Below are 60948 nucleotides of genomic sequence, written 5' to 3' on the forward strand. Positions count from 1 at the left end.
TAGCACTATATCACTGTCACCTGTTGTTCATCAGTTTGCTCAAGCAGGCCCAGTAACGTCTCCATTGTGAGACTTTGTTGTTACTGTGCTTGGCATATCGAATACGTCACGGGGAGCTTGCCAGGCTTTGCTGTGCGGGCAAGATACTCTCGGTAGCTTGCTGGGCTCTCCGAGAGCGGGGAGAAATCCAACTTGGGTTGGCTGCATGCAAGGCAAGCGCCCTACCTGCTGTACTATTGCTTCAGCCCCTCCTGCTAAAATCTCCATGGACAGTGATTTTTAGTACCCTTCCAGAGCCCAGAAAATTGTACAGGGTCGCCAATGTTCTTGCTGATCCACCCAGCCTCATGGGCTCATGGAGGTTTAGACTAGGAGAAATGACAGTCCTCAGATTCAGCTGCTTCATTTCACACACACACACACACACACACACACACCCTCCCCCTCCCCCTTCCTCTCCCTGTCCCTCTCCCAAGTTTAAGAAATATCCCAAGGTTGCAGACCTAAGACAGGAACTCAGGCCTCCCCATTTATGATTCCTTTGCTATTGACTCCTTATAATTTTAATTTCAGACCATACTGACTTGATAGAACCTGAACGTTTGGTGGTGGGGGGAGGGGAGGGGACTATGCACTGATAATTTCAGCAATCTGCAAAACTTGGAGGTCTCCCAGGAAACACAGAATAAAACGTTTCAATATGGTGTCCTAGGGAAAGAAGGCTTTTGCCTCCACCTCATAATTAAATCTGAAAGAGTCCTACAGCGAACTAAGAGGTTTCTAATGAAGTACTAAGCTGCATTTAGAGTTTGAGCTATGAAAGGCTCTTTGTTCTCATTTCAAAAGGTTCCAGGGCTGAACAATTTGGCTCCCCAGCCAGGCCTGTGCTCCTGGACCACCTGCGGACTCTAATCTACGCAAATTTATTTGGTACAAACTTGCTTCTACGTCACTGTCACCATATTCCATTTAATTCCAGAGAGGGTTACTGCAAATGCTCCCCAGCATTAAAAGGAGAGCAGTGAAACTCTCACGGGGCCCGCTCAGACAGGAATAGGAAGGAAAATCGAGCTTTCGTAAGGTTCTCCCTGTAGGATGCTGCCTTGCCGCTGAGTGGCTCTGAGGAAAATCTCACCTGACATAGACCAGGGACTCTTGTATATACCTTTGTTTTTCTTTTTGGGTCATACCCAATGATGCTCAGGGGTCGCTCCTGGCCCTACACTCCAGAATGACTCCTGGCACTGCTGGGGGACCATATGGGATGCTGGGGATCGAACCCGGGTCAGCCGCATGCAAGGCAAATGTCCTACCTACTGTACTATTCTGTACCCAAGAAGCTCTCTGGGTTCAGAGAATTAGGTTAAAAATATATTAATGTTTAAAACATTCTCCAACGCTGACCTGAACCTTGCTGACAATGAGATATATTAGAAATAGACAAGTAGGAATCAAAGAAAGAGCTTAATTGTCATGAGTGTTGCTTTCTTCGTCTGACTTCTGTACTCTCGAGAACAATGGTACTGTGTGTGTGTGTGTGTATATATAATATATATATGTATATATCATCTGGTACTCACCTTCTATTCGTACTGTTAAAATAAATAACACATTGGCGTTTTATAACATACACCTAAGTCCATTTTGATGTCCTTTCAGAAAAGAAAACTTTCAAGAGGAGGAAAATCTACTGCCAGATAACCCAGCACCTCCTACAGAACCACAAGATGTGGAAGAAAATCATGGAAGAGGAGCAGCGGATGGCGAACCCCGAGAATCAGGCGCTGGACCAATCCCCTCAGCAGCACGCCTCGGAGCAGATCCAGGCCATCAGGGAGGAGGAGGAGGAAAAAGGGAAGCCTCGAGGGGAGGAGAGCCCGAGCCCAGAGCCGCAGCCCTGAGGGCGGACAGGACGAGCTGTGTGAGGGGGGGTGCTCCCACCCACTCTTTCGAAGCCAGCACATGCTTAGACACGACACTGTAGAAACATGGGAAGACGGACACGTGGCGAGCGCAGCAGGTGTTCTTGGGGCTCCTTGTGCTGCTTCGCAGTGAGGTACACGGTGAAAGACCCTGTCAGAGAAGCTTCACAGCGCAACACCAGCTTCTACGGATTTCTTTGTTTAAAGGAAGAACTAGATTATGTGTGTGTGTGTGTGTGTGTGTGTGTGCATAAGCGCTCACGTAGATAACTTGCAAAACCTATTTACACACAGACACACACAAACCCCCACCCCCTCCCAACACACACACAAACACACTAAAAACCAGGACACTGGCTCCACGATTTAGGAACATTCATATATTATTGGTCACTGTGATATAATAAGTCATAAAGGAAGAGAACTCGCGAAGGAAATGGTGTGGCTTAGCAGGAAAAAGAGGGCAGTGCACGTCGGTTGCAACTCAACTCGGGAGGTGTGGTTCTTAGCAGCGAGAGATGACGGTTCCAGAGCATTATTTAAATTCTCAGATAACCTGCCAACATCTGTGTGTGTGAGGGTGTGTGAGTGTGTGTGTGTGTGTGTGCGAGTGTGTGTGTGTGTGTGTGCGAGTGTGTGTGTGTGTGTGTGTGTGAGAGAGAGAGAGAGAGAGAAACAGAGGGAGAGAGACTGAGGGTGTGCCTCATGCAACTGTATGTTTGCATGGTGTAGAGAGGATTTTTTGATTTTAGCCATCCCTAGAGTCACTGCAGCAGATGATGGCATGTGCGCCAACAGAAGGAAACCCACTTGGGGGTGCCTTGCGAGGCAGCCATCGCAAACACTGTGCTCCTTTTGGCTTCCACGAGGCTCCCTCTGAGACCAGGATGCCCTCCTGTGCTGGGTGATAGGCCTGGGGACTGGCACCGGCCATCCCACCACTTGGAGGCGCTCTGTCACCAGCTTCCAACCGGGAAGACTGAGGCGATTTCCTGTCTTCTTGCCTACACAATGCCCTGGAACTGTTCGGGAATTCAGTGGGGGCTGTGTCTCCCCTAAGATTAAATCACTCTTGAAGGAAGTGAGCATTCTTCAGCCTAAACAGCCCGGGTGGACCTGGAGTCAGATCTTCTACTTAGCGCAGATTGGAAAAGGTTGCCAGAGAAGGCCTGGAAAATTGCTCGCAGTGATGACCTTCCATGTCTTCTTAACTGGCTGCAAAATAAGCGGTAGACAATTGAGAAAGAAAAGAAAACAAAAAAACAGCATGTGATGTCTTGCTTGGGGAGCGAAGGGGCTGGTGTCTGGGGATGGCTTTGGGTGGAGAAATCCCTGAGAGAGAGGCCTGCTCTGGAGTCCCACCCGCTGAATGGGGCCTTACCCCCCTCTCTCAGGCCAGTTGGGGCTGAGGGGATTATATGGGGGTTAGGGGACTGGGCCTCCAGTTCCTGAGAATCTTTTTGGTTTTCTTCTGTTGTTTTTGTTTTGTTTTGATTTTCAGTTTGTTAATCTACACTTGTTTATGCTGTGAGCCAAACCTCTATTTAAAAAGTTGATACTCACTTTCAATATTTTATTTCATATTATTATATTTGTCATGAATAGTTACCTTGATGTAAATATAAAATTTTTTTTCTGTAGATAGTAAATTTTTTTTTTAGAAAAAAAAGGGAAAAGGAAAACATTTTTATAAAGTTCTCTTTTAATCACCATTTTTATACGTGGTTGCAGTGAGTCTCCAAGCCCTTGGAGAGGGGTCATTCCCAGGATGCCAAGGTAGTTGCAGCCTCTCACCTCACCAAGTAGAACCGACCACCTGACAGTTACTCTCTGCCAAGTCAGTGAAGATACTGCAAAGAATTTTTTTCTTCACTAGTTACTTTTGCACACTTTGCAATAGCTTCTGACTCCCAAGTTTCGCAAGTGAACGTACTTTCTTAACCAAGACTAAAGCTTTCTAATTTGTTTCCATTTTTCCCCAACACCTTCAAGTTATAACTCTTCCTATGGGACTCCAAACCTTATCATCTAAACACTACCTTTGAAGGAAACATTAAGTATGATTCCAACTCTTCATTTCCTCTGAAGTCATAGGGAAAAAAGAAGGTGTTTACATTAAAAATAAATCTTTCTCCCAAATAGATATAATATCCCTTCCCAAGTTAAGCTTTTACAATCATGGCTTTTTTGTTGTATTTAAATAAGACAAAAACAAGATAAAATAAGCATGGCTGCAAGGCAAAATTCCCAATAAGTAAAATATATTTCTTTCTATATAAGTTCCCAATAATTAATTTTAAGTGTGTGCATATATAATATATATGTAGACACGCACAGACACACACACACATATTAAAAGGACCAAATAGACACTCCACCTAAATAAGAAGAAAATTTTGATATTTTTCTGATTTAACCCCAGATACTAGGATTTGTTGTTTTCTGTTTTCTCAGTATTGCCATGTCTGCTTGCAAAAATGACTGCAAGTCAATTCCATTTCCCGGGCGAGCTGTCCTTCTACCCTACAGATATGAGAAGACATAAAGCATTTCTATTCACATACCTCTTGGATCGAATTACCTACCAGATTTTCCCCATTCCCCCAATGCCATACCTCTCTAAAAGTAATTTAAGGTAAAAATGGAGGCCAGCTTGAGACACCTGGTTTAGAATCACACATCAGCAGCTTCTGTGAGGCTCTCGGCCTCAACAGAAATGGTAGCTGGTTTGAGTTTGATGGAAGGTGCAGGGAGTAATAGACGGGACCATGGCTGAAGCTAGTGGGACCTCTTCATTTCATATGTTCAACAGTCCGGGTAGAGAAGTTTCTCTCCAAAGACACGTGAGCAGTCTATAAAAGATAAAAGTCAGCAGGAGCAGTAGGTCAGAGGCTGGCCAGTTTTTGTAACATGCTTATGCGCCTGGTATGTCTGAAAGAGAGCCTGGGCCATTCAAAGAGATCTTTTCCTGTGGTCCTTGCCTCCTTTGGCAACGGTGTGAGGCTGTGCTGACCTCCAGCTCTGGAACCTACTTCCTGTGGTGCCAGTGGATTTGTTGCCAATTCCCATTTTTATACGAGCCTCTTCATAGGTGCCATGAGACAAACTCAGGTCTTTCCATGAAGGTGTTTCTAGTCCATTTGGGGATAACTATTGTTGATCATATATACAACCATAAAACCCATGGCAGAAGTGGGGACTGATCACCTTGAAGGTCGTGTCGGATCAATGTTGAGGAAATGACTGGGTATAACACCAGGACAAGTATCTGTGTCATGTCCAATCTGTTACTAGAAAAGTGTTCCAGTTACCTAAGCCAATCTTGAAAAGACTGTCTTCTTGGTGACAGTACCACTTTAGTTCTTTTCTTGTTCATTAGTTCTTTTTTTTTTTTTTTTAGCCTTTTGGTCCTTGAACTGGCTTTGCTCTCACTAGATGAAGACAATAGCTGTGTCCAAAACTGTATCTAGGTAGATCTTCACCTAAAAAGTAAAGGACTTTCCTCCTCTTCTGTTTAAGAAAGGATCCATTCTCTTGAAAACAAAAAAAAAAAACAACCACCCAGTTATGAGCCCAGTCCAGTGTTCCATTTTGATGGCATTCCGGAACAAATCCTAACCGCAGCCACTGCAATAATATGAAAGGGGATTAGAATCCGAGCCGACCAATCGAGTGGATGAATCTGTTATGATGGGTTTTCTCACCCCTGCCTCTCTCCATTTGTGACCCGCTGCTTTCCTGTCACTTTCCCAGAGGACTTTCTTTGATGGCAAAAGCTGTGCCAAAAGCAAGAGACTCAGGCCTATTCTTTGTTTAAATAATGGAAAAATATAAATTATTTTCTAAATAATAAAGATATGAATATTATCATTGTAAATAAAGTCTAAAGTTTGAAATGACTGCTTTACAAAAGTTCACTATTTGTCTGATTAAAAGGAACTGAATAACCCAAAAGCATTGCTATTTTGAGAGGGTTTTTGGTGCTTTCACAGAATACTGACCTCCACTGTCCTTATCACCCACAATATTTCTAAAATAGTAATAAAAATCACAATACAGATTGTTTTGTTCTCTCTGTCCTACCCCTGACTACTTTGTCTTTACCTTCATTTTATGCCTTTTTTTTCTTTTTTTGCTTTTGCTTTTTGGGTCACACTCAGCGATGCATAGGGGTTATTCCTGGCTCTGCACTCAGGAATTACTCCTGGCGGTGCTTGGGGGACCATATAGGATGCTGGGAATCGAACCCAGGTTGGCCACTTGCAAGGCAAACACCCTATCCGCTGTGCTATCACTCCAGCCCCCTTTTTATGCATTTTCTGGTTAACATGGCTTTTGGAAATAAATTGTCTTTTTAAATTGGCAGAAGACTCCAATAAAAGGCTTCTAGAAATGTTATCTAGAATAAATAAAAAATTCTTTTTATTCTAGAGATTTCTTACAGTTGTTTGTGGAAGAAAGAAGTCCATAAAATTTCAAATGCTAGTGGTTCATCTGTTAATAATTGAGAACTAAAATAACTACATTCTTTGAAACCAAACTAAATTTGTTCCATTAACCTTTTCTCCTAGTAAGCAAACATCCCGTTGTTCTAGTTCATTTATTTCTTTGATTTCTCCACAAAGTAAAACTACAAATTTCCTAATGTTGTCTGTTCATTTTTCTAATATTCTTAGAAAAATTAGGAGGCCAAATTAGAAGATTACGAAGCCAACTCTCTATTTCAGTTGAAAAGTGTTCCAAAGCTATTCTTAGAATTTTAAAGTCTCTATACTTATGTCAGTTTGTTCCTCTAGAAGGTGTTCAAACTCTTCATGAAAATTCATTTGGAGATGAATTCATGAAGTTATAAACATTTAACTTATTAAACTATAAAATTCATTAAATAAATATTAAGTTGATGTTTGCATAAATATTGTCTATTTTACACGTTTGAGCCATTTTAAAAGGAGAAACAAGCCTATTTCTTAGTTTCTGTCATGTACTATGTACTGGACAATTTGTGTGGTCACCTAACATTTCATTTGTTAAAATGATATTACTTATACCTACCTTATCTGAACTGCAATTCCTTAATCATTCATGTAAGTCAGTTAAAAATGCTTTATGTGTAAGTACTATCGAGAATATTAAAATGTTATTTAGTTTGTAGACCAACATGTCATTCCGTAGTAGAGATGTACTTAATATTTTTATGAAATCCAAACAGTTACTACATAATTATTTACATAATTATTACGTTGTTATTTACAGAAAACTGGTAAGAATGTTTTATTCTTTCTCCAGTATCCCCATGTCCTAAGAAGAAATATCTTATCAAAAGACCCATGAATACCTAGATAAAATAAATCTAGTCCCAATAATTAGATTATGTATGTAAATTATAGTCTGAGTATTTCTGTCCCCCTTTCCCAAAAAGGAAACTGAATTATTCACCAATTTTTTATGGTGTTGCTTGTTTTACTTTTATTATGTTTTGCTTCAGAGATGTACCCAGTAGAGCTGGTGCTACTTCAGCCTAAGCTGGTGGGATGGCTGTGGAGGGGAGGGTCACTTCACACCCAGCAGAAATGGGGGGCCATGTGGTACCCTTTGAAATTCCTTTATTCAGCCCTTTGATAGTATCTCCCGTCTCCTAGGTTGTTTTAAAACTGACTGATTCTGTTTTACTAAATTTTAAGATAGCCAAAGACCCAAATACTTAATGACTTAGAAAATGAAATCTTAATTATTTTGACCTTTGCAGGTCAGGGAACCACATGACTGTGGTGACACATTCATCTGCTAAACATGTCGACATTTATAAAGAAGCCAAATAAAAACAATAAAAAATACTCCATGCTTTAAATTTTCTGTGTCAGTAGAAATACCAACTTTAAAAGAGAAATTGCAGTAGAAAATTCTTCTTTTCCTCTTGAAAACAACAAACACATAGGGGAAAATAATGGCTTCCCTTCCATTTGACTGCCTTTAACAAATCAGTCAAAGAAAAATAGAGGCCCAAGAGATAATAGAGCAGTAAGGCACTTGCCTTGCATGCAACTGACCTGGATTCAGTCCCTGGCACTACATATGGTCCCCCATGTCCCACCTGCAGTGATCTTTGAACTCTGTTAGGTGTAACCCAACATCCAGGAAAAAAAAAGGAAAATCAGGAATTATGAAACAGAAAAAAGGAGAAAGAAAGCCTTCAACCTCAAAATCCAAGTCACCACATCTAGTTCCATTTTGTAGTCCATGAGACTGAAAAAAAAGGAGAAAAGGGCAGAATTATGAATTGGAAATAGTCACCAGGTCAAACTCAGTCATCACCCCAGGACACCTGTCCATCATTGGGCCAGCCCAACTTCATTCTCGGTTTCTGCAAAAAGACACCCAGGGGTCCTTTCCCAGCCCTGACTCCTTGATGGCAGTGAGGTGACAGGTTGCAGAACTGAATGATCCCTGAGTATCTGGAACCCGCTGTTTGAGTGCCTTTTGGAGGGATGGATTTTCTTTTTTTTTTTCCCCTAGTAGTCTGACTTCCTACATAATAGTAAAATATTTCTATGGTTTAATGTGAAGTTAAGTATGATTGTTTAAAAAAATGTATTCTTTGTGTATATATCTAATTGGTGATAGATTTTCCCATCATCTTTCCTATTAAAAACTAATATTTTATGACTCAGACACCCTCATTATTTATCAGATATTTCATTTTACTTATTTATAAACACAATCAGTACTATAGTGTTGCTCTCTTTAAATAATCAACCCTAACTTATCTATATAATACCTGTTAGTGGGATTTAAATGTTTGGCTTTCATTATATATTTGTTCATTAGTTTAAGAAATCACGAATTTTTAATACTCTGTAAAATACTTGCATGGGAGTTTTGCCATATTACACTTACTTAGCTATTGAGTTTTTTTTTCTATTTATGAGTGTCATTTCATTTCTTAATATATTCTCACAAAATAACACATACCATTTTTATTTTAAAACGGATGATTTATTAGTTGAAAAGCACTGGAAATATATTACTGAACCCACCCAACCCAGTATTACTTCCTAGAAAAATTGTTTGTGCCAATCACAAAATGAAAATTGGTGCTTTTATAAATACTCTGAAACGCTCAATGCAAAATAATGGATAAAAGCTCTCCTCGACTTTCTATAATGGTCTAGCAAATATAATAAGATTTATTTTGAATTCAGTGTTTTGGGTTTGGTTAAATTTGGCTAATTGAATCTGACTTCTTGGTGTTAACATTTACTCTGATTCCTGGCAGGTCAGTTGGTATGATCAGTCATTACCTCTTTATGACCAAAAACAAAAAGAAAGAAACCTCTCAATGGAAACTTCAACTTAGTGTGTATGTCCCAAATATTTGACTTTGTAAAATGTTTGTAAATTGTTAATATTGGATTAGTTTAATTTGGTATTCCTAAAAAGCAATATTTTCAAATAACTGCCAGCCAAAGTACTAGTGTAGGGGATGTCATTTGGACGCGACAGTTTTTAACAATATAAATCTCACCACTCTCAACAAAACAGATGTTCAAGCATTTCCAAACTTACTAATTTTAGCAACACAAGAGTGAGATATTGTATTCAAGAGATCAGGAGATTCTTTTGCAATTGAAATAAATCTTGTCCATTCATATGTATCTTGCACTTGATATGCATAGCAATACTTCGTCTCATCCTCCAATCACCAGTATTTAAGTAATCTAGTTCATGGCAGATAAATGTTTTGTAAAAGGTAGAATCTGTACAGAAAAAAAAAATTAGATAAATTGTATTTATTTTTATTATTTTGTAGCTTAGACACTATAATGATGTTCCTTTTTTTGCCAGAATTACTGGAAGTGCCTCTTGGTTTTATATGTAATACGAATATTACAATTATCATATGCCCAAAATTATTCAATTGTGTCACTGATATGGATGTTACAATGTGAAGAAAATGTACAATATAAATATACATCTGTGGTATTATGTTTGATGTAGTTTTTCTTACAGCCTACATTCTGTACCCCCTTTCTCACCCAGAGCCAGTGGCTGGTATGCAGCTCTAGTGAGACATCCACTGGCCTTTGTATAAGTTTCCAAGGCTTCTGGGCCTTCTTTTTCCCAGGGTCTCATGCCCCTCCCTCTCACTGGGGAGATCTGAGTTGTGTTCATCTTCATCTAACTGTCGACTATAGTTTCCTTTCTCCAATCAAATAGCATCGAAACCTCAAGACGCAAATTTCTGGTGTCTGACTCTAAAACAGTGCTCTTACTTCTCCTTTAATACTATCATTGACCCTAAAAGATTGTCTGTAGATCCACATACAGGAGTCCTTGATTGTACAGCTCAGAATTATTTGTGTTCTGTTACAAGCTTTAGAAAATTATTGAAAATGCTCAATGTGTGGAGGTCAGAGAGACAGTACAGGAGTTCAGGCACGTGCCTTGCTCGCAGCTGACCCAGTGAGATCCCCTGTACCACAGATGGTCTCCTGGAGTAAGCCCTGAGCACTGCAGATGTATCCACCCTTTACCCCAAGAAAACTGCTTATTTTTAATGAATCCAAATCCTCAGAAATGGCAAGATGTCACATCTACCCAAGTTGCCAAAACTTTCATTATTTAGTCAACATATTAATTTTCCCATTATCTCAGGGAAAAAATCCCAATTCCTAACAAGCTTTAGTAGATTCATAGTTTCCTTCCAACGACCCCTCTCACCAAAGATTCCAGTCTTATACCAATCACATTCTTATATCTTCATCAAGTCATTGATGAAGTATTTATGCATGCATTTTCTTCCTTCTATACATGATGCTTACACACACACACACACACACACACACACACAATTCAACTACACAGTCAAACAAGTCAAGACTGTCTTCTTGAGTTGTACATGTTGTTCCTCTTCAGGACTCTTGCTGTGGAAATGGTCAGATTCTCAGAGAAGGAAGCAATTTCCGGGCAATCAGCATCAACCTTAGCTTTCCTACACAGAAGGGGCTTTTTAGCTACATGGCAGTACAGGAGAGAAGACATTGAGTTATTTTTAGTGAAACCTGCAAACACAGACCAGTGGACCAGGACAGAGACAACCATGGCCTAAAATAGATGGCTAGAGAGAGAAAAAATTGTTACACTCATTTGCTCTTTGGCCAGCTCTACAGAGCACCTGTAACCCACTGAACCATGTCAAGCAGGGCCTGGGACATGGGCCATACCCCTCTGACCAATGAAATAAAACCAGTTGTTAAGTAATTAGAAAACCTTCTGCTTGCCCAGCTACACAGAAGCACTTAATATACTTATTTTAGTTTTGGAGTTATTTCTACAGAAGCACTTAATAAACTTCTTTTAGAATTGGAGCTACTTCTACAGAAGCATTTAATAGACTTTTTTTTTAAGTTTTGGAGCTACTTCGTGTCCTCATTATTTTCTGACATCATTCCTGGCTCAACCGAGCAGCCCCTGTGCTAACATCTGTCAGACTGGAAGAACTGCTGCACAGCGTGGTCAAATGGAATCATCTGAGCTCTGCTGGGCCTGACAGAGCAAGCAGGAGAGTGGGCAGGGGAGGGGATTGCTCCCAGCATAGGGGGAAGCCCTCCCTGCTCTGTGGTCAGCTTGACTGACTTCACCCAGCAGGATGCCAAAGATGAATTCATTGGATACTTGTTTGCTGGTCCTCGGGGCTTCAAAAAAGGTAAAGATGATATCTGTAGTTTCTATTTCTACACAAGAAAGCCCTGGTAGTATAAACCAATGCTCATGGACGACCTCAAAGAAACGCTGCTGGTCAGAATTGCCATGGGCTAGGTTGAGCTCTGCTTGGCATCTCTTCAAGACTGAGATCAAGGTGGGCGGGAGCTTGGGCTCTTCTAAGATAATTCGAACTTTGACTGTAGACCCCATTACGGAACTCATTTAGGTTGGCAACAGAATACAGTGCCTTGTGGTTTGGGGCTGTGTACATTTTGCTTGATGAACATTTTTGGGAATCCTCACTCAACATGGCAGAGTTCTTTCCCTTCCTCTCTAACTCTGCAAACAGCAAAGGCACATGACTCTCCCTTCCACTTTGAGACTCCAATTTCCTCCTCTTGTTACATCTCTCTGTCTGCACTGGGACAAGCCTCAGTGTTTCGAAGGACTCATGCAATTGTAGTGAGCACAAATGTTCTCCCTATATGTCTTTAAAGTCTTTACCTTTAATGACATCTGGAAGGTCTCTTTTGTCGTGGAACTTCAGATACATGGAAGTTCACATGGAACTTCAAAATTTCCAGCTTCATGGGAATTAGTAGTGGACAATTAGAGAAAGAGGGACTTTATTTCTGTCTTCCATGAATCAAGAAATGGGTGAGAAACTCAGAGAAGACAATGAAGGCAGATGGGCCATGCAAGAGTTCTATGTAACAGAAACTCGTGTCTGTCATACAAGTGTTCATTCGCCTGCAAAAGCCAACAGTGGCAATGGAGACAGAATACTGGGTTATAAGTGCCAAATACAACCCAAATGAGGGTGAGGTGGGATCGGCTAGGACGGGCTAGGACACAACAAATGCTCTTAACCAGCTACAGGTTGACATTGGTCCTTGCTCCCTCAGCTGAATTCATTTTGGAATAAAGGTTGGGAGGAAGAATGGTGCCCTTCACTATTACATCTTCACTATTACATCTTCTTCATGTGTCTGATCTTTTAGACTGTTTGGAAGAAGAGTTCAAATGATGGATACTCTCACTAAGGGACAGGATGGTCCCATAACCTGGAATTTAGCTTCACCCTACTTATTTTGTCTTACCTTGTCCCTGAGTCTTCAGGAAAGGAAATGCTTTATCTTAACTTACCAAGCTGGAATAGTTTCTTTTATAAAATAAACTCATAATAAATGGAAAAGTTGGTGGGAAACTAGAGCACCAAATATAGGCAGGACCACTAAGGAAACTGGTGGAATAAAAATTAGAGTTATTCCAACAGTCAAATCATCGAACAGTTAAGATACTAAGTGAGAGCATAGAAAATCTAGAATAATGAATAGTGAGAATTAAAGGCATATATCATTCAAATGTGGCCTTATGGTCAGCTGTATAAATGTTTGATTCATCCAGTAAATTTTTCTTCCTTCTTTCTCTTCTTTTCTTTTTTTCATTTAAAATTCATTCATTGAAAATTTTAAAACACACTTCAAATTAGAGAAATAGTATAATGAACACTGAACCCATTACCCAGTTCAGACAATCTCTGCTACCTAACATTTAGCACTTCTCCCTCCACAAATTATTTATAAAATATCAAACAGATGTGTTCTCTTCATAATTTAATATTTACCTCTATTATATAAAACTCAGAATGTCCTTATAATGTTTAAAAAGATTAATACAAATTCTTCAATATAGTGAATATCCACGTAGTTTTGACATTTCTGGAAATAAAAGTCTTCCCAGTAGATTATAAAACCTTGTTACAGATTATTTATTTTGAATATAGGGATACAAAAACATTTCTTATGCTGTTAATTTATATTGTTATATAAATTATATATATTGTTACATATATTGTTAATAATGTCTATAATTTCTCCCCTTCATAATATTTCTTTGGCTCCTATTAGTAATTTTTCTCTGACAGCCAACCCAGTGACTCAATGTGAGGAACCAAGGATATGGTGGTGAGAATTACCCACCCATCCAGCAGTACTGGCATTTGAACCCTGCATGCAAGGCATGTGTCTTAATTATCACTCTGGTACCTCTAATACATGTAGCACTGTAGCACTGTCCTCCCACTGTTCATCTGTTTGCTCCAGCAGGCACCAGTAAGGTCTTCATTGTGAGACTTGTTGTTACTGTTTTTGGCGTATTAAATACGGCATGGGGAGCTTGCCAGGCTCTTCCATGTGGGCAGGATACTCTTGGTAGCTTGCCGGGCTCTCCGAGAGGGACTGAAGAATTGAACCCAGGTCGGCAGCGTCCAAAACAAAAGCCCCTACAAGTTGTGCTATCGCTCCAGCCATAATCTGAATAAAGAATTACAGATTATGAGTTAATACAGGGTTAGGATGTTTGTAGCCAGCTAGAATCCTAGATTCTACACAGCTATGATTTTCTACTGAAAATCTGAAAGCTGAAAGTACTCAATCACTAATAACATGTACTTATAAAATTAAGGCATGTACTTCAAACTGGAGGTAAGCCTTCATCTTACTGTTTATGTATCTTTTTTCAAAAATTTTTCTTATTCACAATAAATTGACTCTTAAAAACATAAAATAGGAGAGGTTGTTACTGTTGTTACTGTGTTTGGCATATCGAATACGTCACGGGGAGCTTGCCAGGCTCTGCCCTGCGGGCGAGATACTCTTGGTAACTTGCCGGGCTCTCTGAGAGGGGCGGAGGAATCGAACTTGGGTCGGCCATGTTGGCTGCGTGCAAGGCAAACGCCCTACCGCTAGAGGATAAGGTGCTTGCCTTGCATGCAGCCAAGCCTGTTTAGATCAAATCCCTAGTACCACTGTCTCTGAGCACAGAGCACCCCTGGGTGTGGCCAACCCCCCTCCCCAAATAGTAAAGTAATTCACATTTATTTAAAAAATTTGGACAATTCAAAATAACATTTTAAGCAGTTCTGTAATTTACTTTATTTTCAACTTCCTGTTATGAGGTAGACAGTACCACTACCTTTAAGAGTGAGCAGCCAAGGGGAGGACACACGCTTACAAGCAGCAAACCCATGTTCCATCTCCAGCATCATCTGGTCTCCCAAACACTGCCAGGAGTTATCTGTAAGCACAGAGCCGAAAGTAATGCCCAAACACTGCTGGGTGTCATCCCAAAATTAGTAAGATAAAATAATAAAGCCCAAGGAACAATAGAGTAAAAAAACTACAAATATGCTAGATACATACATAAACATAAAACATGGACTAAATATTGGTTTGGATTAAAGACTGGAAATTCTGGGAGTCCCGTTTAAATAAGATTAGAAGTAGAACTTGGATCACAGAGGCAGAAAGTACAGAGAGGTCATGAAGAGAAGTACACAAAACAGTATTGGAAAAGATAGGAGTAGTACTGAGTTCTAAGTATAAAAAACTGAATCTAGGCGAGAAAAAACATCAATCAGCGAGAAAACAGAACTCAGCAGAAATCAGCTTGATCAATCATTTGATCAGATGAAAGCCATCTCCAAGAGAAAGGACTAAATCTTCTAAAGGAGTTAAGTGAATAAAATTTCAAATAATTCAATTTAACTACTGAAAATGAGGACCAAAGATAAATGCTATTAGGGCTCAGATTTCCTATATTTGTCTAGCAGAGCCATGTTAAGTGGGTTTCTGATTTCTTTTGACACAATCAATCTCCACAACAAGTTTGACACAACTAGTTTGAGATGAATGGAAAACCTTACATGATATTTTAAGCAGTACAACTAAATGGGGTCACTAACAGAATAAATGTTGATAGAGCAAATAAAATACTCTATGGAGAAACAGAGGGTTACTTAAAAACAAATGAGGCTGTGGTAGGAAAAACAAATGAGGGAGTGTGGTGTTCTGAAAATCAGTAAAGATAATGAATCAATAAGAAGAACACCATCAATAGAACACAGTTTTGCCAATGGGGTTAGTTAAAATGAGGTCTGGAAATTAATCACTGTATGTATTAAAATGAAAAACTCTGGTGTTATTGATGAGAATAGTTTTCATGGAGACAAGAAAATAATTTGAATTCGTAAGAACAGAATCAGAGAAGAGAAATTTGACAAACAGAGTAGAAAGGAAGACCTGGACTCAGAAACAAAGATCTGTCATCCATAGGAACAGGATAAAAATGGATCAAATGAATGTTCATGTAAGTATAGAGTAAATTTGATGACAGATTGCAATGTTTCTCTGCAATTCTTTTTTCTTTTTCAAAGAATTCCTTAAGGAAATTTATCAACTGAAAATGGGGTGGGATGGGCAAAAATGGAAAATTTGAGAAATCAATGGGAGAGGAAAACTAGTTGGGTCTTTAACAGGTTTCCTTTGTAACAGTGCATTCCAAGACCCAGGAAGCTCAGTTACCATGAGCTTAAAATATGCCACAGGGACATGTTAGTTAGTTGGTTAATAATGGTCTTCACCCATTTTGAACACTGTCAGTGCTAACAGAGTAGACTCTTGGATTGACCCCAACTTTCTGTGTTTTTCCAAATATCAACAAATTGACAGCAGAAGGAACATAAAGACATTACAGAAGTGACTAAAAGCATTGTGTGAAATGAGCATATGCATGTTATAAGCCAAGTTATGCTCCCTTGCCCCTTCAAGATATGTTGAGATCACCACCCTCTTTGACTTCCACCTCAGTGAATGTGCTCTTATTTAGAAATGGATCATTGCATATCTAATCACCTGAAGGTCATCATGGGGACCCTGCTTCATCATAACTGGTATCCTCCTAAGAGCAGGCGAGAATGGACATGTGACCATGGTGGAGAAACTAGAGTCTCAGGGTCACAAATCCAGGAACTCCCCCAACCGTTGTCAAACACCACTGAGTAAAGAGGCAGGAAGGAGTCTCACACCCCCCCGCTTCAGAGAGAGAAAGGAGTCTGAGGCCACCTTCATGTAGAACTTCCAGCCTCCATAACTGGAAGATAATACACTTCTGCTGCCCAAAGTCTTCCTCTTCGTGGTGCTTCACTATGGCATCCGTGGTAAACTCACCCGTTTACAGTTTATCCCACACCACAAAGATAACAGGGTCCAGTGATTGGAGCAGATATTTTATGCCCTGTGGAACCTAAAATAGTTAGCTTGTAAAGTGGTACAGGAAAAACAAATGCTCAGTCTTGGTCTGGAATAGAAAACTAGGACAGAATTCAATGTGATGGTGTGTAGACAAGCTCTGAACATCAGGTGAAATAAGTAGCATGAACACTCAGAACAGTGGCATTGACTATGAATGTCCGAGTCTTCAGAAAAATAATCATATTCAAGGTGAATCTCATAAAAGTTGGGGGTCAAACAGCTGACACTCTCAGAGGAGAATCACATTTCTTGGGGAGCAAAAGTATGCTTTTGGTATTTTGGGTTGGGTAATACTGTCTCCCCTTTAATGTGCTGATGGCCACACATATGTTGAAAATAAAAGATCTATTCAGCTGTTTTCCAAAGATTTCCAGTTGCAAAGCTTGATTTGATAGCTAAAATAAAATCTATCAGAATCTAAATATGTCATTGCTTGAGTGAGAGTTTTATTATAGTCTTTGTATCTGGCCCTTTTTATTTCTTTTGTATTTAAATGTACTTGTAACATTTGATTATAAATTAATGTTCCCGATCATTATATGAACTGAAATTATATATACAGCCATGATGCATACCAGCCATCAAGTGCTTTTCTATTTACAATGCAATTTGAAATACATGTTATAATTTAATCCTCAAATCAACCTGTATTTGATCCTGATACAGCATTACCCTGAGCACAGAGCCAAGAGTAATCCCTGAGCTCTGCTGTGTATGGTCCCAAAATAAAACAAGAAAACACAAGCAAACAAAAAAACAACCCTCTGAATCTGTTTTGTTTATTTTTTTGTTTATTGACCCCAGAAGTGTCTGTGGGATTTCTCTCTACGTGTTATGGGAGATTGTACCAGGACTGGTCACATACCAGGTAAGCATCCTAAGCCCTACCTTAACACTACGGCCCCTGTGTTTTTCTTTGTTTTTTTGTTTAAAATTAAAATTTGGCTTCACAGAAGCTAGAATCTCAGTAAAGTTAAGTGACTAGATCTGAGTTTTAGTTATTTAAGAAACTATGGAAGTTGGGGAATTCCGATAGCAACTTCATTCATTAGCATAAATCAAACACAAGCTAATACTACTCAGAATACTCTAAAATGGTACTCTTGCATGCACACGCACACACACACACACACACACACACACACACACACACAAATGATTAGAATTGTAGAATGTCTTTGTGAAAAGAGTTTCCTTTCCTTGGCACAAGATAAAGAATTAAAAGCAAAAGAAACTGCTCTCTGTCTTTGAGAATTAACTCTTTGAGAATGCGCTCGGGAGAGAGCCTTGCAAAACTTGAAGGATTCCGACCTCATTTGTGGTCCCTGCAGGCTCTAGAATCCCAATAGGAAAAAGAATCAGACAGCCATTTAGCTCACAAGGATTTAAAAACAAAAGAAAACAAACAAAAAATAAAAAACAGAAGGATCCCAGTGATGCCCTCCAGAGCAGCTGACTTAGAAACTTGGAAGAAGAACAGATCTTCACTGCGAACTTCCGTCTCCCCTCCTGCTTTCTGTCCCCTCACTCTCTGCCCCTGCCGTGGTGTTTGCTGGGAATCGGCAAGTAAGATCACAAGTGGGCTTTTCTTTTTTTTTTCCCTCTCGCCCATAAAGAAAGCTTTATCACGTGTGGCCTTAAACTTCAGCAAATTGCAAAAGAAATGGTTCAAAGGCTTCAGCTCTCCCTGTGCCCTGGGAACTGAGAGGCACGTCGGGGGCTTTGCCAGCGTGGCCAGCTCTCTGCTGCCTGCCAGAGAAAGGCGGCCAGGAGGAGAGGAGGGAGAGAGAAGAGATTGCCCAGTGGGAAGCCTGTGCCCTTCATCTTGTCTTTCTGCACCCAGAGCACCCTGGAACTCCCCAGCTAGCCAGACTGCTCCACGCAGCTGTAGAGGTCACCTGTGGGATTCTCCTTCAGTCGTGGACCAGCCTTTCCGGAGCACCTTGGGAGCCGGCTCTACCTGCAGGTAAGGTCGGGTGATCTGCCCTTCACATTTTGTGACCATCACGTCACATGTTTCAGGAGCGAGATTAGTAAGTCTTTAGGTTCTGCAAGGTTTGGGTCAGATCCAGCACACATCTCCAAGGCCTCTGGCTAGGTGAGACTTGGGTGAAAGAAGCCAGAGGACCTGAAGAGTGTGAGCCAATGCTAACCCTGATTTCCATTACTGGGGTCACTTGTCAGATGTCACTTCACTGTTCTGAGCTGTCTCTGAAAAAGGAACTAGAGTGGCACCTTGTTGAGATTGGTTCCAGAGGTTAGCAACTTTGGAAGGTTGTCTTGAAGGTTGTTTTAAGAAGTGTATCTGTCACCTGACACAGAAATAGTACCTGTGGGTGGAAGCTGGGAATAAGCTTTCCAAGTGCCATCCGACCTTGTTAGCAAGCAGCTACCAGGAAGACCATCCAGGCTGGTGGGGTTTCAGGCCATTTCCAGCAGAAATGAGAAAGATAAAATGGGAAGGTGTAGGATGTCCCATGCTGACACTATGGGAGTCTTTGGGGGGTGACTGCTAAATGATCTGCCCCCAAGATTACACACTAGCTCGGGGCAGTTCTCAGATCCAAATGTGACCTGTTTCAGCCCTGTGGGCTCTTAAAGCATGGGAGATGACTTCCTAATCCATGAGAGAAGACAGTTCCATTTTTTTCCCAACAAAACAAAAAGGCGGGGGGAGGGGGGGAGGGACTGCTGGGTTTATCTTAACTTGATTTCCAGGATCAGTCAGATGGCAGCCTGGGACCTTTGTGCCTCTTTGGATGGAACAAGGAATGACTTGAGACAGATTTTTCTCTACGATTCTGCTCCTGCTCCACTTCGGCCATTGCAAATGAAGATGGAAGAGGAGGGGAGCAAAGAGGGGGTGGGGAAGGGGAGGAGAAGGATGGAGGAGGAGGAGGAGGAGGAGGAGGAGGAGGAGGAGAGAAGCCCAGAAAGCACCTGGACCTTAAAAAATGATGTCCCAGGGACCAGAGTGATAGGAAAGCAGGGAGGGTGCTCGCCTCACATCCAGTCAACTCAGGATCAATCATGGAACCCCATATGGTAGCCTGAGTCCACCAGAAGTAACCCCTGAATGCAGAGCCAGGAGCAAGCCCTGACAACCACTAGGGGTGATCCTAAAACAAACGGACCAAAAAAAGTGCTCACTGAGTTTCCCCCCAACTTCTCACAGTGATGATAAATTGACACCTCCTTGAAAGATACTATAATTGAGATACTGTACTTGAGATAATAGGCAAAGAAACCCCCCCCCCCAGATACAATGATAGACTCAGTAAAGCGAGGCTGTGACCTTATTTTCAGCAGTGTCAATATTTTAATCCTGCTTCAAAAAAAAAAAATTGTCTTCGTTGTGCCTTAAGATAGCAGGGGCGAGGAGGGCTGGGTTCTCTTGTTTTTCTTATAACTTCTGAACTCTGGCTGGAGTGATATTTGTGCAATATAAAAGTAAATAATGCAAGTGCAATGGGCCCTTTCCTTTTCATATTGCTTTCAGCAGGATTTTTCTTCTCTTTAGCATTTACATTCTGGATGTAAAGTAAAGTAAAGTAAAGGCCCTCCCATTGATCATCAATTTGCTCGAGCGGGCCCAGTAACGTCTCCATTGGAGACTGTGTTGTTACTGTGTCTGGCATATCGAATACATCACGGGGAGCTTGCCAGGCCCTGCCGTGCGGGCGAGATCCTCTCGGTAGCTTGCCGGGCTCTCCGAGAGGGGCGGAGGAATCGAACTCGGGTCGGCCATGTTGGCTGCATGCAAGGCAAACACCCTACTGCTGTGCTATCCATTCAATTTTTAAAGATAACTATGGGGGCCAGAGAGATAGTACAAGTGGTAAGGCACTGACTTCTATGCAGTAGCCACTACGGTTTGATTCCTGACTCTGGTTTGATTACTGCTAGCAGTGATCCCTGAGTATCATACCAGGATTAAGCCCTGAGCATCGCCAGCTGTGGTCTCTCAAAAGAAAAAAATCAGAGGATACTTTTTGTGTAAATGAGAGTATATTTTTTATTCAATCATTTATTTGTATTTTCAGCTCACTGGTTTTAGTGTTAAGACCGAAAGGAAACAATACACAGACTAAACCTCTCAAACAATAGGCCAGTTTGAATCATACAGGTCAGCTTTTGGAAGATGTTTGCATTTTAAATTAAAAATGCCAACTGTAAAACTGAACTATTTAAAAATATGTCTGGTTTATCTATTTTTATTTAATGATATTTTATGTCTAAATGTTTTATATTAGAAATGTGTGCTCATTGTTAAAAATTTTTAAAAAATATGAACACACATAATAGTTTTTAAAAATCATTTACAGGGCCAAAGGGAGAGAGATATTACAATGGGTAGGGCCCCTGCCTTGCACTCAGCAGACCAGGATTAGATCCCTGGCACCCTATATGGTTCTCTAAGCCTGCCAGGAGTGATTCCTGAGTAACCTGAGTGACCCTGAGCATCTCCAGGTATACTTTTACCCACCCCTACCAAATATCATTTGCAACTCACCATCTAGAAATATGAATGGTAACTTTTTTTAAAAAAATAAACTATTCTGAAGCCTTCTTCCTAGGTATTTCCATACATCAATGTTCCTTTTATAAATTAGAATGTCATCTATACTTCTTGGTTGCCTTCACTTCAAAATAAATTCTGTCATGAAAATAGCTCTATATAATGATATTTACCTTGTACTTTGTTATGATACTGATTCTTAATGGCTTCAAAGATTTCATTGTATGAATACTATAATTTTTGGACATTTTGGTTGTTTCCTTATATTTTTCTATTTTGTTTGGGATGGGTTCTGGGTCACACTTGGTGGTACTCAGGATTTACTCCTAGCTCTCTGCTCAGGGATCACTCCTGGTGTCGCTCAGGAGTCATATGATGCAGCAACAGGGATCAAACCTGGGATCAGCAGCATGTAAAACAAGGTCCTATCCCCTATACTATCTCACCAGTACTTATTTATTTTTTAATTATCAGCAATAGGTGTCTATTTAAATAGAGTTTGTTTAAAGTGCTCAGAGAAAGGGAGTGTGACTGTAGAGCCTTTGATGGATGAAGCCCAGGGTTTGATAAAGTTTTCAGTAGTTTTATAGTAAATAAAACTATTTAGCATTACATAACAGTGTTTTCTAAACTCCATTTCTATTGTTCTGGCAAAATTATGTTCAACGATTTCAGATTCAATTACTGTCAGGTACATGGTCACTTTGGTTCTTAGTTTCTTAGAATTCTGTCTTTTATAAATTAAGAAATGATGAGAAATTATATCACCTGATATGATACATCTACTGAGATTTCTGTTTAATTTTTACTTTGAATTCTGTTTTTTTCTAACTTCATTGAGGACTGACAGAAAATTGTATGTCTCTAAAGGTATCTTATGTGAGATCTTCGTATTTAGAAAGTTGCAGGTGATCATTTAGGTGGGTGAAGCTTCTTAAATGATTCAATGTCTGCATTTTAAACTAAACGTTTATTCATTAATTAGGATTTGTTAGGATTTTATTTAGTACTTTAGCATCTCTAAATTCTGTCTGAAGTGTTTTCTGGTTTTGTGCTGTCTTAATGTGATTTCGTTATCAAGGAAATTATTTGTCAAAAAAAGGTTATTCTTCTAGTTCCTGTGAGAATAGCAGATAGTCTCATCAGCCAGCAAGTGCATGAGCTAATAGCCCTACATGTACTAATAAAGAAGTTATATAGTTTTGGGCTCCTGCATCCATCAGGTACTAAACAACCTGGATTCCTAAGGAAGTTGTAGCATGGGAGAACAGAGAGAGAGAGAGAGAGAGAGAGAGAGAGAGAGAGAGAGAGAGAGAGAGAGAGAGAGAGAGAAGCATGTGGGCTTGCTTGGGGCTTGGTAAGAGGAGGAGGAGGCAGGAGGAGAAAATTAAACACAGACAGGAAAGCTATCTTTCTTTCAGGCAAGGCAGGGACAACTTTCACTTGAATGAAACCTAAGCTCGAGTCATAAATCATGCATGCTGCATTCTATTTGTCAAACTAACAGGATACACAAACTGAACCTTTTCAGTTTGGGGCATCTTGGAAGCTTTCTGCTGGTCTATGGCAGCCCCATTGGAATCCTGAGGGGGAAGAGGACCTACAATGAGCATTGATCTTTTCTCTCCATTTTTCTTAAACTGCAAATTTAAAGATTTTAAGGACTTAATTCTAATGAATCAATATTCAAATGGTTGAGTTCCTCTTCTTCCTTTCCGGCTCACTTCTAGTTAAGCTGGCAAGACCACAAAGTTAGAAAAATTCTCCCTCTTTATTTATTCCAGAGGCAACCTTTAAATTTATTCTTTGCCATAAATGGGGCTTAAACTGAAAGAATTGAGAAGGATCACTGGGCTACCGCGTTTCCGTAGCGGAATTAGTTCATCAAATATCCTGGTAGATTTTAATTGAAAAATTTTGCCAAGCTATTGTGGTGAAATTAGGGGCTTCACATCAAACACTGTCTATAGAAACTGTCTACAGCACTTACTGTAGAATTAAAAACGTTCAGTAAACTGCAGATTTGAATAAAGTGCTCTTTAAACAAATCATCTACTTTTAAAATTGACTTTGACAGATCAGAGTGAAGAGCCTTTTCATAATGGACAGTTCATCCAGAGAGAATATGCAGTTATTCTGCAAAACTTCCGTGCATCCTGTTGAAAGACCTTCCTGCAAATCAGAATATCCCTCCTCCTCAGAGAAACAGCCTTGCTGTGGGGAACTAAAGGTGGAGTAACAAAGAACTGGGTAATATCATTGTGTGATGCAGTGAAGACCAGAAATTTGCATTTGTTTAGAATGATATCTTGGATGCAGAAATCTGTCTCTGAAAGCAAGTGGCCAGATCATGTGGGTTAAATGACTAAATATCTCTTTTCTGGCTTTACATTTTTATGATTTTTTTTAAAAAAATTTATTGTTTGGAATTGTAGAAATAGCACAGCAGTGAAATCTTGCCTTGAGCACAGCAGACCCAGGTTCCATTCTTAGCAGCCCATGTGGTCTGGTGGGCACCTACATCAGCTACAGAGGATCCCTGAGCACAGAGCCAGGAGTAAGCCCAACCAGTATGGCCCCCAAAGCAAAATATTTTTTAAAATTAACTAAATAAATGACTTTATGATTAGCAGGAAGTATTTGGTTGATCTATTTTATATACTCAGGAACCCGTGAAAATTTCTCAGGCAAAAACAATTCTTGAGTAGAAAATGTTTAAGAAGAGCTTCTTTTAAAAATGAAGGAAATGAAAATTTGAGAGAAAAAAAGAATCCTCATATATACTCTGAAAGAATCTCTATTTCTGAGTGAACTTGCTCTGGGGATGTAATGAGAGGCTGAAGGAAGTCCATAGCCGTGAGCGAGTGAAGCAAAAGTATCTCATTGCTCTTGACTGGCTGCAGTGACAAGCGTGCCACCTTGCTCTTGAATAGGTCTGTCACGTTATTCTTGATGGATTGCAGTGACAGTGTGTGTGTTGTTCTTGACAGGCACTTTTGTTTAGTGACGTTCCCATTGCGTATCAAGCTGAAGTCAGACTATGTATGATCTGTCATATCTTCCAGGTGTTCCTGGGTGCCTTATCTTTTGTTTACTTTGCCAAAGCCCTGGCAGAAGGTTATTTGAAGAGCACCATCACTCAGATAGAGAGGAGGTTTGATATCCCTTCTTCACTGGTGGGTGTTATCGATGGCAGTTTTGAAATCGGTAGGTATTGTGGAAGCATAACGAGACTTTAAATTTATTTGTGGATAGAGGGTTGGGTGGTCCTCAGCCGTTCTCTTAGCAGTGGCCCAGAGGCCAAGAGGTGCTGGAGCATGTGTGCCAAACCTTTAGTGATGTCCCTGGCCCCTGTATAATACCAGGTCTTCTACGCCCTTTTTTAAACGACATCCCCACAGCACTCTTGTCTGCTAGGCTTAGGAACTATTCATAAAATCTTGTTCGGACAAAATTCCCATGATCTAGCCCCTCAGCAGGGAGTCTGTTCAGCCTAGTCAGCCAATAACCCATTTCTTACCTCAGACATTCACGATTACATGAGCTACATAATTCAGAGTTCCCTGCTTGAAGGAGGAGCTAAGGAAAACTGATTGGTTTTTTTGAATGGAAAGAATTTTGGAAATGTCTTTACCAAAGTTATTGTAGAAGTCCAGTAAGCTAAAAATGTTAAGATTTTAAAGAGACCTCCTCCCAAAATGCATAACACGGAGTAGAAAAGTTAAACTATGAAAAGAGTTTTCTGCCCACTGGTCTACAAACAAAAGAAGAGAACGGCAGGAAGCAGACATAAGAATTTCACTCTTGGGTATCCTTAATGTCGGGTTAGATAGCTGGATTTTTAAAAGTAATTCACCGGACTTTTGTTAGCATGATTTCTGAGAAGTTGGCTATTTTTGTTTTTCTTCTATAAGTAACATGGGCTTTAACCTCTGGATTTTTTTTTTGCAGATTTTTTATTATCTTTGATTTCCTATACATTAAGATTAAATGATCATGTTCATACTGATTTTATTTGTTGCTCCGAGCCTGCCAGGAATGATTCCTCAGTGCTGAGACAGGAGTAACACCTGAGCACTGCCAGGTGTGATCCCCAAACAAACAAACAAACAAACAAACAAAAACATTCTTCTTTTGCATTCGTATTTTTTATAGCATTTGTTATTTTTGTTGTTCTTTCTTAGAATTTCTCTCCAATTACAATTGCATTGCCCGTTTGTTCTAATTGTCTACCTTGTTTATTAGAGCATACAGATTCTATTTGTTCTTATGAGATCTGTGGATTAGTGTCTGATATTAATTTGAGAGGAAATTTTAGCCATGATTGTTTCAGACTCCTTTCAATTCCCATTAGGCTTATGTTACACCTGTGTGTGTGTGTGTGTGTGTGTTTGTGTGTGTTGTTTGTGTTGGAAACCTGATCCAGGGTCTTGCAAAACATGTCTTCTACCAATTAGTTACATCCTTATCTGTCTGTCACACTGTACGTTTTAGTCCTTGGACATTTTCCCCTGTTTTCAGTCTTCAGCCGGGAAGCTCGGACAGTTCAGGATTTGAAGAACTGGGCTGATCAGTTGACATGGCAGCAGTGGTGAGAGGTGGTCAGGGTATAGGGGGTGGGGCGCTGGTGTGGGCATATAGTGGGCTGCCCACATGTGTTCTGGGAAGACCCCAGAGTTCTCAGCCTGAACACTGAGTCCCTGGAATTTTCTCAGTTTGGTGTCTTCGCCAGAGACTATCAGTTGGAGCGGTGAAGTTGGGCCGTTGGCATGGCAGCAAAGATGGGTGTAGCTTGTTGTGGCTGCCTGGGCATTGGTAGGGTAGGCGCTTGGCCCGCCCCCCCCTTCAAAGACTCCCCAGAGTTTTCAGCGTGGAGACTGGTGTGTCTATGACTTTCTACTGCTCATCTTGCTTATCCTCAGGGACTGAGTCATGAATCAGTAGAGGAGAGTCTGTGTATGGCTCAACACAGCAGCCACTGTGGGAGGGGGACTCAAAAAGAATTGTATTCTCATTCAGGATGTCTTGTAAATTTTTCTTGGTCACCAAATACTTGAAGGGTTCAAAGGAACCGTAGTAAATAGGACTTTGATTCCTATGGTGAGTCGTGGGGGACAGGACACCTATTGTTACTGTTATTGTTTTCTTTTTAAACTATTTTTATTGACTGAGGTATTGTGATTTACAATCACAGTAACCTGCCCACACGGCAGAGTCTGGCAAACTCCCCATGGAGTACCAATATGCCAAATACCAGTAACAATGATGGGTCTCATTCTCCTAACCCTGAAAGAGCCTTGAATATGGCACTTTTTTAAAAAAAATCTCAGGGCTAGGATGAAGGAGACGTTACTGGGGCCTGATCGAAGCAATCGACAAACAACAGGATGGTCGTGATCGTGATTTACAATATTGTTAATGATAATTTCTCACATACATAATTCCAACATCACACCATCACCAGTGGGGAGGGGTCCCTGTTTACCGTTCCTTCAGTAGGCCTGTCTCTCTGTGATCCTTTTCCTCTTTACAAGTATTTCTAAGCTGTCAAGCTGCAAAGCTGGGATGTCAGTTTTTCCCACCTTCCTCCCAGGCTGGACAGGATGGCTAGAGTGGACTGGAATTGGGTGTTCCCTAAACCCCCTTATCCCCTTGTGGTTTGGTGGCAATGACTTACCATCCTGAAGTGTTATCAGTTCAATCCTCATGCCACCTGCCCTGTGATTCTCGTTCTCCCATCCCCCCATGAGTGTTTACCTCTCAGAGTATGCTCCAATCTAATGTGTGGGAACAGCAGCCATGCAGGTGACCCCCCCCCCCCCCCAGAAAACACAGCAGCTACAGCCACAAGAAGGGGAGAAAACACTATATAGTGTGTTGGGGGAAGGAAGGTGTGGGAGGAAGCATGAGAAAGAAACTGTTATTTAAAATTTTGGTAAAACTCTTTTGCTTCAGGAGGAGGGAAGTTTGGACCACTCTTAGTGGTGCCTAGGGGCTGTGCTCTCAATGAGCCTGGGGACATCACGTAGTACTGAGAACTGACCCTGAGTCCTCACATTCTAAGCATGCACTCGACTTGTTGAGTTATGTCTTTGACTGTAAAACAACCTATTCCAATCCTGTTTTCATTTAGAGGCTAATGATAGTAGATATGAAATAAATTTTATATCTAATTCAATTTTTAAAGATCATCTATTACCATGTATTTTCCCTGTATATCTTCTGAGACCCCAACTAGGATATTAAGTAAAGGAATAAAGATCTTCTCTAGAGGTCAGGGATATGGCTCAATATTGAACACTTATTTTGCGTATGTTGTTGTTAGAGTCCAGGGCTGGAATAATAGCACAGTGGTAGGGCGTTTGCCTTGCACGTAGTCAGCCTGACCAAGCCAGGTTAGATTCCTCTGCCCCTCTTGGAGAGCCTGACAAGCTACCAAGAATATTCAATATGCCAAACAGAGTAACAAGAAGTCTCACAATGGAGATGTTACTGGGCCCGCTCAAGCAAATCGATGAACAACCAGAAGACAGTGTTTGTTAGAATCCAGAGTCAACCACCCCTCAAAGACAGAGGACAGAGTCCATAGTGCAAATCACTTAGTGAGGTTTATTGTTCCAGCTAGTTGGGGTTCAGGTACCCACCTGACACAGCGGGTTTCAACAAGGACCCCAGCACTAAATTCAGCAAGTTCTTATACTTTCATTTTGACAAGTAAGCATTACTCAACAATTTTCATTCTTGAAGGTATGTGCATTACTCAACTACTTTCATCTCAGTACAAGTGTATTACTCAACTACTTTCACTACCTATAAAGTACATATCTATTTTTTTTGTCTCTTGGTCTACATCATCCAGTTCACCTCCTGGCAATGATATTCCAGAGGTCTAACCTCATTCCAGAGACCTAATCCTTGATGATCATCGGGTTTTCTGCTTTAACAGTTTTGCAACCATGTACCCTGTTTACCAGGAATGAGCTAGTTCCTTGGTCCTGGAAGAGGCCTAGACCACTCGAAGGTCACAGAGCCTGTCATGGTAGTTCTTCGGCTGAACTGGACCCAACAATGTGAGGTCTTGGTTTCAATCCCCAGCATAGCATGGTTCTTCAAGAGCTGCCTTAAGCAACCCTGAGCACTGAACCAGGAATAGCCCCCCAAACACCACCAGGTATGCCCCCCAAAAACAAAATAAAAAATCTGTCTATATCACAACTCTGAAATGGTACTATGTGACATGCACGTCGTGTAACATCTATATAGCCTATACATCTGTGTATTTTACTGCGAAGAGTTGGTGGTATGTTGTACAGGGTAGTGTGATAGCATGTTACCTATACACTGAAAGTCAACTTTATTTTTCTGTATTAACTGTCATATTCCTATACTAAATGATGAGATATATCAAATTTCTCCTAACATTTTCAGTGATAATGAAAGTGTATTTTTAAATATGAAATCAAGAAAAGCTTTCTTCTTTCTGGAGCCACTGTAAACTCCTTTTCTCACTATCACGATTCTCCCCAAGGCTATGAAAATCACTGCTCTTTTTATGTTTGGTTAAAGCTGGCAATGGGAATAAACAGTAGTAAATTAGATGATTGCTTGCAGATGTAAGGAAATGGACTCTTGCTAGAAAACTGGAAACATTAGCAACTTCAAAGCAAGGCCACCCGTCCACCATCACAATCTGTTGATGACGGCACGCCTAAGTTCTTTATCTAGCAACCATAGTTATTATAAATGGAATATTCCCAATGCAAATAGTTAAAACTTTGAAGTCCCTGAAATCCGGGACCCCCAAACAATGTTTGTGAAACACTGTCCAGGAACCACCTCCATCAATACATTTGAGCCTGCATTTAAAATATAGATTTCTTGTACCCACACCCCCCCCCCCAGATCTATGGAAACAGAAACTCTGGGGGAGTTGCCAAGATTTTGCATATTTTATGCTTCTGCTTTGCACACACCAACTTCTAGTAATTTTTGTATGCTGCAAAGCACAGGTCTTCCTTCCCTACAGCATGATTAATCAGTTATCAACACTATTAGCTAAAAAGCAATTTATCACGAGCTCCTCCAGAGACATTTTAGAAAAGCTTAATCTCAACTTTCAAAAAAGTAGTCATTTTTAAAAGAGAACTAAGTGCGTTTTATGTAGTTGTATAATTTTTGCATTTTACACATTAATATTTACATGTGGATGTATTCCTGAAGCTCTTTAGGTGTAGTAATTTTTGTTTTTTGAGTCTAATCTTTCATAAAAAAGTAATTTGAAAGGATTTCCAGAGAGGTCTAAAAGAGAGAGATTTTGGAGCCTGTATTTTGAGTTGGTGATGAATTTAGCCATTTTCTATTTAAGGGAAACACAAAAAAGAGTATTCATAAGAAAATCACATTCGCATCCTCTATGCCTTCATGACAAAAGTAGTGATAATTTTCTGTACTTGCATGATTAATCATAAAGTCTTGCTGTTTTTACAAATCCTGCCAGAATCTTTACGTTTAGAGATCAGAGAAATAGTGTAGCAGGCAGGGCACTTGGGTGTGGCCCACTTCTATCCCGAAAAAAGCAAATATCTACATTTAAATCATTCAACTTAAGAACTGTGATTTGTTGGCAATACCAAAGTTTAGTTCAGCACTGGGGCAATAGTGTATAGTGGGTAAGATGTTTGCCTCCCACATGGCTGCTCCGGGGTCCTTCCCCAGCACCCCATACAGTTCCCTGAGACTGCCAGGACTCATTCCTGAGTGCAGAGCCAAGAACAAGACATGATCACTGCCAGAAGTTCCCCCACTCAAATTTTAGTCCGAGTATTACAATAAAATATATAATAATTAAATGTTGAGAACAATCTAAACTGTATAATCTAAAAAATTATATGAAGCAATTGAAAAGTATTTAAACAAATTCAAAGTATAAATATAAGTCTGATAGTTACATGTTTGATTCTAATTTTTTAAAAAACTGAAATAACTGGATGAGAAAAAGTTCAAAAGATTTATATTATCATGCCAATAGTAGTTATGAATCTCAGGTAGATATCAGGGTTTTATTTTCTTTTTCCATCTATTTTCTTGTTCCATCTATAGTTCTAGTTTTCATATACTAGTTAACATTGTTTAAATGTTGTTTTTAATGTAACTTTAATTTTTTTATTTTATCATAGTTTAGGTAATATGGTTACAACATTTTAAAGTATTGATATTGTATAATAGCGCTGTATCCAATCACCATGAAAACGAACCACAACACACTTCTGTCCTGGTTTCACCTCTGTATGAACTTCATAATATAATTTTGTTTGAAGTGGAATTTATTTACGTTTTGCATCTTCTATGGGGCACATCAGCCATGTAATGTATGTCTGTATATTACATACATACATTGAAGATCTCATAGCTATGGTGGATGAAAATGAACTAGAAGGGTTGGCCATTACAATACTTTGATAAAAGTGATTTAAAATCTGAAGACAGTGTCACCGGTTTTTGCAGAATAAAAAAAAAGAAGAAAAAAATGGGAAAGACACCAAGGAGATGATTTAATCACGACAAGAAAGTCTTACCAGACCTATGGAGATATCCATTCACTTACATTCACTCTTTTCATTATGCTAATGACTTTTAAAAGTCCTCTCATTCAGTCTTTCTCAGCCTTTCTTTCCATTGTGGGTTCCCTTCTGAACATTTTCCATCCCACGTGCCCCCCATACTACCCGCTGTCCCCAAATTCTTCTGCTGTGCACCCTCCTATTTATAAGCTTTTCACCTGTGGCTCGTTTGGAATATACAGTTCCGGGGACGCAGTTGGGAAGTGCTGCTCTAACTTGCCAACATGTGCTCTTTCTCCCAAAGGGAATCTCTTAGTGATAACTTTCGTTAGCTACTTTGGAGCCAGACTTCACAGGCCAAAGCTCATCGGTGGAGGCTGCCTGGTCATGGGTGTCGGAACAGTGCTGGTCGCTGTGCCCCAGTTCTTCATGGAACGGTGAGTTTGGGCCGTGCTCCGGCCTCGCCTTAACAAAAGGCAGCATTTCTCCTGTATTCAGAGAATTCATTGCTTCCATTGAGGAAAACAACCCGCCGCTTAACTGGTGATCCTTTATGTTCTGTTAATTCTCTTGGGATGAAATTGCAGTGCCCTTACAGTGTCGCTTGTGGTTTAATCGTCTGTGAAAATGATCACTGTGCTACCCTGCATTGATGTCAGCAAAATTAAAGAGACATTTTGAGAAAAGTGGCACCATCTGGCAGGTTTTTTTTAAATTTTTTGTTATTTTTGTAAAGTTGTTCACAATAATTCATTACATTCAATATTCCCATACCAATCCTGACACCATGACACCATCCTACCACCATTATTTCAAATTTTCCCACGACCACCACCCAAACCTGCCCCAAAAGCATGTACTAAATAAGTATTTTGAGTTGTTTGTTATGAATAATCCACTAAAAATGATCCCCAAAAGTTTTCTTAGAGGAAAGTGTGTGAAGATTGTTGTATCTCACCCTGGAGCCATTAAGCCCTTGTATAGTGATAGATAGATAGATAGATAGATAGAATAATAGATAGATAGATATTAGAGATATAATCTGACATGTTTTTTAAAGGATGGTGCTGACAACTGCTTGGAAAAGTAACCTAACAGGGAATAAGCTAAAAAGCTGGAGGTAACTTAGGAAGCTAGTATAGATTTTTATGCATCAGAATCAATAATCTTTCAGTCAGGTTTGAATCCAGGTGAAAACTTAAGTCCCCAGTGAAAAACTGTTGTATATTTGTCTTTATTCAATCTTCTCCTTGTGCCTTTAGCCAATATGGATCTCTACAATCTCAATAGCTCCCATTTTCTAATTAAGAACATTGAAGTTGAAAGAGATTAATTGATTTTTCTAGTGTGCATGGTAGTAATTACGTGACAACAGTGGCACTTACATAAAAGACCATTTATCAAATGCCTAAATATCAGGTTTTCAATGTTTATCTTTTGATAAATTGAATTAGTAAAGCTCAAATAATTAAATCTTTGCAAAATACCACATAATAACTGTTGACATTTTCTCAGAGCCTGAAGTATTATAAACAGCACCTAGCGTCTCTAGAATTATTAAAGAAAAAATATAGTAATATTTATCATAATGTCAAGACTAAATGTTCTGTGTATGTCCCTAAGAATTGAAAAACATAGTGCAGCGGGTAGGGCACTTGCCTTGAATGTGGCTGACCCAGGTTCAATTTCCCAAGCAACCAAGCACCACAAAAAGTGATCCCTGAGCATGAAACTAGAGATAAGCCTTGAATATCACCTGGTGTGTACTCCCTCCACTAAAACCCAGTACCCTCACTAAGTAATTCTTAACCTATTTTGATTAGAGAACCATTTGATGAAAATGACGAAATTCCAGGTCTCTTTCCTTAGTCATATTAAAATGTTTTTTTTCAGTGTTTTTCATGACCCATTCAAGCATAGGATGTGCAAAAAAAAAGATATAGAGTAACCACTCATCAACTTGGATCCTCTAATAACTCAATACATTTTTCCTTACTAGACTGCATAAGTGGATTTTTATTACCAATGTTCCAAATACACTAATATAATTACTAACCTTCAGTCATACATATTTAAAAAAAAATCCCCCCTAGATTCAGGACAATGCTGTGAAGTTCTTTTATCAGATACCTCAAAAACTGGTTCACGCAAAATCATTTGAGTGGGAGCACTCAGCTTGGGATAATAAAGAGAATGTTAACAATCCTATCATCAATCACAGACTCTTTCATCTAGCTGTGACTGTAGCCTTATAAAAAGATGAAAGAGTAGCACTAGCAATTGATGAATTGTCCAGTCAAATAGGACATGCTATGCCTACATATGCATTGAGTTGTCAGCCTACAAGGCCGACCAGAGTTCGATTCCTTCGCCCCTCTCGTAGAGCCCAGCAAGCTACCGAGAGTATCTCACCCGCACAGCAAAGCCTGGCAAGATACCCGTGATGTATTCAACATGTCAAACACAGTAACAATAAGTCTCACAATGGAGACATTACAGGGCCTGCTTGAGCAAATCGATGAACAATGGGAGGACAGTGACAGTGACAGTGACTAACTTCACAACTCTTTACATTTGTTAATAGCAACACGCAAATTGCTTAATTTTTTCTTATCCAACTATCTCCTGTTGGATACATTTTTTATCAGAAGGATAGGTGACTGTCGCTCTTTCATACAAAATGAGCCTCTATGAATAATTCTTATCTTCTTTGACTACTCTGGGATAGTGTCTGCTTTAGATATAGTATAATGCCTAGGAACCTGATCTTCTGGTTGTCACTTTAGCAAACTGCTGTTCAGTGCTGTTTTGGTTTAGTTCTCTAACCCAGGATCATGACAAACTCAGTTAGGACCCTATTTTTATTTTTATTTTAAAATAAAGACAAAAACCACAATGGTTGATACACTTCTAAAGTTGAAATTGATTAGAAAACAAAGCTCCAATATTAAAATCAATTCAGTTTAAAAATTGATTTTTATGTGAAAATTGTTATATCTTACCATGGGATTCTTAAGTCCTTATCGAGATTTACTGTGTGTTCCTAATTGAGCCTTCTGTGTTATTGGTTTTGATTGTTGAGTTTTATTGGCTTAGTTATTACTTTCCCATCTAATCCAGTGGGTATAATCCCCTTTAATTTTAATATTGAGAAATTTGGAAATGTCATACAGCCCCCATATACAGCTCTGTAGTCCTGAGGATTCAGTTTCTATTGTCTGGGTCAATGAGTTTACCTAGCTATGGGAGAAGGACCAGGCACTTAGGACCCTAATTAGTGAGTATCAGGTATGCATGTATCCAGCATGTTGTTATAAGAGTCTATAGTGAAGAAACCATTCTTTTGTACAGGTACAGATATGAAACATATTCTTTCTCCAACTCAACCTTCAACCTATCTCCGTGCCTCTCAGCGTCCAACCCGGAATTGCCAATCTCAGTTATGGAAAAATCACAATCCCAAAAACACAATGGTAAGAATATTTTGTTCTACTTGATTGATACAAAATTTATATTTCAGATGTACTTTCATCTGAACAAAAATGGTGGTACAAATTTTGCCATTACAAGCTTTACATTTCAACTGAGATTCAGTAACATAAAAATGTCAGCCCATAAAGCCATACATGCTGAGATTCTAAGGAAACAGGCAGTCAACCGAATCTTCTAGAAAAAGGGAACCTCGCTTACTGAGGGAGCCTACAATGACTTCAAATAAGAGTGACTATGAATGTTTGGTAGAACCTGTTGGCATGCTCAAATTCCAGCACGACTCAACTATGAGCAAAATACAATTTTACCCAGAACTCTGTTAATTTGGGGTGTCTGAAGAGGGCTCCCAAGCAGAGCACAGGGAATCTAGGGGCCACTCATGGCAACATTTGGCCAGTCAAGTGGGCATTTCAGTGCTAGGGCTAGAGAGGCCTAAGGATGTGGTGCTGTTCAAGCCATGGGATGAGGGTGGAGGAGGGAGTGCTGTGCTGAAGACTATCAGACCACCTAAATAACCTAATATTGGGGGACTTCCAGGACCTCACCCAAAAGTCTTGCTGCAGTTTCTGTGGTTGCCAGCATCCGAAGTCCTGTACTACCTCTGAGGCCCCTCTCCAGAACTCAATGAAGCTTCTATGCTCAGCTCGTTTCATGAGAACATCAAAGACTCCATCGCACTCAGTCTAGCTCTAACTTTCACCCTATTTCCCAGGGCTTGCTTACATTCTAGGGAGCTCACGTACAAGTAAAAGGGCTACAGGAAGGAGCTCTGGGTGTTCACTTGCAGTTTCCTGGCAAGCTCAGTATGTGAGCTCCCTCTGGCCATCGTGTTGCCTTGATGTGTTCTTACATGCAGGGCTAGGCCCTTCCAGTACTGCAACTTTCTCTGAAATGATCATCTCAGCCCAGATAGAATCTAGGAAATTCAGCTATGAGTGTGCAGAGTCCTATAGTAGTGGCAATACCACCCAGGGATGCTGTGTGTGAGCCACCCAGGGACCGGGAACATCTTTTCTGTCTTATTGTTCTAGAGCCTAGTGCAGGAGGGGTTAAGTATAATGCCACTGTTTCTTTTATTTGACCAAGGCAGCAACAGGTTAAACTGCTCAGGGAGGCCACACTGATATCCACGGCCATTTGCTCTGTCTTCAGGATGCTGTGTTGTCAGGAGCTGAAATCCCCTCTTCCCCTGAGCCTTGCACCATCCTTATACCCAACAACTTCCTCTGAACACTCACAATCTCACTCCCTAGCCTGGAGACTGGATTTGTTTCAGTCAGTGCAAGAGCTACTTTTACACTTGCTTTCCATCAAAATTGTTTATAGGGGTCATATCAGTGCTCATGCCCAGAGGAGCTTGGAAAGACCAAGGTCACACCCAGTGATGTTTAGGGGATCATGTGGTACTGGGACTCACACTTAGATCCTTTTATAGTGCCCGTGTGTTTTCCCACCTCATGCAACTATACCATCAAACTTTTCACCACCACACCCCCTCCCCAACTAATCAATAGTGCTTTCTTTTGAAATGTCTGTTTCCTGGACCAGGAATACTAGAGGTCTGGTCATTTGATGAATATTCAGGCTGGAATTGACACAAGGATATATTTTTATCAAAGGAATTCAGGTCATATTTTGGGAAGTGAAACAGATATGCAGAAAATAAAAGTGAAAAATTAATCTGAAGTCACTTGAGAAACACCTCCAGAAAAGCAGTATTGGGCTTGGAAGCCACAGGAGTTTTCTTTGTGGGATGGTATGAGTCAGCCTCCCCAGCATTCAGGTGACCAGCCCATGAGTTTCCAAAAATCACCGAAAGGGTTACTAGCAGGTGAAAATAACCTCTATGTCATAGTATTGTCCAGAGACTTTGTTTTTTAAACATCTATAAATCCTTTTGGAAAAATCACTGGTCTTCAATTTGGCTCTAAATATAGCATCAATGGGTTTTATGTTGAAATACTCATACTGCTAAGCACTGGGGTTAATATTCTTTAACAATCTCACTCAAATGTCAATGAGGTTTTAGCATTGATATGTTAAATACCCTTGAGTAAAGAGTGTAACTGTTGCAGCTACTAACTGGATATCATCCAGATTTCTTGTTCAGTTTTGTTTCCTGAGAGAGTCCCGACACCAGTAACTCATCATCAGTTGTAGCTTTGGGAAATGGTGAAAGTTGAAATATCACCTAGATAAAAATTTGAGTCTCAGATTAAAACTAGATCAGTGAAAGAATTAAGTCATTTCTGCTGAAAAAAGAAAATAGGGTAAAAAGTAAGTGAGTAAATACTTTATCAAAATTTTGCTTCCTTCCAGGCTGCTGACTGTTAGGAGTTCAGTGAACCTAGTTTAAAAAAGAAATTGAAGCAAGGAGAGAAGAGAAGATGTAAAAAGGAAATAGGAGAAGCTCAAAGTCCAATCTAAGGGACAGAGGTGGGGAGTTGTATTCCCCCAAATAATGAATTACAAATTAGTATCACCCTCAAACTCAAATCTATTAGGTTCCTCTCAAATTTCACTCTGCAGTCAAATCCAGTTTAAGAATTTATAGAAATTCAGAATAAATAGTTAACCTTGATGTTGATCTGATTTCAATGTTTCTGTTTTCTTTTCCAGAATGTGAGACTGACGCCAGCTCTTCCATGTGGGTGTATGTTTTCCTGGGGAACCTCCTTCGAGGAATAGGGGAATCTCCGATACAGCCCCTGGGCATCGCCTACCTGGATGATTTTGCCAGTGAAGACAGTGCAGCCTTCTATATTGGTAAAGCACACGTCGTGCATCTTCATGGGATCCGGGTTTCTGGTTTTCTTTATCCTAAACTAGACAAGGCCTGGAGGGTTTTATGTTCCTTTATTCAATTCACGTCTTTCTAAGGTCCACACTGAGGATTTATCAAAGGAGAGATTTCAAGTATATGGACTTATGTCATTCAGCAAAGAGTAGTAGATTGCAATAAGTATCAATGAGCTGAACTTTAAGGATGTTTGAGCTGGAACAAGTAACTTTATGTATTTTAGAATTCAAAGTTGTTTTTACTGAGCTCATAGTACTGATGAGACATATGGGGATTACATTTTTTAAAAAATGTTTCTAAGGATGGGTAAATGCATCTCTTATTTGGATGACTTGGGTTCAATTTCAGGCAACACACACATACACAAGACACACACACACACACACACACACACACACACACACACACACCTGGAACCCTGGAAACTGTTTTCTATCTGATAAACCCTCGCCGGGACCCCTTGGAGGGGAGCGGGTTGAGCTTTCCTCCCCACCCCGACCGGGGCTCCGGCAGCCGAAGACCTCCAGGACCAGCCACCACCATGCTGAGACCACTCTCCGCACACATGAAGGTACTGGCAGAGGGACAAAGCCACGCGGGTTCCGGGGCCGAGACCTCCAAGCCTACTCAGATTGGAGTCGAGCATCTTCCATTCAGATCCTCCAATTTCCAGCAGGCGGGGGTCACACCCACCACCTGGCCCCCTGGCGCCGTGTAATCCCATCAGCGGCCAAGACTCAGAGACTATAAAATCCAGATCCCGGAACCGCGCGGCCGCATACACGGCCGCTCGACATCTTATCAGAACTTTTTTTATGATATCTTATTATCTCATTCCTACTTTGGACAAACTTGCAGGCTATCAAATGTAGCCTGCCCACAGGGCAGAGTCTGGCAAGCTCCCCGTGGCGTACCAAATATGCCAAATACCAGTAACATTGATGGGTCTCATTCTCCTAAAGAGCCGTGAATATAATCTCAGGGCTAGGATGAAAGAGACGTTACTGGGGCCTGCTCGAGGCAATCGACGATAAACAGGATGATGAAATGAAAAATGAAATGAAAACCCTGATTATCTGGAATCTCAAAAGCAGGTAAAATAGGTTAAAAAAAAATCTAAACCAATAAGTTGATCAAAGAGAACCCAGCAGGCTGAGTACATACATTGCGTATTGGAGACTCAGGGTCAATCCTTAGTACAGCATGGTTAACTAAGCACCCATGAGCACAGAGCCTGGAGTAACCCCTGAACACCACAAGTTGTGGCCAAAAACTACAATACTAAACAAATTTTTAATGAGGAGGACAAAAATTAAGGCCTAGACTATTCCAAGTCTGAAATGAATACCAGTGAATGCAGTTAAAGTCACAAAAACCAAACTAGAGTTAAACGCCACGTAGTTCCACCTTCTTTGTCCTGTTATATCTGACCAGGATGGTTCCAAGTCTCAGAGAGCACCTGACTCTGCCCTCAAGTCTCGCTTCCTGCATAGTGCCCCCAATTTGATATCTAACCAACCATTAAAAATGTTTTGAAATACTTTCAAGGGCTGGGGGAAGAGGGCACCAAAGGTTCATAGCTTCACAAATCAGAGCTTCAGGTTTGATCCCTTCAATACTACAGGGAGAGATCATCCCTATAAATAGTTTATTTCTGATTTCTATCAATACATAGAATCTAGTTTTAGAGAGTAATATTATTGTTGTTTTTATTTGTGTGTACATGTGCCTTAATGCCTGTTCTTGAATTTATAACCTCATTCCAGTGAAGAAAATTTATTCCGTTTTCAGAAATAAACTTCTTCAGAGTGTCGGTTTTACTTTCTGACTGAGGTAAAGGATACTTGATTTCTAGATTCAATGCGGTTTGAGCATTGATATGTTAAATACCTTTGAGTAAAGAGTTTAATTGTTGCAGCTACTAACTGGATATCATTCAGATTCCTTGTTAAGATTATTCATTTATAAAAGCAATGGCATTTTTTTCATGCAGGATGTGTGCAGACGGTTGCAATTATAGGACCAATCTTTGGCTTCCTGTTAGGCTCATTATGTGCCAAACTGTATGTTGACATTGGCTTTGTAAGCCTAGGTAAGGAAATGTGTTTTTATTTGTTCATTTGTTTTCATTGGTATTAATTAACGGGATGCTGTAGAAAATATCAAATTTCTATTTTTAAAATAAGTATTCATTACAAAGGTTGGCAAAGCCTACCATTGGGTGAAGCAGAATTAGTGGGACATTTTGAAGCTCAAGATTCAAACTTAAGAGGAAGTGAAGAGGTGGATGGGTAGGGGAAGGAACCACAACATCAAATAAGTTTAATAAAAACTTACTGAGGCCTTTTTTTCACTCTGGGGAAGTCGAGTTTGCTCTTGAACACATAATGCTCTCTCTCTTACTCTCCCCTCATATTTCTCTAAATTTCTTTACATGAAGCTCTTTTGCTTCACAAAAGAAAAAAGAAAAAATTATTGACTTAGAAAAATGCATCATTTTATTCTAACATGAAAATAATCATGGGAAAATTATTAATAAAACAATATTACTTGTCAATAAATGGAGTCTGAAAAGTAGTCAAGGATTAAAACTGGAAGATCTGGTGCTTTTTATTCAGTTGTATCCTTTTTCACTTCTTATTTGCCAGTTCCAACACATTCCAATGTAATTAGGAACGCAAACTGTGCTGCTTATCGGTTTCAGGTATATTAGTATTTATTATAGTACCTTTAGCTGATCATTTATTTGTGAACTTGAGAGAAAGGTCAAGCACCAAAAGTACTCTGACCACCAAAATTCCCTTCTTTGTTGCACAAATCTTTTCTTAGGTGAGACATGTTATAAGAATGGTAGCTTTCCTTCCTGAATAGCTCATTATATAAGGATAAACAAGGGAGCCCGGACTTGCTATTTCATAACTAATTTTTTTCTTTCTCTACTTGTAGCCCCTTTAGTATTTAGACTCTCTATAAATCTAAGGAACAAAAGGAGAAAGCATTATGCTCCAGAAACTCCCTCTTTTCTTCAAAAAGCAAGATATAATAAATGCTCAGATCAGAAAATGTTACTGTGTAGGAGTTCTTGGGTATTTTTATGATGTGGTGTTTTTTCAAACCTTACTTTAAGACTTTTTAAGTTTTTCTGTAAATTCTGGTTCACCACCTTCTCTCCTTTCAGACCATATAACCATTACGCCAAAGGACCCACAGTGGGTAGGTGCCTGGTGGCTGGGGTATATAATAGCAGGAGTCCTGAGTCTTCTGGCGGCAGTGCCCTTTTGGTGCTTACCCAAGAGTCTACCAAGACCTCGAAGTAGAGAAGGCTCCAGTTCCTCATCTGAGAAATCCAAATTTATTATGAATGATGACACTGATTTTCAAGCATCTCAAGGAGAAAAAACAAAAATAATGGAAATGGTAAAGGGTGAGTCAGCTTCTCCTTGATTTTGAAGCACTTTCTTTTTTCCTGTTGAGCCTTAAAAACTCTAGGAATAATGAACCCTATCTTCCTCGCAGTGTTTAGGAAAAGTTGAGAAAGAATGTGAGTGGGGAAGCTGCTTCCCTTGCATGTGGCTGCCTGTTTATTCTCTGCCGCTGCATATGGTCTCCTGTGCCTTGCCAGGAGTGATGCCATAGCACAGAGCTAGGAATAAGCCCTGAGTACTGCTGTAGTCACCCCCACTCTTCCCAACAAATGAATAAAATGACATCACCTTGTAGAAAAAGAAAGAAAAGGTCAGAAGCTATCCAGGAAGCAAATGAGGAAAATGGTGATGACCATCCACATGGAGAGTGGAGATGGAAGTGTCAGCCCTCTAACCGGAAACTGGAACATATGCACAGTGACTTCCTTGCTGAGATCTCCACCCTGTAATTGCCCCCACCCAAGGTGGCTGCCTGATCAAACTGGGTGGGAGGAGAGTGACTCTTCAGGGCTCTGTGGCCTTGGCAGGGATGAAAACCACCCCTTTGAGCATTACGCACTTTCCCTCCAGGGAGCCTAGAAGTAAGTGGGGTGCGGGCAAAATGCCAGCTGTGCCCTACTAAGATCCGTCCACATGGAACAGGGGGCCATAGAAAATATTTCCCGGGGCTGGAGCGATAACACAGGCGGTAGGGTGTTTGCCTTGCAAGTGGCCGACCCGAGTTCAATTCCCAGCATCCCATATGGTCCCCTGAGCACCGCCAGGAATAATTCCTGAATGCAGAGCCAGGAGTAACCCCTGTGCATTGCCAGGTGTGACCCAAAAGGCAAAATAAATAAATAAATAAATAATACAATCCATTTATAAAAAAAAAAGATTTCCCTTTCTTACCCCTTCCCATTAAGCAAGATTTATAGATCTAGAAAAAAATTCACGACCTTCCCTCCACCATTATCTCATCTTTCCAACCACCCCCAAAGTCTACCCTGTTAGTAGGCACACAATAAATTTTTATATTGCTTGTTACAACCAATAAGAGTTATACAAATAAAAGAATTATAAACTATAATTCAGTAAAAGAAAATTTGTAAAAATTGTTCTATTTCGCCCCGAAGTTGTTGAATCTTTGTCTGAGGCCTTCCTAAGTTGTTTGCCATGAGTGGAGCCTGCTGTGTTATTGCTTTTGTTTGTTGAGTATAGTTGGCTTCTGCGTTCCTTTCTCATCTAATCTGGTGTGCTCCTATTGGAGTTTCAAAAATTTGGAATTTCAGGGAGTCGTGCAGCCATATATGCAGCCACACAGTTCATATACTTCAGGATTTGTAGATCTCAGATGAATCTGCAGGGATTCTTAGTGAAACCATGGCGTTAGGCTGTTGGCCTGGTGGCAGCAGTGGTTGTGGGTGTGGCTACATATATGGCTGCATGACTCAGCCCACCTCCCTCTCAAGAGCACACCAGAGTTTCAGCCAGGAGAATCGACATGTCCATGAATTTCAGCAACTCGGCTTGCACCTCTCCAGAGATTCAGTTCATGAATCTGAAAAGTAGAGCTGGTGGGTGAGTTGGCATGGTGCTGCTATCAATCTCCACAATTCTAAGCATTTGACTGAAGCATAAGAAGAAGGGAGAAGGCAAAAGTAAATTTCTTGCATGAAAGAACTGAACAGAATTTTCTCTGCTCCATTCCCTGTGAGCGGGATTCAAGTCTGAAAAAGAGACTGGAATTCCAGAGTTTCCAGGCCCAGGCTGCTCAGCTCCTGTTTGTCTTGTACCCATATTGGTTAAAGAAAATTTACTCCTGAATTACAGGTGTCTGACTTCTGTCCAAGAGCTGAGTCTGCACGAGGCAGTGCCAGAGTCTGAAGCTGAGCAGACTTCAGACTTGGTGGGTGCCTGTCCCACCTTCGTGCCTAAAGTGTGGATAGACCCTGAGATAATTCTCAGTGCTGACAAGCCCAGGCCAGGAGGCCATCCCAGGCAGTCCTGCACCTTGTCACACAAGTGCCGCTGCCTTTGTGAGAACATGTTCTTTCCATCTGCAGAGTTTCTTCCATCGCTGAGGAGTCTTTTGGGAAACCCCGTGTATTTCTTGTATTTGTGTGCCAGCACCGTTCAGTTCAACTCTTTGTTCGGCATGGTCACGTACAAAGCCAAGTACATTGAGCAGCAGTATGGACAGTCATCCTCCAAGGCCAACTTCGTGATCGGTATGCGCACATGCACCAGGGTTCCAGTGGGAATTAGCTAAGCCACTTCCCACTCACACTCAGAGATTTAGAGAAAACTGTTCTAATAGACTGAAGGTAATTCATGACATTTTCACTTTGAAGTGGGGATGTGAATGGAATACAAATCTAGTGTAAAATATATAGCATTGCAAACCGTAATGGAGAGAGAGACAGAGAGAGAGAGAGAGGTAGAAGAAAAGTGCCTGCCATAGAGGCAGGCTGGGGTGGGGTGGGGGGCGAGGGGAGAATGATGGTAACTGAGGGATACAGGGGATATGGGGATATTAGTGGTGGGAAATGTACACTGGTGGAGGGGAGGGATAGATGTTGGAACATTGTATGCCTGAAACCCAATCATGAAAGTTTCGTAACTATATCTCACAGTGGTTTGATTAAAAATATGAATTATTAAAAAATCTATAGTAAAATATTCAAATCTTCTCTGGCATAGCTTGTAGCTACTTGTAACTAGAGTTATTCACAAGTATGAGTGAGTGACCACAAGAATATTACACAGGGGCCAGAGTGATAGTACATCAGATAGGGCACATACCTTACATGTGATAGACTTGGGTTTATTCCCCAGCACTCCAAACCCCAAGCCCTACAAGGAGTGATCCCTGAGCGTATAACCAGGAATAAACCCTGAACACTGTCGGGGTAGACCCTTCCCACCAAAGAGTATAAAATAGACGAAACATACCCTTTTGGGGGTAGCAGGAGGTACGACTGGCAGTACATGGATCTGACAGAACAGTACCTGTATTCTAAACTGGGTGCAGGATCTTCTAACCATGACTTTGAAATGTCCTCTGCAGTCAATAGTGTGCTTGCCTCCTGAAGCCAGGGGCAAGAGCACATGTAATGCTTAGCTGAGTAGTTGGTATACTCAGGCAAAGAACAACTGTGAGAGTGACCCAATAATAACACAATAATAATAATAAGTGTATACAAAACTAAGTACACCAAGCAAAGAGATTAAGGCCAATAGAAACAATTTGGGGGGGGGGCCAGAAAATTGAACCCAAGCTATTTTTATGCCCTTATTCTCTGATGCACAACTTAAAATTAATCATCACCTAATCATCATCAGACTGGACATGTTACTCCTGAGATAAGACTCTGATTCATTGACTCATTTAGTGTATATTGATTTAAAACACTGTGCTAGACAATGTATTGGGCAGAAGTCAGAGAATTGTGCCATCATTAATCTGTAACTAGAACCCAGATTTGTAGTTTAGCATGAAAGGCACTTGCATTGCATACTATTGACCCAGATTCGATCCCCAACCTCTCATTTGGCTCCTGCCTCTGGGCAGGGCACTGCCTAATAGTGAATATTTCTAGATGTTGAATATTTACCATTACATCAAATAACTATTATATAGTTTTTGTCTGATTTTTTGGAAACTTTGTGTGTTGTGCCCTCAGATTTCTTCTAAAAATTCACAAAGATGTCTTTTTCTCCATTTTTAGACTATTATTATTTGTTTACATATTTTTGGTATCCCGTAGGGCTAATCAACATACCTGCAGTGGCTCTGGGAATATTCTCTGGGGGAATCATTATGAAAAAGTTCAGAGTTGGTGTCTGTGGAGCTGCCAAACTCTACTTGGGATCAGCTGTCTTTGGATACCTCCTGTTCCTGTCCTTGTTTTCACTGGGCTGTGAAAATTCTGATGTGGCAGGACTGACCGTCTCCTATGAAGGGTATGTTCATCATGGGTTGTTTTGAAGAGATTGACTTGCTTAATCCAATTAATTAGTGATAAAAAGTCCAAAATTAGACCTTAAGGCCTCATAACTAGGAAAGGGAATGGCTGTTTCATTGTGGAATGAGAGACAATTCTTTTGGCATGGAAGTTACTATTAACACAGAAGGTATTATTGATACCAAATCTGTCTTCTTAAATTGGAATGGTTTAGGAAAATATGAAAAATGTTCACTATATTCTTTAATTTAGGAAATTACTGAATAGTTACAACTACCTTTGCCCTTTACGTGTAGTGTGTGTGTGTGTGTCATTAAATCTAATCTATCATCAATATTCTCATTTTAGAAACAAAAATGACTACCTTTCAATATTTTGTAATATATCTGGTTATCATTATTCATGGAAGTGATGAATACTTACCTGGCATAAAACGGATGTTTAGCTTATGTAAACAATTGTATTTTTTTATAATTTGAATACATGGGTAACTAGAATGCTCTCCTATTTCATGCTTCATCATTTCTATTGTGCTCAAGTCATGTGAAATTTTAGGATAAGCCAGTTTTCCTATCCTTCAGCTCAGGGTCATACCTGACACTTGGCTTTAGAGCAGGGTCCTGAGGCATGTCCTTTCAGCTGCACATGAGAATACATTCTGTGCTCTCTGACCTGCCAGGTGATGAGTCATTTCTCAGTTTCCAAACGCTCCGGCTTTTTTGCTCAAGGTCAGGTCTTGAACAATTTGCTTTGCCCTCTGCTTTGAGAACTCCTTCCCATCATTCCACCTCTTGACCTGAGACCACAGAGGCCTCCATCCTTTCACCGATCTATGTTGCCTTTAAAGCACAGCGATCCGCAGCCAAAGTGGCAAACCATGCCCTGTCTTCATCTGCCTCAAGCTCTGTCTGCAGCACGAAAGGGCTGGCCCTGGACATTGGACACACGTTCTCTCTGCTACTGGCTTCTGAGCTGCCTTCCCTCCAGCAATCTCCCCATGCTTCTACCACGCTTGTCTCATCTCCGCATCTCACTTCCCCTCGCCTTCATTAACCCATCACTGACACTTTTCTGCAGCTAAGTGAACACCAGTTCACTTTCTCTAACTAAAATTCTAAAATGACCAGGAAAATGAGTGATTGCAAAGTTCATACTATCAGAGTTTGCTGAGTTATTGTACAAATATTAGTCTTTTTTTTTCTTCTTTTGGGCTACAAGTGACAGTGCTCAAGGCTTGTTCCTGACTCTGCACTTGGGAATCACTCCTGGAAGGCTCAAGGAACCCTGTAGGGTGCTGAGGATTGAACCCAGGTCAGCTGTATGCAAAGCAAATGCCCAACCTGCTCCTGTCCCACAAATGTTAGTCTTAACTGAGTGGGAATATTTCTTGGTGACAGTTAATCAAAATATAGACGAATTGTGCTCATTAGAAATAGGTGCTGCCAATGAGGGCCTGGAAAAAGTTGAAGATCTGAGTCATCTTTAATATTTCTAGGAGCCTTAGAGCAGACAGACAGTGAAGTACTTTGCACTTTGAAGTTTACAAAATACCTTTCCTAATCTCAATTGTATCCATTATGAGGTAAGTTTTTCTTTAAAAAAATTCCATGTCTAAAAAGAACTAAATTTAGGTAGCTCAATTTGCTTCTACAGATAATTCTTTGATTATCATTATGCTGCCTTTAAATCAAAATCAATCTCAGAAACAAGAACCTTTAAACTTCACATTAAAAATCAACTTACATAGTAAAAATTAAATATTTAAACAAATAAGACAATATATCCTTTGCATGAACTCTCGTTCTTGAAAGTAGTCACCTTTAAAAACATAATTCCAATAATAACGGCAAGTTGAGCCATAGTACAGAAGCTAGGGCATTTGCCTTGCACACAGCTGACTTGGGTTCAATCCCTGGCACTCTGTATGCTTCCCCCAGCTCACCAGGAATGAATCCTCAGCTCTACAGATCCAGAAACACGCCCTGAGCACTGCTGGATGTGCAAAAAATAACAAAAATAATGATAAATAAAACATAATAGTATTGTTCAAATATTATCACTTTTTAAGACATCCTAAAGTTTTTTGTTTTGAAATTGCTTTCTACGTGTTTTTAGGTTCTCAACAATGATAAGGATTTAACTTTTAAGCATAGTTTGGATATCAGAAGCAGCCAAAAGAAATAATAAGACCCCTGGGAAAATTTTTGCTTCCCTGTAGGACTATTTTGAAAAAATATCTTTTGGGGTAAAAAGAATTTCTTTTGAGTATAAAAATTTGGACTATTTGATAAAACTCATCATTGAAATTTTAAATAACTCCACTGTCAACACAATCCTTTGTAAAATATGCATGCAATTAATTTCTACCTCAAGGCATCCCTAAGATGATAAACTTGACTTACTTTTAGTAATATAAAATAATTGGTCTTATAAAATACAGCATACTCATTAGGTATTTTTCAGGGTCACTTTATTCCAAAGATTGTTTTGATTGTGGACATTCAACAGCAATGACAGTAAGAAATGGACTTGAGAAAGGGTTCTGGAGAAATCTTGTGTCTGCAATGTTGAGAGTAAGTCTGATCCCAGACAAGAATTTACAACCAAGAAAACTGGGATAGTCCTGTTTGGGGTTTGTCATTAATGAATAGTATGCATGTGATCAAAGCCTCCACCTGTGCTGGACATAGGTCAGAAAGGCTGAGCTAGACCACTCCAAAGTCTTCCTGCTCCAGTTACCCATCATCCAAAGTGGCCTGACTCTCAGTTCTCAAAGGCACATGTTATTACTTTCAGTTCTGTGGTCTTAGTTCACAATGAATACCTTATGAAAAAGAACAGGATGAACTATCCAATACGATTTCTCATGAAGCCAAGTTAGCAACCGTCTCCCTCTGCGTGGTGATATATTAGCCATCTTTTGCTTTTACTTTCCAGGTGACTAACTTCTTTTTTTTCATGCCTTTTTTACCTTTCATTTTTTTAAAATTTTTACTAGTGAAACACCATGAGGTACAGTTGTAGACTTACAAATTTTTGTGCTTGGGTTTCTATTATACAATGATCCCTCCACCAGTGCCCATTTCCCACCACCACAGATCCCAGTATCCCTCCCACCCCCCACTCTCCCCCATCCCACCCTGGCTCTGTGGCAGGGAATTCCCTTTTGTTCTCTCTCTCCTTTTGGGTGTTGTGGTTTGCAAAAGAGGCATTGAGTGGCAATCATGTTTGGTCTATAGTCTACTTTCAGCATTCTGAAAGGTGACTAACTTCTTATCAGTTCTTCCTCTAGGTGTAATATTATACTAATTAAAAATTGAGATGGCAATCATTGTCAAAAATAACTCTTAGAAGCAGGAAACAAAATGATCAATTCTTTTTTTCCAAAAAAGAATTCCATCATTCTTTGATGGTTTGATTTGACAGAATCTTATTTCTTGGCTAATTGTTCTTGGTGGTCAAGATAAAAGTATAAATTTAAAAAAAAAGGTTATTGCCGTTACTGAGTGTATATGACATAACAGGATGCTTTTAAAATACTTCAAATAGCTCTATAGAAGAACTGGGAAAGGAAAATCAAACAAATGCATTCAAAATGGAAGAAAAAATTCTATTTGAGTTGTCAATGGGTGGCAACTACAGAGAAGTTAGAAGAGATGTGCAATCCATCACATCCATCAAAGCCCTCCTCAAAAGGATAGAGGGAGGAGCCTAGTTCAAGAATAAAAATATAACCTACTTAAGAAAAGATGAATCTTGAAGTTCACTGCAACTGGAATAGGACAGGAGGGTACCATGCTGAGTGAAGTGAGTCAAAGGGAGGACAGATGCTAATCATCTCTCTCATAAGTGAAGCATAAAGAAACATAGTAAGGAAACCAACAAGAGCCAAAGCTAACATACCTTGAGAGTCAGCATATAGAACTGATTTTGCTAAGGATGTGGGGGTGGGTTTGGGCCAAGGGGAGGAATAAACAGGGAACAAGAGAGTGGTAGGAGATAATCTGGTGGCAGATAGGATTCAAGAACATTGTGTTCTTAAAACATGAATATTAACACTACTATAAATCATAATGCCTCAATAAAATTATGACTTGGTATAAGCAATCAATTCAGACAAAGGGAAGAAAAGGAAGTGAGGGAAAATGAATTATAGCAGAGAGGAAGAAGGAAGATAAGAAAATGGGAGCAAACAAGAAAAGGAGATAGAGAGAAGTCAATAAAAACTATGAAAGTAATGGTTAAAATTGGTTAGTTCCAGCAGAGATAGTTCAAAGGATTGGAACACATCACATGACAGGCATGTCTGAGTCTGCGATCAAGCCCCTGTACCCCTCCTCACTGTTGGGTACCCCTGGTAGCACCACATCAATGGCCCTGGGAGACTTGCAGCATCAGGCCCCAGCACCAAAACTTCTGGCATGCCTAAAGGTGCAAATACTGCTGGGTGCAGTCCTCGGGTCTCCTGACCACTACGTAGGAACACCCATAAACAAAAGTCAGTTTTCAAAGGTTAATATTATTACGTTTATATAATGTAAAAATCTGCCCTCCTCTAAAAGTTAGCAGTTACCTAGTTTCAAGTGTGTGTGTGTGTGTGTGTGTGAGAGAGAGAGAGAGAGAGAGAGAGAGAGAGAGAGAGAGAAGTGGAGTGGAAGAGAAAGAGAACAAATGGTTGAGTCATTGAAATAGCTTCAAAATGAATAAGGGTGCGATGAGATATGGAAGAACTGTATATTACAGGGTGGAAATACAGAAGAGAGAAGAGTTACCTAAAGTGAGGGTATAGCAAGCAGTAAGATCACACAAGTAGGATATGCAAGTCCTATAAATATTGATATTGCTTTGAAAAATGTACACAGCTTGGCGAGTCTTCCCTGTCACCAGGCCTGAGCAATGTCCATTCTATTAATTGTATTGTCCAGACAGCTGTACACACATTCACATTCCTTGTAATGCTTTCAATGATGTCATAGATGAGCAAACTTTGTCAGTCATTTTTATTCCCTTTTACATAGAAAGACAATCCTAGAGGTGGTAGAAGTCACCAAAAGTCCTAATCAAGAACAGAACATTAAGTGAAATTGTAACTCTCTTAACTATATCTTTCAGAAAAAAAATAATTTTTAATAATGCTCTCACATTTAATGATCACAATTTCTGATGACAATTGTGTTCCCAAGCGGTAAATTTTGTTGGCAGAGCCACCCACATCAATCACTCAAGAACACTGAGTTTTTGAAGACGGTAGGGTGCAACCTGCTAAGAGGTAATATTTTATACTGTTAATTTCTTTTCAGAACCAAACCTGTCTCTTATCATGAACGAGCTCTCTTTTCAGATTGTAACTCAAGATGCAAATGTTCAGAGACAAAGTGGGACCCCATGTGTGGTGAGAATGGAATCACGTATGCATCGGCTTGTTTTGCTGGTTGTCAAATCTCTACCAGGACTGGGAAAACTACTGTAAGCAATCTTCTCAAAAGGACGCACCCGTGGGCCTGCTATAGTGCACATGTACATATGGGGTGGCTGGCAGGGGAGGTCAGGGACCAACCCAGGAGGCTACTTATATGTGTCTTGATTCTTACTCTCACCTTGTCTTCCTGTGTAGAAATAAGAAATATTGTCATCACTGGTGGAACTTGAGTGGCTGAAAAAAACAGGGTGAAAATTCTAACTGTATAGCATGCAGGAGGAACTTGATAATCATTTAGTCTGGTGCTATCATTTTGCTTACAATCAATTTTAGTTCCCAATGAGAAAGTCCCAATTGCAAGGTCATCCATGCCTCCTGGCTCCAAGACTAATATCCCCAGTTTTCCATCCTTTGATCTAGATTCTTTTGAACAGAGGATCTTGGAGGCCATCTTTAATCAAATGTTTAAGCAAAGATCCACATAGTTATCTGCTATAAGAGCATCTCTGAGGAGAACCAAGGTCGAGAAGACTGGGTAAACATGCCACTTTTGAGAGTTGGCAAGTACACAGTGAGAATCTATGCATATGCCTCAGCAGAGGGAAAGAGGAAACAGAACTGAGTAGGTAGATTAAGACCAAAATCCAAGAGTTAACTGTGTAAACCGCAGTTAGGATTAGGGGTTTTGTAAAAGTATAATGAGAAGTAATTGTGGATAGTTATACACTCTGTCGTTTGTAAATACTCATTCTGGTTACTGTGTGAAAAAAACAGATAATACCCTAATAAGAATAGAAGATGTTGAATATCAATAGAAGGATGTTGAGTATAAAGTGTGTGTGTGTGTGTGTGTGTGTGTGTGTGTGTGTGTGTGCGCGCGCGCGCACGCACTTGCGTATGAGGGGGGTGTTGTGGATAATTCATGATTTAGACCAGAAGAGATAGAGAAGCCAATAATGGTTGAATTTGTTGGTATTTGCTGGGAGATTTCTCTGTGGGATCAGTGATTTAAAAGATCAACCACATGTTCTTTGGATAATTAAATGTATCTATAAAGATCTTGCTTTGCTCCATAAGATCTAACAGAAAAAGAAAAGGCTATTCTTCCCATTATTTATATAATGCTTATATATGTATATGTAATGCATATATATATATATAGTAAAGTCTTTAAAGTATTTCTTTCATTTCATTTAAATAATGGGATGTTCCCCATTGTTTTACAGATATTTTATAACTGCACCTGTGTTGGAACTTCAACCCCTCAATCAGGAAATTCCTCAGGCATGGGAGGAAGATGTCACAAAGATAATGGATGTCCTCAAATGTTTCTATATTTCATTGTAATTTCAGTCATCACCTCCTACACGTTATCCCTAGGTGGCATACCTGGGTACATACTGCTTCTGAGGTGAGGAATAATTGCCCCCCCCCACACTCAATTTTAACATAATGCAGAGGATAATCCTCTAGAGCGGTGATTTCCAGTTCTGAACCAAGGAATCATTATGATTCCTGAAAACTCTTTTAGGCCACTTGTCCTACACCATTACACCATTTTAAACCGCTTTGGCTTTTTAAGACAAACATGTATTCAAAAATACATTTTCCTAATTAAAAATGCTTTCAAACTTTTGCTCTAGAGAAGTGGCTTTTAATCTTTTGGAAAATCCAGTGGCCTAAGGAATGTACACGCTTATATCACTGGAGCCACTCAGTAAACAAAATATGCTATTTCTAATTCTGTGGACAATAAATAATGTAGACAAGATGTGTTTTATAGTAAACATAGGCCCACTGAGTTTAAAATGATTCCATTTTATTTTTTGGTTTTGGACTCACACCCAGAGTGCTTGGGGGTTTCACAACCAGAGGTAACCAAGGAATTGTGCAGTGCTGGGGATCAGACATAGGGTTCCCACACACACAACCCCTACATACAATGTTCCTGGATCATTGATATAATTTTAAGATATTTTAAAGACATGTAATACTTATTTTAAGCTATTATTTTTCTGTGCATTCTTTTCCTGACTTAATTTCAGGGTCTGAATAGTAGGTATATAGGATACTGATAATGTGAGGATTCTAAAGCTTGAGAAGCAAGATAATGACTTCACTTCTTCACAAATCTCTGAAATTTTTTAAATGAATGCAACCTGTTCCATAATCTAAGTAGACATCTTAATTTTTATAGTAAATAAAAACTAAGCATTGATTGCCGGTACATTTTAAACATTTCATTTGAAAAATAATGATTTTTAAAATAGGTCCTTTTTTAATGCAATCAATGAAATTCAGGCCCTCCCGTTGATCGTCGATTTGCTCGAGCGGGCCCAGTAACATCTCCGTTGGAGACTTTGTTGTTACTGTGTCTGGCATATCGAATACTCTCGGTAGCTTGCCGGGCTCTCCGAGAGGGGCGGAGGAATCGAACTCGGGTCGGCCATGTTGGCCGCTTGTAAGGCGAACGCCCTACCGCTGTGCTATTGCTCCAGCAATGGAATTCAAAGAAGAGTGATTATATAAACAACATTATTTCTAAATTGTAAAGTTAAAATGTTCCATTTTTTGTTTGTTGCTTTGAGGGTCACACCCAGTAGTCTTCAGGGCTTAGTCCAGAATTTGGGCTCAAGTCTCACTACTGGTGAACTTAGCGGGGCCATATGGCATGCCAGAGATCAACACAAAAAACCCTCCTTGCTGTATTCTCACACTGGCCTGTGTTTCATATTCTTTCTTTACCCTCTTGTACTTATAACTTTAATGATTTCCTATAGGTTTTTTTCTTCTATTATAATTTATGCTTGAATGATATTGAATCTCTAGTCAGAGATTTTTTAAACTAGGATTCTGACTAATACATTTTTCTTCCTGAGCTAACTTTGTTAGTATTACTCTTATACAATTAATTAAGATCACTTAAAATGTAACTTTTGATAAAATGATTAAGTATAAAGGTAAGCTTTGGTTGGAACTCATCTTTTATCCCACAGTTTTAAAGTGACAAGGTAAGATAAATAGATCACAGGGTCTAATGCTGATAAATCTTTTATTGACAAAGGACTTAAGAACATGAGAAATGTGTGGTTATAGTTTAAGTATGCATTGGAGAAAGCAGTAAAGTACCGCCTAGAGTTCTCAGACCAGGATTGTTACTCATGGGTGCTATTTCTTCATCAGATACTATACTGAGTAGCCATTGGGATCAATTGAGCAGCCAGGATGAGTTTTTTTTTCCCCCATTAGTCCATCAAATGAACCAAGTTGTGTTTTACTGTCAGAAGATGACCCTGAAGGAACAAAGTGGATTTTGCAACTGTTATAAGGCAGAAACTGAATGATTTATACATACAAAAGACTTGGGGCCATGGTTAGCCCTCAGTAATTTTTATTAAATGTTAGCATTAATATCATTATCAAAATATTATGAGTATTGTAGGAAATTTATGAATTAAAAGCTATGTGTTACATGAAGCTATGTATTCTAAATATGTAAATTTTCTTGCACTTGGATGTATTTAGTAAACTCAGATCCTCATTATTGAGGAAAGACCCTGTGCAACAGTGATTTGGTGATTTTGATCAGATCTCTGCTAGGATTCTGTGCCTTTCCATAAAAAGGAGTTATAGCTTATTAATCTTTTGTTATTCATTCAGATTTCTGCATTTACTCTAGAAACTTGGAAAGTTCTCCCCTGGATTTTGTTTCCTCAATTAAACTTACAATTTTTATGTTACTGATGCAATTTGAATACATTCACTGTCACTGTCACTGTCCTCTTGTTGTTCATGGATTTGCTCCAGCGGGCCTAGTAACATTGTGAGGCTTGTTGCTACATTGTTTGGCATATCCAATAAGTCATGGGTAGCTTACCAGGCTTTGCTGAGCTGGAGAGATACTCTCTGGAGCTTGCCCGGCTCTCCGAGAGGGGCAGAGGAATCGAACTCGGGTTGGCTGGGTCGGCTGCATCAAGGCAAACGCCCTACCCACTGTGCTAGCCCTTGAATATGTTATAGATGGGTAATTTGCCTTCTAGAAGTATTAACTGGGAACTTATTTGCATGCAATGGAGAGTGGAATTTACATAATTTGGCTTCCTTCATGAAGATACTGATAAATTCTCAATGGATACTACTTGAATTCTAACAGCATTTCACATGTGTCATGCATTACAATTTGTTTTAACAGACTATGCTTTTGGGTAATTGTGCTCTTCTTGATTTTAGGTGCATTAAGCCACAGCTTAAGTCTTTTGCCCTTGGTATCTACACCTTAGCAATAAGAGTTCTTGGTAAGTATAATCTGTGATTTCATTATGATACCCAACAGAAGTGTATTTTAAATACACCTTAAATAAATTTTAATTAAATTTATTTAAATTTTAAAATGAAATTTAAATACATTTAAAATAAATTGTCTAAATGTTTTATAGCATTATAATGCACAACTAAGTTATGTAGATGATTATTTTATTTCAAACCTTCCTCCATTTCTTCTTTCCCTCAATCCTTTCCTTGATTTCTTCATTGCTTTGTTCCAGAGATGCTTATTAAGAGCCAATGCTATGCCTAGAGCATAAAAAGAATGATTTTTATAAGCATAATGACATTTCCATTGCTGTTATGTGAGAGCCTTCTAAGGGAAAAAAAAGCAAATAATGAATCCGTAAAAAGGCTGAAGCCTAAATATAATTTTTTCAGCTATTAAAACAGGGACTCTGTGGAGCTTCTCTCAGTGCTAGGAAATGCCAATACGCATTAGTTAAAACACATTAATAAAAGAGTGAATGAACTGGACAAGGTTTCTGTCCTTAAAAGCTTATACTCTAAAAAAGAAAGGAAAATATCATAATTATTTCTTGGTAATTTGATCCAATAAAAAAGAACTGCAGGAAGAAAAACAAACTCAGAGTCTTAAAAAAATCTGAATATTAATTTGTTTTACATAGGTATAAAATAAAATGGGTATATATGAATATACAATATACTGATAAAATTGAGAAATCCAAATGAAAGTTTATACCATCACAATGAATAGAAGTTGTATGGAAAAATGTCAAATTATTAAATATGAAATATGAACATGACTGGCACTGGATTTTATGTCTACATCAATTTGGGGATATGAGTGCTACCCTACAGTATAAAAAAAGATTTTAAGTATAAGGCATAATATATTAAATATATTCCTTAAAAATAAAAATACAGGGCTGGAGTCATAGCACAGCGGGTAGGGCATTTGCCTTGCACACAACCAACCCAGGTTCGATTCCAGCATCCCATATGGACCCCGAGCAGTGCCAGGAATAATTCCTGAGTGCATGAGCCAGGAGTAACCCCTGTATATCATCAGGTGTGGCCCAAGAAGCAAAAAGTAAAATAAAATAAGACAAATTAAAAATAAAAATATATTCAAGAATAGCAAAAATATAAGCAAAATCAGAAGACAAGAATAAAATGACCAACAACCAAATAGAAAAATGGGTAACGATATGAATAGAAATTTCATGGTAAAGAACATATAAATGCCTTTGGAGATCTCAAAAGACAATCAAGCTCTGTCATATCACAGTATAAGGGGTAAGGTCAGAACTCATGATGGAATGAGGCATCCCCTATCTCTGCCTTTCGTCTAGTTAGATAATAAGCTCCACGTACATCAATGGGTAGGCCAGACAGAAAATCAACAAGAAAATAATGGCCTTAAAGAATATAATAGAGCAGACGGACATTTTAGCAGGGTTTGAACCAGGGTTGGCCTTATGCATGTCGAGTACTTTACCACAATACTACTTCTCTGGCCCCAGAAATGATAACTTTTATGGTTTCATTGTACAAGATTACTAAGCTTTCAACACTACCAAAGATCCCAAGACCTTTCACCACTGACATCATGTCATTAAGTTTGGCTCTTCTTTTGTCCTCCTCCACGACGGGTTGGTAATTGCTTTTGTGCTAAAATTATAAGTGTCTATCTTCAATAATGTAGCACTGTAGCACTGTCCTCCCGTTGTTCATCGATTTGCTAGAGCAGGCACCAATAACGTCTCCACTGTGAGACTTGTTGTTACTGTTTTTGACATATCGAATACGCCACGGGGAGCTTACCAGGATATGCCTGTGGGTGGGATACTCTCAGTAGCTTGCTGGGCTCTCCTAGAGGGATGGAGGAATCGAACCTGGGTCGGCCGTATGCAAGGCAAACGCCCTACCCACAGCACTACGCTCCAACCCAATAATGTAAAATTCAATATTTTCCATCCTATTGTTTTTTATTGCTTTATATACCACAGACAAGTGAGAGCAAACAGCACGTATCCGTCTACTCTTATTTTACTTGGTACAGTACTTTGCAGGTTCCATCCGAGTCACAGCAAACGGCAAGATTTCATTTTTTTATAACTGTAATATTTCTTTGTGTCTATAGACAACTTCTCTTATCCATCTGTCTGTTACTGAACATTTAATTTGCCCTCATTTCATGGAGTTTGCATGAACACAGGTTTGCATATATTTTTAGAGTTAATGTTTTTGTGCTCTTAAGTTAGATGCTAAAGAGGAAACTTACTGGGTCCTATAAAAGCTCTGTTCTGATATCTACTTGGGAAGTTTTCCACAGAGGCTGAACCAGACGACATGTCCACCAAAGAGAATGAGGGTTTTGTTTACAACACACGCTTACCCACACGATTTATTCCTTTTCTCTTTGGTATATGCCATCTCACAGGCATGAGAATATATCTCATTGTGATTATTTGCACTTACTGATAATAAGCAATGATGAACACTTTTCATACGCCTGCTCATCATCCATATTCCTTCTTAAGGGAAGTGTCTATCCATCTACTCTCTCCATTTTGATGGTATTATTGGTTCTATTGTTGTTGAACTTCTTGAGAGAGTTGTATCCTAGATTTTAGTTCTTTATCAGATAAATAATGTGAAAATGTTTTCCCCATTTAGTTGGGTGTCTTTTGAATTTTTGTTCAAGTTTGTTTTGCCATGCAAAAACATTTTAGCTTCATGTGACCCCACTTGTGTGTTTGTTTTTCATTTTGTCACTGGAGTCAAATCACTGAAGGTACCGCTGAAATTTGTATCCTGAAGAGTTCTGCTTATATTTTACTTAATTTATTTTATTTAATTTATTTACTTAATTTTACTTAATTTATTCTGGCCTAATACTTCAGTTGTGATTTCACTGTGAGTTAATTTTTATCATGATGAGAGATGAGGATGCAATTTTTCCATCCCCCTTTGTTGAAGAGGCTTTCCTTGCTCCACTTCATACACCCAACAACTCTGTCTTAGATCAACTGTACATACATCTGACTTATTTCTGGATTCCAAATATACATTCTTCTCAAAAACACAGGGACATTCTCAAATATAGATCACACATTGGGATAGAAAATAAATCTTAGTAAAATCATGTTCACTGTTTTTGTTTATCACAATGATTTGATGTTAGAAATAAAATGCATCAAGAGGGACTGGATATATAGTACATGGATTAAGGCCTTGCATTTGCCTGACTTCCTTTCCAACCTTCGCAACGCCTGGTCCTTCAAGCACTGCCCAAAGCAACCACTGACCATTGCTAGGTGTAATCCAAGCCTCTGAAAAAAAACACAAAAAGAATACTTCAAAATTTTTAAATAGAGATATTTTCAGTGAGAAGTTTACATCAAAATTTCAGTAAAATTATAAAGATATAAATATGTGTGTATACATATATATATATATATACTCCTTAAATATACAGGAAGAAACTAGAAAAAGAACAACTATAAGCAAATATTACCAGAAATAAAGAGATAATAAAAAGTTAGATTAAAAACTAATAAATTTTAAAAAATTAAGTGTAATATAAAACATCAATAAATTAAGATCTTTGTACATGAAAACATAAATAAAATTAGCTAGACTTACTATGAAAAAGTGAACCATAATAAAGCAGTGATATTAAAACATATACCACAGAAATGCAGTAATCATAAGAAACTACAATGAATATCTTGTATAACAACAAATTAGGTAAGATCATTGTCCAGGTCTTCCATTTCTCAAAATACGTCTTGTGTTTGGTGTCTATTTGGGGTGGAGGTAGCATATTCTGATCCAGTTCTGTCCAAAATGATCCCTTTGGGCGAGGAAAGAGATGATTCTTTCATTCCAAAAGGTTGGGTGTTTTAATCATCACAATTATTTGTGTTTCTCACAGCAGGAATTCCAGCTCCAGTATACTTTGGAGTTTTGATTGACACTTCATGCCTCCAGTGGGGATTTAAACCATGTGGAAGTCGAGGATCCTGCAGATTGTATGACTCCAACGCATTCAGGTATTGACACAGGCTCCAGCCTCCCATGTTTCTACAATATCATTGACACTAATTATTCCACCAGCAGTTTTATTGCTTATAAAAAAGGACAGTCCAATGATGAAATGTGTTCCATTTTATAGACTTATGCTATTGTTCTTCAATTATTTGGTTACGTCTTTCATTTTTTCTCATATCTAACACGGATTCCGCTTTGAATGAGTAAACATCTTTAAAATATGCCATAACATTCCAGAACAGAGTATAATTTTAAAAGTTCATGCACACAAGTGAGCAATTCCTTGAAACTCTGAAGCATTTAAATTTAGGTCACATTTCGGGTTTAATTCTTTCCTTTTTCAAATCGAGCCAGACTGTCCCATTTACGTCAGATATAATCCCCTTGGGCAAGAGTTGGATTTGGCTCTGAATCTGTCCGGCTTTTATTGCCAAACTGATGTTCAATTATTCCAGTACTTGAAATGCATAAAAGCAAAAGGTTTTCTCTGTGTATGAGAGTATGTACAGGGCTGAGGGGATCTGGCTTTTAACTATGGTATCATTTAGTTCAATTCATCAAACATTTAGTCCTTGTATTGCTTAAAGCAATGCTTCAATAGCTTAAAGGAGTGGAGGTTTCTTGTTTTATTTTTTTTTTAATTCTGACAATCTGAGAATTTATTTTAGAAAAATAAACTGACGCTGACCCATAGGAGTGGGATGTAAATTGAACCCACCATCTCAAATGAGTTTGCTTAAGTAGGCTTTGAAGTGATGTGAGAATTTTATTTGGGTCTCAAAAAGGGTCTGGATCTGTGAATAGAATTTGAGTTACACTACTCACATTTGCTAAGGCTGTATTCATTTTATTGTAAAAAAAACCAATTTCACTCAATCAGAGGCTAAGAGTCTGTGAGTCTTTCAAGCCATCATCCCGTACCTTTCTGTTTTACGGTAGATTGTAGATCTAAAGGCTTTTCATGGTAGAAAATGATTCACACTGGTTCATTCTTCATTATGCTCTACTGAAACCCTGATGCCAACTTCAGGGCGTTTTAAAAGTTTTTTCAGAGGGAATTAGTACATTTAATGAGAAGGCGCCCACATAGTTCAAACATGAGCACTTCTAAGAATGAAGGGGGAAAAAAATGACTCTTGGACAATTCTGACCAAAGCTGGGACTGTTCTAACAAACAAGGATGGTCCCCTGATCTAAAGGAATAATTTACAGATAAAAGGGAGGTGATGATATCATTACTAATAACTCACAGTGGTGGAATTATTCAAAATGCTTTATATTAGCCTTCAACAGTGTGTCAAATGTTCACAGATATGACTTTTATAGCCATGATATTGGCACTTCTCCCCCACCCCCTTAGTTCAAGTTTAACCGACGCTACAAAAAGTCTAAGGTGATGTCTACTATACACATCACTTGACTTGTCCCACAGTACAACTTGTGCTATTCTTGCCAAGGGAAGACAGACCGGCCCCTCCCAACTCCTGTGGGACTGTTCCAATCCCACATCACATCTGGCAGAGTTTAAAGTCTCATGTTTTAAGCATGACAATAGCAACAGAGGTTTGTTCCTTTGTGGCTGCCCACTGCAGCTGGGTTCTAATATGACCTGGGGCTCTCTTCTTCTTAGAGAAATATTCTTGGTCTTCATCAGACTTAGTGGTATCACCACCAGGCTCCCAGTCAGTCGGGAACATGTCTCCATGTCTTTCACTGAACTGGAAGTTTCCAAATCAGGCTTGGCATCTCACCCACAGAACGGCCAACAGGAAGGTCACTTCCAGTGACCTGTGAGAGGGAATTATTAAAAAATCATCCTCCTGGTGGTTTTATTCATAATTATTCATTTTATGGAAGTACTATATGAATTATTCCTTTCATATTTTAAAATCAGACACGTGCAATAATTATGACTGAGATTCTTTCTTCTTCTAGACACATATACCTGGGACTAACTGTGATTCTGGGCACAATGTCCATTTTCCTAAGTATTGCAGTACTTCTCACTTTAAAGAAAAATTGTGTTTCAAAACACAGAAGCTTTAGAACCAAGAGAGAAAGAACAATGAACAAATCTTCTACAAAAGTCAAGAAGGAAAACTGTGCTACAAGTGATCATTCGCTACAACCCAGCTACTGGCCGGGCAAGGAAACGCAACTTTAGGAAAATGCTTTGAAGCAACTTTTCAGTTTCTGGAAATTCTACCAAGGACTTCGATCAAAAGGGTATTAAGTGCATAATTCTTCCTCTTTTCAGAAATTTTCTGTTTCAAATCCCAAGCGTTAGATAATATACCTGATAACAAATATAGTTAAACATATTACAAATGATAGAGTAACAAATTTAATTTTAAACCTCCTAATTTATATACAAATTCCATATATTGTTTTCTCATTCTATAATTTTGCTTTGTGCACACTAGCTGTAATCCTCTAGTTTAATTGCAAATACAATTTGCAAATCGAGATGTTTATCTTAGTAACAGTCTTAAAACCCATCTTAGCCTCTTCCAAATGTTGCCTGTAAACTCTTTCTCTACTTTAAAATGTAACAATACATATAAAAATATGTGTTATCAAATATCTGAGGGCATTCACATTTTTGGTTTTATCTCTTCTGTATGCTTTATGTGAGATGTCTTAAGTGACCATGCTCGTAAATAAAATTGTTACAAGCTTTATTGTCTTTATATGAATTTAAAGGATTAAGAAATATTGTATATATA

At 39.4% G+C, this 60948-nt stretch overlaps 2 protein-coding genes across 3 annotated transcripts in view; both read left to right on the forward strand.

Moving 5' to 3' along the window:
* The window catches only part of PDE3A (phosphodiesterase 3A), a 299748-nt gene extending 297762 nt beyond the window's left edge, over positions 1-1986 (forward strand). The window contains exon 16 of the mRNA XM_056134583.1: positions 1660-1986. Within this exon, the coding sequence (XP_055990558.1) occupies positions 1660-1901 (242 nt within the window). The 3' untranslated portion in view covers positions 1902-1986. The remainder of the gene's footprint in view (positions 1-1659) is intronic.
* A 21327-nt stretch (positions 1987-23313) lies between these two features.
* Positions 23314-60742, forward strand: SLCO1C1 (solute carrier organic anion transporter family member 1C1). Of its 2 annotated transcripts, none has more exons than XM_056134617.1 (14): positions 23314-23466; positions 24302-24443; positions 31101-31233; positions 34148-34269; positions 36908-37054; positions 39082-39180; positions 40267-40512; positions 42559-42723; positions 44263-44458; positions 49761-49926; positions 51106-51290; positions 54110-54174; positions 58107-58224; positions 60158-60742. In XM_056134617.1, the coding sequence occupies exons 1-14, from the start codon at positions 23338-23340 to the stop codon at positions 60384-60386; spliced, it is 2142 nt and encodes a 713-aa protein (XP_055990592.1). In that variant the 5' UTR covers positions 23314-23337; the 3' UTR covers positions 60387-60742. The 2 variants fall into 2 exon arrangements, with proteins under 2 accessions (XP_055990592.1, XP_055990594.1); XM_056134619.1 differs by having other exon boundaries at positions 58110-58224.
* The last annotated feature ends 206 nt before the right edge of the window (positions 60743-60948 follow it).

This window comes from Sorex fumeus, unplaced genomic scaffold (genome assembly GCF_029834395.1).
Source record: "Sorex fumeus unplaced genomic scaffold, SorFum_2.1 ptg000100l, whole genome shotgun sequence".
Taxonomy (NCBI): domain Eukaryota; kingdom Metazoa; phylum Chordata; class Mammalia; order Eulipotyphla; family Soricidae; genus Sorex; species Sorex fumeus.

Coding starts and splice junctions, on each gene's coding strand:
- SLCO1C1 (XM_056134617.1), top strand. CDS start 23,338: ATGGACAGTTCATCCAGAGAGAATATGCAGTTATTCTGCAAAACTTCC. Junction 39,181..40,266: donor CATTGGCTTTGTAAGCCTAG/GTAAGGAAATGT, acceptor CTCTCCTTTCAG/ACCATATAACCATTACGCCA. Junction 40,513..42,558: donor AATAATGGAAATGGTAAAGG/GTGAGTCAGCTT, acceptor TTCCATCTGCAG/AGTTTCTTCCATCGCTGAGG.